The 62384-nt window shown below is 37.5% G+C and overlaps 3 protein-coding genes, 2 long non-coding RNA genes and 3 pseudogenes across 9 annotated transcripts in view; 3 read left to right on the forward strand and 5 right to left on the reverse strand.

Moving 5' to 3' along the window:
• Positions 1–68, reverse strand: part of LOC147286293 (putative O-methyltransferase 3) — a 1571-nt gene extending 1503 nt beyond the window's left edge. Inside the window, exon 1 of the mRNA XM_086239068.1 lies at positions 1–68. This exon is cut by the window's left edge and continues 748 nt beyond it. Coding sequence (XP_086095194.1) covers positions 1–38 — 38 coding nt within the window. The 5' untranslated portion in view covers positions 39–68.
• A 3521-nt stretch (positions 69–3589) lies between these two features.
• LOC147286294 (uncharacterized) lies at positions 3590–5518 on the reverse strand. Its single transcript, XR_015121652.1, has 3 exons — positions 5133–5518; positions 4458–4516; positions 3590–3783 (listed from the first exon to the last, which is right to left on the reverse strand). It is a non-coding gene; the product is annotated as an uncharacterized LOC147286294 (long non-coding RNA).
• Positions 5519–9612: 4094 nt separating this feature from the next.
• On the forward strand, positions 9613–16420 carry LOC147286295 (purine permease 3 pseudogene; annotated as a pseudogene). Its single transcript, XR_015121787.1, has 2 exons — positions 9613–9960; positions 15784–16420. The product of XR_015121787.1 is annotated as a purine permease 3 pseudogene (transcript).
• A 991-nt stretch (positions 16421–17411) lies between these two features.
• On the reverse strand, positions 17412–24800 carry LOC147286296 (putative mitochondrial saccharopine dehydrogenase-like oxidoreductase At5g39410 pseudogene; annotated as a pseudogene).
• Positions 24801–30856: 6056 nt separating this feature from the next.
• LOC147286297 (uncharacterized) lies at positions 30857–35882 on the reverse strand. Of its 2 annotated transcripts, none has more exons than XR_015122021.1 (3): positions 35649–35882; positions 35160–35517; positions 30857–31113 (listed from the first exon to the last, which is right to left on the reverse strand). It is a non-coding gene; the product is annotated as an uncharacterized LOC147286297 (long non-coding RNA). The 2 variants fall into 2 exon arrangements; XR_015122022.1 differs by having other exon boundaries at positions 35629–35882.
• An 8420-nt stretch (positions 35883–44302) lies between these two features.
• Positions 44303–47582, forward strand: LOC147286298 (short-chain dehydrogenase TIC 32, chloroplastic-like). 2 transcript variants are annotated; one of them, XM_086239127.1, is made up of 8 exons: positions 44303–44408; positions 44948–45179; positions 45494–45570; positions 45918–46071; positions 46235–46313; positions 46924–47012; positions 47302–47329; positions 47418–47582. In XM_086239127.1, exons 1-8 carry the CDS (start codon positions 44303–44305, stop codon positions 47580–47582), a joined length of 930 nt encoding a protein of 309 aa, XP_086095253.1. The 2 variants fall into 2 exon arrangements, with proteins under 2 accessions (XP_086095253.1, XP_086095252.1); XM_086239126.1 differs by having other exon boundaries at positions 46924–47008; positions 47280–47329.
• Positions 47583–48365: 783 nt separating this feature from the next.
• Positions 48366–51397, forward strand: LOC147286299 (short-chain dehydrogenase TIC 32, chloroplastic-like). 2 transcript variants are annotated; one of them, XM_086239063.1, is made up of 8 exons: positions 48366–48471; positions 49013–49244; positions 49876–49955; positions 50064–50217; positions 50442–50520; positions 50674–50777; positions 50963–50999; positions 51230–51397. In XM_086239063.1, exons 1-8 carry the CDS (start codon positions 48366–48368, stop codon positions 51395–51397), a joined length of 960 nt encoding a protein of 319 aa, XP_086095189.1. The 2 variants fall into 2 exon arrangements, with proteins under 2 accessions (XP_086095189.1, XP_086095190.1); XM_086239064.1 differs by having other exon boundaries at positions 50674–50758; positions 50953–50999.
• Positions 51398–58183: 6786 nt separating this feature from the next.
• On the reverse strand, positions 58184–58951 carry LOC147286300 (putative mitochondrial saccharopine dehydrogenase-like oxidoreductase At5g39410 pseudogene; annotated as a pseudogene).
• Between the last annotated feature and the right edge of the window lie 3433 nt (positions 58952–62384).

A 62384-nucleotide genomic window follows, 5' to 3' on the forward strand; every position in this document is an offset into this window, starting at 1 on the left:
AGTAGCTCAGTAGCACTCGCTTCATTACTCAAAGCCATGTCTGAGGCTCAAGATCAATTACTCATGCTCAAAACATGGATATGGATATGTTTATATAGGTGTGGACGTTATATGTTTATATGGATATGGATATGGATATGTTTATATAGGTGTGGACGTTATATGTTTATATGGATATGGATATGTTTATATGGATATCAATTACTCAAGATCAATTACCCTGAGGTTTCAAAACTGTTGGATATATATAATCCCCTATAGTGAGATAAAAAATGATGAGAAATTATGCAAAAAAATATGTCAAGGGATTAAATAGCCCAATAAGATTATTCAAGGTGTAAAGTCTAACCTCAATACAAATATTTTCTTTTTTATTTATTTATTTTTTTCTCTTGTAAGGGATTATATGCAATAGTTTTAAAACCCCAGGGGGTGTATGTGTAATTTTTGAAACCCCAGGGAGTGTATGTGAAAAGACGATAAACCTCATGGGGTGTAAGTGTAATTAACTCCTAGTATTATTCAAAGAAAAAAATAATACATCAAAGCTATTTGGAAGTAGCCATTAGCTGGTAACATTTTTTTTGTTTCAGCCCTGGCTGGTGAGACTAGCTCCAATTTTTCATGATCTGCAGCAACAACAGACGCAACGGAGCCATGATGATCATCACGTGTTAATGGACTTTTACATTGTTTATTTAGTGGCTCAAGTACCAAATTACTCACCTTGGGGGTATTTCAACTAAGTACACGAACAATAAAATCTTTCAAATGCTTCCATAAACTATATCTAAGTTAAAAAATTGGCTTATGTTAGATGCACCGTGGTTAATTGCTAGCATGGCCAATCACAATGCAGTATGTTTAATGACGTAACATTAGTTCTACGTGCACTTTGTCCCGCCTAATCTCCGACACGTGTCAACCTACTTCTTGATATGAGTTCGTCACTCACTCTCCTTTTTCGTATAGTTAATGGAAGGAGTTCAAATTCACAAAACTACAACTATATTTCTAAATCTTTATGTGAGAAATTAATATACTTTAAGCGGGAAACGGGAGTGAGTGGTGGGCCCGTGTAAGGAAGTAGGCAGACACGTGTCAGGGATTAGGTGGGACGATGTGAGATCCCGTATTTTTCAAAGTTTTATTTTAAATACCTTAAGAATTTATTTGGAAATTAAAAAGGTTTCGGATTTATTTTAAATTTTAAATTTTGTTTTAAATTGAGCTTGACCCAAAGTTGACTTTTTAAATTAGTAGATTTTTTATTTTGACTTTGGACCCGTTGGATAGATCTCGAGTTCACGAGTTCGTAGACACGAAGCATGCATAAATCAGAGTTACGGTTTGAGAAATACGGGTATTCGAATGGAGGGGCAATTTCATAATTTGGCATGAGTGGGTTATAAATACCCAAAATTCCAGAATTTTCGGGGAGGATTCTCTCTCCTCTCTCCCCGATACACACTCTCTCTCTCTTCTCTCGCCTGTTCAGTACCGCCGTCCTGTCACCGGCGCGTGGGCGCGCGTCCGGCGGCGGATGGAGGCGGACGAAAGCTCCCCGAGCTCGCCGTCCCTTCCTCTCTCTTCCCTTGGTCTCGGATCACCTAGAAACCCAGCCAAATTTCGAATCCAGGCCAAACCCGATCGAAGCCAAGCGACGACGATCCGCCGTCTCCGGCCAAGACGCGACGCCGGACCACTTGGGTCTTCTCCCCCTCGTCGCGGTGAGTCCAGGGGTGGTTCTCGATCGTTCATCAAACCACCGCAGCACGCAAAACGAAGTCACAGGGCCAGTTGCCTTCTCCGACCAATTTCTGGTTTTTCCGGCGGCGTTTCCGTCGAGTGAGGTACCCGAATTAATCCTCTCTCTCTCCTCTACATGTTTTTGTACTTTGTTTGACTCAATTACCACTATAATAGAAAAACCCTGTTTGAAACTCACAGCCACCGCGAGTTCCTCCGCGTGTGGTGGCCGGGTTGAGTTGTTGTTACTCAATTTCTGTCCTAATTCCTTTTATTTGTTGCTTGTAAATTGTTGGACTGAATGTGGGCTTGTTTTGGATTGAATTTTCTGTCGAGGTGATGTTTTCCTGCTCCACCGCCAGCTCCGCCACAGGTGGTGGCGGGTCGAGTGGTCTTCCTTGTCAATCAGCCTCCTCAGGACATTCAGAGGCCAATTCTAGGGTTTGTTTGCGTATCGGTGAGTGTTTGTGTGTTGTTAAGGGCCGGGCAGCCACTGTGCGTGGTGGTTACCGCCCATTTCGGCTGTTGAACGGCCAAGTTGTGAATCCTGTATATCGAATTGTTGGTTGTCTGGTCTTAACAGGTACCTTGGCTCGGGAGAATTCGTAACCCGATGCCATTTCAATTAGTGAACCCGAAATCCGAAACCTGGAATCTTAATTTGGTATTTTACCGATGAGGGCATTCGTATTCATTTCACTAAAACTAATCGATTTAGTTTCGAGATAACGTTTGAGTAAACCCTAGGCTTTTGGTTAAGTTCTAAGGGTAGTTTAGTCATTTTACGTAACCCTCGAGAAACGGAACGGAACGTATCCTGGTTGAACTAGGAAACCTAACCCGACTAGGGAAAAGAGTCCTAATGACACTAGGAGACCCCAGGGGCAATATGGTCATTATGAGAAGTTGAAATGGATAAGGAATCCTTCATTTACAAGGAATCCTAGTTGCACTAGGAAATGATAGTCCAAGTCAACTCTACAAAGTCAAGGTTCCATAAGCTTTTAGAAGGTGGTGGACATCCATGGAAATGAATAGAGGGAAGAAATGAATTTGAATTCAAATGGAAATGAGGGGCAAAATGGGAAGTCAAAGTCAATGGTCAAGGGTCAAAGATGACAAGTCAACAAGTCAAATGGGTCATGGGCCTATGGGATGCCGAAGTCAAGATGGGCCATGCATGCATGCATGCGCCAAACCTTAGCAGCCCAAGCCCTATGCGCAAGGTCCAAGGTGGCAGCCCATGCATGCGCATGCATGCCATGCAAGCCCAACGTGCAAGCCTCAAGGTGATAGCCCATGGAGTGAAACCCTAGCCCACATTGTGCAAGCCCAAGGCGCCAAGTCCATAGCACAAGACCAGCAGCCCATGCGCATGGAAGAGGAAGCCCTAGCTGACTTGCGTGAGTCACTTAAGCCCAAAAGGGCCAAGCCCTTGCCGCAAGCCCAAGGCGCCAAACCCTAGCTGCTGCCGCAAGTCTTCTTCTCCTTGCCTCTCAAGGATTGCACCTCTATAAATATAACATATACTTCAGAACCCTAGGACCTCTTACCTCTTGCCTCCTAGTTTTATTTTTAATTTTAGGTTTTATTTTTTAGAAAGTTAGAGTGAGAGAGAGAGCCGAATTCAGTGAGTTAGAGAGAGAAGGTGGCGTGACAAGTGAGAGAGAGAAGGAACCAGTGACAGGACCGCCCCTCGGATTTCCATCCTGAAACCCAGAGGGTCCTGCGGGAATCCAAAATCAAGGAAAATCCTACCAAAAATTTGGCAGAACCTCCCCTGAAAATGGACTAACCCAGAAATTTCAAAACCTGTTAAAAACACTTCTAAACAGCAACCACCTCTACCACAACCAAAAAGGGTCTCAGACCCAACAATTTCACAGAGAAACCAACTTAATACTTAAAGTGGTTATCAGAGACTCTATTCTATTACAAGGAATTCCTACAAAATTTAAATGGCGCCTACAGGGTCCAAGTAGGAAGATGGATGCAAATGCCTCGACGTTATCAGCTCGACCTCCACCAAAGCTACTACTAGGGGGAAACAATTTAAGACAAAACAAGAAAATTATGAGATAACTCAGTGAGTGGACGTTTTAAGAAAACGAAATATAAAATTTATTTATCCTTTTAGAAGTCTTAAGAAGCCCGCACATGGGCAGGCTCAAATCCTGGCCACAATCTCGTACGGACGGTCGCTCCGCCAAGCAGGCTCACATCCTGGCCACAATCTCGTACGGAGGGTCCCTTTGCCAAGCAGGCTCACATCCTAGCCACAATCTCGTACGGAGGGTCGCTCCGCACGAGCAGGCTTGTATCCTGGCCACAATCTCGTACGGAGGGTCGCTCTGCACGAGCAGGCTCGTAACCTGGCCACAATCTCGTACAGAGGGTCGCTCTGCACGAGCAGGCTCGTATCCTGGCCATAATCCCATGCATTTAACACAGGTAGGCTCGACCAGTCAACACGTGCGTTTACACAGCAGTTCTTAATTACTCTTTTCACAATTCCCTTTAACAACTCAACTCATCAAACATGTATCTTTCCTCAAATCACAACGTCTCAATCTTTTAAAGTCATTAGTCTAAAAGGATATCATTTGAAGAAACTTTAAATAACAATTCTCAACACAAATCCACCATTAAATCAATGAAATCATAGACATTTAAAAACATAAACTTTTATAAAAATAAAGTCCACTCACAAATTGGGAAATCTAGTTTTGATCCTCCGTCGGATCGTCACGAGCCACGGTCGCCTCGCCTGAAACAAGAAAATCATCCAAGGATAGCTTCATAATCTAAAAAGTGTCCAAATTCAATCTCAAATAAATTTTGGTCCACCCGAACAGCCTCCACCTACCCTAAATCGATAACCAACTAAAAGAAACATTTAAATTGCTGCTAGATAATCAACATGACAGCGGGGTGGTCAGAGCCACTGCCGTCGTCACTCAAGTGGTGACATGAATATCGAATTCCAAAATTTCTCCAAAATCCACAACCTTTTCGATTCTAAACTTCGATTGGGGTTTCATATGAATAGATATTATCGGACAATGGTCCGAAATAAACTCCAAAACAAAATGTACAAGGCCAACCCGAAATGGCCCATAATTCCTCAAAATCAAGTTCCTAAATACTCAAAAACTATCAATTCTCCAAGATTTCTTCGAACCCTCAGTTCTAAACTTAAATTAAAGATTATTAGGGATGAGAATTGTACAAAAATACATACAACATCATCAAATTTCGAATATTTGATAGGAACCCGAAATGAGCCCTAAACCCCAATTTTCCAAAATCACAATTGTTCAAAATTGACAAGTAACACCATATGGGTTTGGAAGCCCATGAAGAAAGGAAGAAAACCCACTAACCAATTTCTTGATCGGAGCTCGAAGATGGCTGGAATCCGCAAGAGAAACTTGCGGCTGGGGGAGTTTTCTCCGGCGATTTCCTGCGCACAGGGGTGGCGGGCCGGGGAGGGGAGGCACAGAAAAGAACGGCCGGCTCACGGGGGTCACGACGGTGGTCTCATGCCACTGGGAAAGTGGCCGGAGGCTGTCCTCTAGTGGTGGTGTCGCGCGCACAGAGGGGAAGAGAGAGGTGAGTATGCGGGGAGAGAGAAAGAGATCGGGGGAGGAGAAAGAGAGAAGGGGGAGGCTGAGGTGGTACCGTCGCCACCTCCTGGCCGGACGGTGAGGGAGGGAGGCCGAAGAGAAAGAGGGAGTCCCCCCGGGGAAAAAGGGGGGCGTCGGGGAGAGATAGCAGGGAGAGAGAGTGAGGCATGAGAGGAGAGAGAATATCCAGAATTTTCTGGACCTTTGGGGTTTTAAAACCCATTCATGAAAATTACCAACTTGCCCCTCACTTTGAATGTCTGTAAAACCTAAACCGTAATTCCGATTTACACGTGCTTCGTGTCTACGAACTCATAAACTCGAGACCTACCCAACGGACCTAAAGTCAAAATCGAAAGCTCATTTATTTTAATAGTCAACTTTGGGTCAAGCCCAATAAAATAAAATAAAATTTAACCCAAAACCCTTTTTATTTCTCAATTAAATTCCCAAATTATTTAGGTTAAAAAAAACTTGAAAAGATACGAGTCTCTCAAATCCATTTCCCACCATGCCTCTACATGGCCAATACGAATAAAAATTAAAATTTCTCCCGAATTTTGGGTCGGGTCGTTACAACTAGCCCTTGCCGCAAGCCCTAGCTCACCTTGCCGTGAGTTCCTCCTGCTTGCTAGGTGCCTCTTTCTTCCTCTCTCCTTGCCGCAGCCACCCTTGTGCTTGAATCTCTGATTTTGTTTTCTTTTCCCTTCTAGAATTCTGATTTCATGTTGATTTATGTTTCTAAATTTATTTAGTTTGTGATTCTGATTTTAATTAGTTTAAGTTTCTGAATTTAATTAATTTATGCCTTTGAATTTATTTAGTTTGTGTTTTTGATTTTATTATTAGCATGAATTGGGATTTTATTATTTTTTGCTGTTTTATTTAATTTAATTTAATTATGTAGTTATTTATTCTATCTTGCATGTTAGTTGTAGGTTGATTAATGGATTTGTATGTTTTAACAAATCGTTTATCCGTCTCTTGGTCTGTTAGTTTGATGTTTGCATGTATTAAATTTTCATTATCTATTTGAACCCGTCACTAGTTGTTTGCATCCTTTGACTAGCCACCTTAGGGTAATTGCATCTAGTTTAATTGTTAGGTTTAGCTGTGAAATAGTCAAAGACACTAAACCACAAGTAATAAGGGAATAAGGGATTATTCTTGGTAATGGGGTTGGGCGACCTCTATAAGGAAATAGTCAAAGCTTATATGTTGTGCATGTTTGACGTTCTCACGAATCTTAATGACTCTTACATGGGTAACAGCTGCCTTAGCTTGAACTAGGTAACATGTAAGTTAACTGGCTAAGGAAGGCCCAAGAAGCTCTTAGTTTATGCATTAGGAGAACAATTGCGAGAAAGTAACTAGCCAAACCTTTTTAGCAGTCAAACTTTAATACATTGTGTTCAAATTAACTGTCATTAGCCTTGGATGGTTATTGCATGCTTATCTGATTTGAAACTGAAAACTTAACATTGCAAAATAGAATAAAGGGTGTGTGCGTGTGGTGATGTGTGCGTGTGTTTCCATCTCTCAAAACCCCCCATTTAGTTAATCTAGTGATTATTTGAATTGATTTGTTGTTTATTAACCATTCCCTGTGGGATCGACCTCGTGCTTGTAGAAGGGGCTGAAGGTTCGTTTAAATAGGCAAATACTAGGGCATGTGGTGAGGAAAGGATCAGCACAAAAGCTGGTGCAAGGCTAGAAATATCTGGGATTTCTGCCACATGTCACGTAACTATAGGCTGGGAGGTGAGAGAGTGTGCTAGAGCTGTCATGCAATGACAGCAAGAGAGAGAGGCGCTGAGAGGCGGAATGAAGGAAAGCATGTGACATGCCATAAATAAAACTTAATAAAATCTAGAAAATAAAAATAAAAACTAATGAAACCTAATAAATAACTAAATAATAAAAATAAGAAGTAAAGTACTAAAAATGCTAAAAGATATAGACAAAAATGCATGATTTTAAAGGGTTTAAAGTATATATAAAATGAGCTCAACAAAGCCCAAGGCCCATTTTTGGCTGAAAATTAGAAGCCTTAATGTGTAAGGAAAACGATTGTCCCACATTGGAAAATCAGCAAAACTTCTCCATTATTCAGTCCAAAATCAGCAAGGAAAGCCCAAGATGATGATGAAGCTCTTATTATTTGATTCGATGTTGATTTATGGTTAATGAAATAAAGTCATGTGATTTAATGTGATATTTCCATGCGATAAATTCCTATTGTCTGTTTTAATTGATTCTATTTGTTTGCACTGTTTGACTAGCTACCTTAGAGTTGTTTGCATCTAGTAATTGTTATGAAATTGAGAGGTGATAATCAAGCTAATCAATTCAGTAGGTAACAAGGTGGTATCCTAAGAATTAATATTTGATAAATAGGTTTTATAGATGTCATCTAGATCGATAATCAAGATACTATCATGCTCTATGTGTTTGTCGTTTTCATATAATCTTAATGACTCTTGCATGGTTAACAGCTTAGGTAGACAATAATCAAGCTTCCTAGGAACATGTGAGTTAACTAGGTTAAGTTGCAATAATCAAGCTCTTAATTTATGAATAAGGAAAACAATAGTTAGGTGAATGTCCGATAATCAAGGCCTCCCGGCTCGCAAACTTTATTGTATGTGTTCACTTTGAATTGCATATCACCATAATAGTTGTAATCTTATAATATGTGGTAGATTCTGAATTCTTAACAATGTCGTGTTTTGTGTGTGTGTGTCTCATCTCTACAAACCCCCCTATCAGTAGTATTTCTAATATGTCAAGTTGAGTTGGTTTATTGATACTAAACTCATTCTCTGTGGGATCGACCTCATACTTTGCACCCTTTGCTACCATGCGATTCGTGTATTTGCGAGTAAACTTAGAGCTTTTGTAAGTATTTGTGTTAATTAATTTGCTCTAAGAAAACAACAAGAAGTTTTTGGAGCCGTTGCCGGGAAATGATGATTAGTGTCATGAATTAACTTGACTTGCTATTAGAATTAGGATTTTTTTTTATCTTTTGTTTTTAGTTAGGTTTTAATAAAGCTGTTTTCTTCTTAAATACCTATTATAACCGATTATTGTTTCTTGCAAGTTTTTGGAAAGGTTCAATACAATCCAAGGTGGATGACGAGCTTACTAAAGCCGATAGTAAGAAAGGGAAGAGGAGGACGTTTGAGTAGATGATTAGCAACGTTTGGCTGAAGACGTACAAATTTAGCTCTGTTTGTTAGGCAACCCAAAGTTTTTGAAGAGATCAAGAGAAGCGAACCAAGGATCACTATGGTGGCTGCACACATTTAGAAGCCGTTCTTGCAATACAAGTAACAATTTCTTTCATCTTTGCTTCAAAGTTTTTAGTTGGTTTTATTTTCAGTTTTTGGTCATTTGTTTTGATTCCCTTACTTAATTGATCATGCATGTTTGTTATTTCTTTCACATTGAGGGCAATGTGTCATTTAAGTTTAGGGAGAAAGGCGAGTTCTTTGTTTTTTTTAGATTTCTAGGTTTTTAGTAAAAGTTTTCAAAATTTTGGTCCTTTCTTTGGAGGTCCGATCCTCTACACTGCTTGAAGAAGACGACCTCTCTGGAGGTCCAATACTCAAAGGTGAGGACCGGTCCTCTCTGTAGCTGGAATGGAGCATTGATCCTGGAGGTCCGGTCCTCCTACACACTTCCTAGAGCCATGCTCTCTGGAGGTCTGATCCTCTAGAGCATTTTTTTTTTAAATAATAATAATTTTGTTTTTTTTTTTGTTTAGTTTTGTTTTCAATTAGGGTGTCAAAACCCACATCAAATGCAATTTTCTAAGATTCATTCCACCCTAGTGATGGAATTGGATCCTTAGAACCTTGTTGCAACATTGTTTTTAAAAACGTTTTGAGTCTTTTGTGTGTTTTGGGCAGTTTTTGAGTCCCCAACAAATTGATATGATTGTTTATAGCCTTTAAGAAGCATGTTTAGCATTGTGTTTATGATATATGTTCTTCTTTTCCTAATATTGTTCCATAACTTATTTTGCAATTCCATGTGATTAGGCCTTGTTTTCATGAACTTAAGTTACGATTTGCTTGATTTAGTGATTCATATACATCTTAGAATAGACTTATGTGACCCGTGAGAGATTTTGAGCCTTGTCATCTCATTTTAAAGTGTGGATAACTGTGACACCTCCTCTCATTGCTTTCAATGAGATGACACCCTAAACTATGAGGTTTGACCCTACCTCCGGCTTTTCTCCTTCACGGCCTTGTTTGCTTTTCTGCTGGTGAAGCAGAAGTTCACCTCCTACTCCGTAAACGCCGTCGTTTTGTTGACCATTGGGTCGGCCGTTCTGGGTTTGAACACCGGGTCCGATCGTCCGGAGGGTGAGTCGAATAAGGAGTATATTGCTGGGTTTTTGATGACGGTGGCGGCTGCAGCGTTGTATGGGTTTGTGTTGCCGTTGGTTGAGTTGACGTACAACAAGGCCAAGCAAACCATCACGTATGCTTTGGTTTTGGAGATTCAGATGGTTATGTCTTTCTTTGCTACTCTTTTCTGCACCGTGGGGGTGCTTATTAACAATGACTTCAAGGTTTGACCTACCTACCTAATCTCTCTCTCTCTCTCTCTCTCTCTCTCTCTCATCCAAACCTTGTTTCCTTTCCTTAATTCTGGGTACAAAGTGATGGGATTCTTAATTCCAAATTATTCACCAAAATTGTCCCCCATTTAGTCCTCATTATGTGAGTACAAATATGGTTTCTTTCATAAAAGGCGTAGGTACAAATTAAGGAGACATCTCATTTTACTAATTCAATATTGAACAGTGCTCTTATTGGATATGTGACAATTGTATTTGATCAATGCAATTCCTACCACTTCTACCATATTGGACTAGAATTGAAGTCTCTGTATGGTACTGGGATGTACGTTTACAGCTCACACATGCATAAAGTTTTATAAATTCAAGAGTTGTAAACATTGAATCTAATATATAGGCTATATTGCTGTAAATATCCTAGCATCCGTATTAGAGTTACTTTTTTTTCTTTTTCCAGCTTAATAAAACCCCTCATTGACAAGTAAAGTAAACATTCACGTGATGAATGTATATACTAAATACTTTGGAATTTGCAGAAAATTCACACACAAAAACTTAGTATATATAGTTCATGTGTTTATACAGTGGCGGTGTTTCCAATCCACTCAATTATAACCGTGTTCAATTATTAATATCTAAAACCTTAAATTTTAAATAATATTCTTAAAAATTTTATGTTAAAATGCTTTAAGAGAATAATTTTTCTGATGTATTATTCTTCTCATTTAGAGGAATTATATAGGAATACAGATATACAAGTATAGTAAGTCAACTACACAAATTAAGCTACACAATCCCACAAATCTCTCTTACAAATCTCTATAATATGTACACAATTGACTCACTTCAACACTCCCCCTCAAGTAGGTGAGTGGATATCGCACATTCCCAACTTGACTAGTGAGTCATTAAATACCCTGCTGGCCACTGCTTTAGTAAGTACATCTACTAATTGATCTTCGGACTTCACAAATGGAAAGTTAACAATTCCAGCTTCAAGCTTCTCTTTGATAAAATGTCTGTCAATCTCCACGTGTTTAGTCCGATCATGCTGAACCGGGTTATGTGCAATGTCTATGGCTGACTTATTATCACAATATAAATTCATAGCAGTTCTTGGTTTTAAACCTAAGTCCCGAGTAAGTTCTGTAGCCAGAGTAACTCACATACTCCAAGTGTCATACCTCTATACTTAGCTTCAGCACTTGACCTTACTACTACTGGTTGCTTTTTACTTCTCCAAGTTACAAGATTACCACCGACAAAGGTGAACTACTCGGAGGTAGACCTTTTATCGTCAACCGAACCTGCCCAATCAGCATCAGTGTAGCCTTCAACCTTCAGGTGACCATGATTAGAGAATAATAGACCTTTGCTTGGAGCATATTTCAAATATCTCAGTAAGCGCTCTACAGCATCCATGTGGGGTTTACGTGGGTCATGCATGAACTGACTCACCACACTTACTGCATATGCAATATCAGGTCTGGTATGAGATAAATAAATCAATTTTCCTACAAGCCTCTGGTATCTCCCTTTGTCAGTAGACGATGCACTCAAACAATCAAATAGCTTGTGGTTCTGTTTAATAGGAGTATCAGCTGGTTTACACCCAAGCATCCCTGTTTCAGATAACAAATCCAGGACATATTTTCGTTGGGATAAAAAAATATCATGCTTCGATCGAGCCACTTCAATCCCAAGAAAATATTTCAAGTCTCCAAGCTGCTTCATCTCAAACTCAGAAGCTAAATACTGCTATAAACTAGACATCTCCTCATGATCATCTCCTGTGACCACCATATCATCAACATAGATAATCAAAGCAATGATTTTACCTCTTCTTTGCTTCAAGAACAAAGTATGATCTGAATTACTTTGTTTGTAGTCAAAATTCCTCATAGCTTTGGTGAACCTACCAAACCAGGCTCTTGGTGACTACTTTAATCCATACAGAGCCTTCTTCAGTCTACACACCATTCTTGTGTCTGAATACTCTGATATACCTGGAGGAGGATCCATATATACTTCTTCAGTAAGGTCTCCATGCAAGAAAGCATTTTTGACATCAAACTGGAAAAGTGGCCAATTCTGATTGGCAGCTAACGATAAAAGCACTATGACTGTATTCAGCTTGGCAACTGGTGCAAAAGTCTCTTGATAGTAAATACCATAAGACTGAGAGTACCCTTTTGCAACCAACCGAGCTTTGAACCTTTCAATGGATCCATCTGCTCTATGTTTCACTGCAAATACCCATCTACATCCTACGGTTCTCTTTTCCTTTGGTAGGGGAACAAGTTCCCAAGTTCCATTTTTCTTCAATGCTTCCATTTCCTCTATCATCGCTTTGGTCCACCTAGAATCCGCTAGAGCATCCTGCAATTTACTAGGGATAGATGCAGAAGATAATTGATGTACATAAGATGCATATGACTTGGATAACCTATGGGATGAAATGTGATTATTAATTGGATATTTGACTTTGGCTTTAGGATCAGATTCATACATAACAGGAGGAATACCTCGAGTACTACGAGGTGGAAGTTGATATTTTGGAGAATTAGACACAGAATCAAACAAATCAGAAGAAGGAGGTACCTCAAGAAGCACATCTGGAGATGATTGTACTAGTGGTTCAGTAAAGGGAGTTGTATTATCATAGACAACACCAGAAATAATATGTTCAGGAGCATGTTGTTCACCATCCCCTTCTGGAGTTGAGTGTTCGGATGAGCGTTCAGGATGACCGTGATCACTAGACGAAGTAGAATGCTCAGATTCAGTTGCCTTTGTCTTTTCTAAAGGTTATTTCATCTTGAATGTATCATAAAACCCCAAGTCTAAAACCCATTCGGTCTGAGTCGTCACTTCACCATTCGTCTCCCCCGGAAGGGAAGAATCAGTACTTGTCATAGGATAAAATAACTCATGTTCATGGAAGGTAACGTCCATAGTCACATAGAATCTCTGAGTTGAAGGATCATAACATCGATAACCTTTTTGGTTAGAATCATAACCCATAAAGATACATTTGAGAGCACGAGGGTGAAGCTTGTCACGCTAATGAGGATGTATGTGGACGAAAACCACACAACCAAATACCCGAGGCTCCAAATGTAAAATAGAGGGAAGAGCAAAGTTATCAGACAAAACATCCAAAGGCTGACGAAACTCCAAAACACTAGACGAAGTTCGATTAATGAGATAAAGAACAGAACTAAGGGCAGCACCCCACAGATAAGTAGGTACACGTCCACCAATCAACAATGCTCGATCAACTTCCAACAAATGTCGATATTTCCTTTCAGCAACCCCATTTTGTTGGGGAGTGTGAGAGCATGAAGTCTGATGAAGGACGCCATGAGAATCAAAAAAATCACTTAACTCGTGATTGACAAATTCACCTCCATTATCAGAACGAAGAATTTGAAGACGATATTGAAATTGAGTTTGAACCATGTGATAAAAAGATTGAATTGCAGCACAAGCATCAGATTTATAGTGGAAAAACTGAACCCACACCATTATGGTACAATCATCAATGAAAGTAATAAACCAGCGCATACCATGAGTAGTAGTCAGTGGACCGGGCCCCTAAACATCAGAATGAACGAGTTGGAAATGAGCAGTAGCCCGATGATCACTTGGAGTAAACGAAGTATGGTGACTCTTAGCCATCATACAAGTTGCACACCGAAAGTCGGAAGCACTACAACCAATGAATAAGGAGGGAAATAACCGTCGAAGATAAGAAAACGAAGGATGGCCTAATCGGCGATGCCACAACCAAACCAGTTTCTTATTCCCCAAGACCTTGTCATCAACTAAATGAGCATGTCCAAAGCGGCCTAAATTTCCATCACTGTCTAGATAATACAAACCCCCCCTTCTAGTACCACTACCAATTCTCTCATGTGTGCGGATGTCCTGAAAAATACAATGAGTGGGAAAAAAAGTTGCAACACAATTGAGGGACTTGGTTAGTTGACTAACAGAAATAAGATTGCAATTTAGTGACGGAACAAAAAGCGTATTAGATAAAGACAAAGATGGAGTCAAGGACACAGTACCGACTCCTACAACGGGAGATGACACACCATTGGCATTAGTAATAAAATGTGGAGAAATAGGTTTTGACAAAGACTGAATCACATACTGATTATTAGTCATATGGTCAGAAGCACCAGAATCAATTATCCAAGCATTATCACATGTAAATTGAGGAGTACTCAAAGCAGAATTAGGTGTACCTGACGTGGCAACAAAGCCAGAAGTAGAGACAAAATTTTGACTAGGAACCAACGTCTCCACCTTAGAGTCAGATCCATTTGATTTAGAGTCACCCATAATGTTCTGTTCACTTTTCTCTTCTGCCATATAAACAGAGGGAAAAAAAAAAAAGAATAAACAACACACAAAAATTGAAAAAAAAAAAAAAAAAAAAAAAAGACAAGCAACCAACAGAGTGGGTTGCGGCAGAGAAGTCAGTCACAGGTGCTGGGCTATGGCGGAATCGCAAGGGCAGAGAGATGAACCAGCAGCGATTCAAACTCTCAGTCAAGCAAACTGCTCGCAAATCCACCGGAGGAAAGGCTCCTCGGAAGCAGCTGGCGACCAAGGCGGCGCGTAAGTCGGCTCCGGCCACTGGCAGCGTCAAGAAGCCCCACAGGTTCAGACTCGGAACCATTGCGCTCCTTGAGATCTGAAAGCTCCCATTTCAACGCCTGGTTCGTGAAATCGCCCAAGATTTCAAGATCGACCTGAGGTTCCAGAGCTCTGCCGTGGCGGCGGCTGGACTTGGCAAGGCTAGGCTCGGCGAGGATGGGCTCGGCAAGGGTTCGGCAAGGCTAGGCTTGGCGAGGCTGGGCTTGGTGAGGATGGGCTCGGCAAGGGTTCGGCGAGGCTGAGTTGCGTCGCAACGGGTCGGAGTCGAGCAGATTCGTAGGCGGGCAGTGGTGTTAGGTCATGGTGGATTGCAGCGAACGGCAGCCTGGGCGCGGGATCGTCGAACTGAGCAGCAGAAAAATAAAACTAATATGGGCAAAAACTGTTTCATATACTCATAACTCTATGAATAGTACAGAACTTCGATTTTATGGATAAATCGATAACCAATTTAATCATAAAACACACCTAAAGTCTAATAATTAACAAACTCTGATTCCTACGATAAAGGAGAGGAAATCAGAGGTGGCTCTAATACCATGTTAAAATGCTTTAGGAGAATAATTTTTCTGATGTATTATTCTTCTCATTTAGAGGAATTATATAGGAATACAGATATACAAGTATGCTAAGTCAACTACACAAATTAAGCTACACAGTCCCACAAATCTCTCTTACAAATCTCTATAACATCTGCACAATTGACTCACTTCAACATTTTACATTTGTTATAATTTGAATAGATTGGTCACACTACATTAGCATGTCAAATAATATTACAATCACACACAATATATAATTTATCCAAGAAGCATTTGAATTTGACCTTACAATAACATTCAAAGTAGATGTTGATCGATCGAGTTGGAATTCAAATTTCAGTAAACCAAAAGCTTTCTTTTATCATATAGCTTATGTGTTTCTCTCTCATCACATACTATGTTATGTGATTAGGGATAGATACAAAGTATATATACAACTGTGGCATAAAAATATTTTTCTAATTACAATTTTTCATTTGTTCATATTTGGTATGTCTTCTTTAAAATGTGATATCATCTGTCACATTATTTGATGCATATGCTAGGTATTATGGACATCTTTCTCTTCAAAAAGAGTCTAATTAATGGATTTAAACCTGTGTAGGTTATTCCAAGAGAAGCAAGAAACTTCGAGCTGGGGGAAGCCAACTACTATGTGGTGCTTGTAATGAGTGCAATAGTTTGGCAGGCTTTCTTCTTGGGAGCCATAGGAATCATCTTCTGTGCCTCATCTTTGCTCTCTGGTATTATAATTGCCGTACTGATCCCAATAACAGAGATCCTAGCTGTTATTTTCTACCATGAAAAATTTCAAGCAGAAAAAGGGGTTGCCCTGGCACTCTCTCTATGGGGCTTTGTCTCATATTTCTATGGTGAGATAAAACACAGCAAGGACAAAAAGGAAAAAGACAACACCGCAGATACAACAACAACAGAATTTCCTGATCAACTCCCCAATCCTTGATTAAAGAACAAGCTATATTGTGGTGTCCTCTTCTCTGTTGGAGTTTGTGTGAAAATGGGAAAGGTTGCATATGCCATTTGATCGGCATAATTTTTATATTTCGGACGGCGCGCAACACCCATTTATCATTGTCCACGCTTTTATATACATTTTTTTTTTCCAAGAGTATTAATTCATATATCTTGGTTGGTTGGATCAAAATTATATATTATTAAGTATTAACTAACGTTATGTTTATAAAACTTAGAAGCATCATTAACCTCTTCAACTTCAATTATGTTATGTACGTGTCATGACTATGTATGCAGATCTTAGCCATCTCAATAATTTTTTAAGAGGATTAATTGGGTACCAACTAAATTAATATTTCAATGGAACCAGCGAGGAGAGAGGAGAGAGGAGAGGAGAGAGAGAGAGAGAGAGAGAGAGAGAGAGAGAGAGAGAGAGAGAGAGAGAGAGAGAGAGAGAGAGAGAGCTTAATCAAATTATCAAATTCACCTATCCATGTATGTTATGTATTATCAAGCAAATTTTACAATTATTTAAAATAAATAGTACACCGAGTTCGGAGAAGTTGGTTTGGATGTGTAGCTGTAAACTCAGGCTCCCAAGTTCAAGTCTCCAGTTTGACCCTTTGAGCCAGGCAGCAAGGGAAATAAAATCTTTTGTGAATCCCCTAGGCCCGGCGTGTATTATCTGCCTTTGACTGGCTCAGGATACCCTCGGTTATCAAAAATAAATACTACACATAACGCCGTAGTATAGACAAGGTCGGCCATGACTTTTGAAAGGCCCAGGGGCGAAATCTAAATTGGGCCCCTAATAAAATCTTTTGCAAAACAATTCACAATTGACAAGAAATCAATTAGATAGAAAATTTTCGATCACATCAAGAAATCAATTAGAAAATTTTTGGTTGAACGTCAAAAAAATAATTTATAGGAATATAAGAGAAAAATTAAAAGGGAAAAACACACACTTAAACATTAATTACCTTCTTGCCTTAATGGGACCTCTCTAATTTCTTTCAGATTGAAAGAGCATGTGGAGAGCACCAAAAAAAAAAAAAAAACCAGTTTTCCACAAGACTATATGGAGAGGTAGAGATCCGTCTTTGCCAATTCAAAGCAAACATACTCTTTAAATCCAACTTTCTAAAAATAAGGCATGTACTTTTGTTGAAAAAAAAAAAGAGGTGTAAACCCAAGGGCAAAAAGGACTCACTGTCATACAGATGAGGATATATGTTGGCTTGCTTCTCTTATAATTCACGTACATGAGAAGCCAAAGAAAAAATGAAGCAAGTTCAAATTAAGAAAATAAAAAGAAATAAAAATGTGGCTTTGGAGCCTTTCCTGGAGATCAGTTGGGCCAAATACAATCCCAGGTGGGAAAACTCCTCCCTTCGGAAGGTAGTCACGTTGCTTCAGAAGAATAAGAGCACACTGAAGTAGAATTATCGGTGTCGTCAAATAGCCAACCTCAGGCCCCATCACTCTTGTTATTATTTCCATATCAGGTTTTAACTTTTCCTCTGAAACAAGACTGCTGTCACTGAAACCATGCCCAACAAACCACATCTTAAATGAAGCACTTTTCATCTCATCCTCAGAGGGACCCTTCTTCCTGAACCATCCAACACTGAAAAATGAGGGAAACTTCAAGAGGAGCCACCTCCCAAAGGAAAATCTACCCAATAGCCCAATAAAGATTCCAACTGTCATGATACGAAAAATGCCCAACCGAGACTTTGAGCCTATCTTCACCCCAAAATGAGCAGGCTTCACCGTTGACCAAAAGGCTTCTCTTTTTTCAATGTTTTCAGCACTCTCATTCCTTCCAGGAAGACCATGGGGGTTTTCGGTCAGAGCAGAAAGCGTTCTTCGTACAACTATAGCATCTGCTGAAGGTAGCTTCACAGCCCAAAGGCCAATATTTTTCTGTTGTTCTATAGTTGGTCCTTTAGGAGGAGCAAGACCAAGAATCTGCAACCATTAAAGTGAATAAAGATTAACTTATTGAGCTGCCCCACCCCATAATATGCACATGCATCTTCTGAAAAGACCAGACAAATTCCTCAAACTAGAAATGCTACATTCTTTAATATCTATTAGCTGCAAACATTTAGGTAAAAACTAATAGCCCACAACTAGAATTATCTAGAGCACACTTGGCTCACAGTAAGCCTGTGCACAGAAAAGCAGCCAATGGAGGCTTAATACGAAAGCTAACTAACCAAGCCAGCTGTAGCCAGCTGTAACCAGCTGTCATCTTGTGATTAGTGTAGTTAGTTAATAGTTTGTTAGTAGTCTGTTAGTGCTCAGCTTAGGAGCTAAGCTTTCAGCTGTAATATATAAACCTTTGTAATGATTATTCAATTAAGCAAGAAATCACTTCTTAATTTCTCTCTGGTTTTCTCTTCCTCTCTCAACTTCTCTGTGATTCACTCACTAAATCATAGCTTAATCTTGTTTGTCTTCTTGGTATCAGAGCCTGTGCTTCACAGCTCTGCGATTCTTCTTGCACTTTTTTGAGGAAATTTCTCAATTTTCCCGAGAAAATCTCGCACTTTCTCTTGAAATTTCTCCTTGTCTCTGTGATCGCTTATTTCTCTGCTTGCGAAGCTCTCTTCACAATGGCGCATGATGATTCTGCTCAGCTCTTGGCCAATCTACTTTCTGGCCTCACCAATCTTCTTCGCAGTCAAGCTGACGGTGACTCGTCTTTGAATGCTTTACATTCTTCGTCTTCTACCTCTGGTCTCAATTTCCAAAATGTCCAGAGCATTGGGAATATGATTCCTATCAAATTGACTAAAGACAACTACATGTTGTGGAAGGAGCTCTTCATCCCTTTCCTTGAGCACTATGATATGCTGGATATTGTTGATCGCACAGTGCCTTTTCCTTCTCGGTTTGTAGCTGGTATGCTGCCTTCTGATCCACCTAGTCTTAACCCTGAGTTTGTTGCTTGGAATCATAAAGATAAAACCTTAAAAATTTGGATTCAATCTTCTCTTTCTGAGAGTGTTCTCCCTTATGTTGTTGGTGCCAAGTCTGCAAGAGACCTCTGGTTTAATCTTGAGAAGCGTTTCTCTACTATTTCTCAATCACATGTTATTCAATTACAAACTCGACTTCAAGGAGTTACTCTGGGATCTAGGTCTATGCATGACTATCTGCAAGAAATTAAGGAGATTTCTGATAGTCTAGCTGCTGCTGGTGCACCAGTGGATGACACCACTATGGTTGTTCACATTCTTAATGGTCTTACTGAGGAATATGATGGCTTTGGAACTTCTTTGCGGGTTAGAGCCACTCCTGCTACACCAGATGAGGTGCATGGTTTACTCCTCAGTGAGGAACTTGCTATTGAGCGAAAGAAGCGTTCTAAGGGCATTCTTGAGGCTCCTGCTCATGCCTTTGCTGCTCCTCAATTTTCTGTTGGTTCTGCTAGTAATTCCAAAGGCAGGTATCAGAACAAAGGCAAGGGTCCGATGCCTTACAATGGGGGAAATCGAGCCAATAATACCAGTACCTTCCATCACTTCAAGTCTTCTTCTTTTTCTCCTGCTGTGTCTCAATTCAGGTCTCCTCAGCAATTTTCTGCGCCTTTCAATCTCAGAACTGATCACAGAGCTTCTGCTGGCTCTTCCACCCTCCCTCTCAGCCAAACCAAATGTCAAATCTGTGGCAAGGTTGGTCATGCTGCTATTGACTGCTTCAACAGGATGAACAAAGCATTCCAAGGCCGGGTTCCTACTGAGAAATTGGTTGCTATGGCTGCTAATCCAGGCTCTCATTCCATCTCTAAGCCTGCATTTTGGCTAGCTGATTCTGGTGCTTCTAGCCATGTCACTTCTGACTGCTCCACCCTTACTTCTCACTCTGAATACGATGGACCTAACAGCATTGTCATTGGTGATGGTCAAGGTCTGTCTATTTCTAATATTGGCTCTACTACATTACACACTTCTAATGCTAATTTTCAATTGTCTAAAGTTTTGCATGTTCCTAGTATAGCCTATGACTTGTTGTCTGTCAATCAGTTTGTTAAAGATAACAACTGTGTCATGATTTTTGATGCTGATTCTTTCTTTGTCAAGGACAAGATCTCGGGGTCAATACTTTTTCAAGGACCTGCTAGAGATGGCTTGTATCCTCTTCAGCCTTCTTCTTTTTCTGTCAAAGCTCCTGCTGCTTTTGCATCTCATAAAGCTACTACTTCCACTTGGCACTCTCGACTTGGGCATCCATCATCTCAAGTCCTTCACAAAATCATATCTACTTTTCATTTACCTGTTCTAAATCCTGTCAATAAACTTGAACCTTGTGTTTCCTGTCCTCTTGGTAAAAGTCATAAGCTTCCCTTTACCAAGTCTCCTTGTAAATCCACTCAAGCTTTACAGCTTGTTCATATTGACCTATGGGGTCCTTCTCCTGTACTTTCTGTTGGTGGATATAAATACTATGCTAGTTTTGTTGATGATTGGTCTAAATTCTGCTGGTTATTCCCTCTTGCTCGCAAATCTGATTTCTTTTCTATTTTTCAACTTTTTAAGGCTAAAACTGAGAACATGCTTAACTGTACATTGAAAACCATTAGAACTGATGCTGGTGGTGAATTTACTTCTCATGCCTTTAAATCTTTCCTTGCCACTCATGGCATCTCTCATCAGTTCAGTTGTCCTCACACTCCAGAGCAAAATGGTGTTGTGGAGAGGAAACATAGGCATATTGTTGAGCTTAGCAGAACCGTTCTTGCTCAGTCTGCTATACCCTTTAAGTATTGGGTTGATATTTTCACTTCTGCCGTATACATCATCAATCGATTACCATCAATGACCCTTAACTACAGTTCTCCTTACCAGTTAGTGTTCAAACATTCTCCTGATTACTCATTCTTAAAGACACTTGGATGTGCTTGTTTTCCTTGGCTCAAACCTTATGTCTCTCATAAACTTGCTCCCAAGAGCAAGCTCTGTGTCTTTATTGGTTATAGTCTCTCTCACAAAGGCTACAAATGTTTAGACCCTCTCACTGGCAGGATTTATATTTCCAGACATGTTACGTTTCATGAATCTAGTTTTCCCTTCAAAACTACTTTTACCACATCTGCTTCTTCTTTTCCCTCTCCTTCTTCCACTTTCACTTCTGACACACTTGTTCCCATTCCCTCTTCTGCTCCTTCACCACCACCAGTGCTTTCCCCACCACCCTCTCCTCCTCCTCCTCCCACTGGCTCTCCCTCCCCTTCCCCACTCTCTTCTACTTCTGCTGCCCAATTATCTCCTGCTTCTTCACCTCAACCTCCACCTCAACTTCAACCTCAACCTCAACCTCAACCTCAACCTGCAATTGCACCTGAACCTCAACCTCAACTTGTGATTTCACTTAATCATCATCCCATGCAAACCAGGTCTAAATGTGGTATCATTAAGCCTAAGCTTCTCACTGCCACAATTCACCCTTTAAATCCTGCTATTCAGTCTCAGGTATCCTCTATTCCCTCTACTCCTAAAACCTATTGTCAGGCTGCCAAAGATCCTTCTTGGGTGGCAGCTATGCAGTTGGAGTTTGATGCTCTTCAGAAAACTGGAACTTGGACTTTGGTTCCTTATCACCCCTCCATGACCCTTGTTGGTTGTAAATGGGTCTATAGGGTCAAACTCAAGGCTGATGGCTCCTTGGAGAGATATAAGGCTCGCCTTGTGGCCAAAGGGTTTCATCAACACCCTGGTATTGATTATACAGAAACCTTTAGTCCTGTGGCTAAACCTGCTACTATCAGGTTTCTTCTCTGTCTTGCAGTCCAGTTTGATTGGCCTGTCAAGCAATTGGATGTGACCAATGCTTTTCTGCATGGTCATCTAACAGAGCAAGTCTTCATGGTTCAGCCACAAGGGTTTATTGATCCAACAAAGCCTCATCATGTCTGTCACTTACAGAAATCTCTATATGGCTTAAGCAGGCTCCAAGAGCTTGGTATGAGGAACTTATGAATGCTCTTTTGACATTGGGATTTGTTCCTAGTTATGCTGACACATCTCTCTTTGTTAGAGCACGGGATACTATTACATATGTTCTGGTCTATGTTGATGATATTTTAATCACTGGCAGTTCTTCATCCTTTTGTAATTCTCTCATTCTTCAACTTCAGTGTAAATTTGCTATGAAGGATCTTGGCCCTCTTCATTACTTTCTTGGTCTTGAGGTCTCTAGATCTTCTTCTGCTCTTTATCTCACACAACAGAAGTATACTTATGATCTTCTCGTTAAAACCAATATGGTTGGTGCCAAAGCAGTGGCTTCTCCCACTGCTTCAGATAGGTTGGATGATGAACAGGGTGATCCTCTTTCTGATCCTACTGAATTCCGATCTATTGTTGGGGGCTTGCAATATCTTACTTGGACCAGACCTGATATTAGCTTTGTTGTTAGTCAATTGTGCCAATTCATGCATAATCCCAGGTCTACTCATCTTGTTGCTGCTAAAAGAGTGTTACGGTATCTCAAGGGTACCATTGGTCATGCTCTCAAGTTCACCAAAGGCTCTCAACTCCTAATGGCTTATTCTGATGCCGATTGGGCAGGTTCTCCTATTGGGCGACGATCCACTACTGGTTTTTGTCTTTATTTTGGCTCCAATCTTCTCTCATGGTCATCCAAGAAGCAACCTACAATTGCTAGATCATCTACTGAAGCTGAGTACCGGGCTTTGGCTTGCACTGCAGTGGAAGTGATCTGGTTGTGTCAACTAATGAGGGATATGCACTTTTATTTGGTTTCTACTCCTCTCATTTTGTGTGATAATCTTGGTGCCATGGCTTTGGCATCTAATCCTGTGTTCCATGCCCGGACTAAGCATATTGAAGTGGATTATCACTTCATAAGGGAACTTGTCACATCTAATGCTGTCTCTCTTTCTCATGTTTCAACAACTGAGCAGCCTGCAGATATCTTTACTAAACCAGTTCCCATTGCCAGATTTCACTATCTTAAATCCAAGCTAAAGGTGTTTCCTAACCCCTTTATCTTGCGGGGGGATAATAGCCCACAACTAGAATTATCTAGAGCACACTTGGCTCACAGTAAGCCTGTGCACAGAAAAGCAGCCAATGGAGGCTTAATACGAAAGCTAACTGACCAAGCCAGCTGTAACCAGCTATCATCTTGTGATTAGTGTAGTTAGTTAATAGTTTGTTAGTAGTGTGTTAGTGCTCAGCTTAGGAGCTAAGCTTTCAACTGTAATATATAAACCTTTGTAATGATATATTATTCAATTAAGCAAGAAATCACTTCTTAATTTCTCTCTGGTTTTCTCTTCCTCTCTCAACTTCTCAGTGATTCACTCACTAAATCATAGCTTAATCTTGTTTGTCTTCTCTTAAACCCAGAAAATAATAAATATATAACATTGCTTGAACAATGAATCCCCCTGTATCATGAGCAAACAGGAACGAGAAAAATCAATAAGTAAACCATTAATAGTTCCAAAATAGTGAGGAAGAATTTAAAACGTGTCTTAGATCCATTGGTCTAATATTTGTTTGCTGAGCAAACCAAGAAAATAAAAGGAACATACAAGTATACAATGCGATACAAAATACAAGCTAAATTTATATTGGTTTCTAGCGATAACAGGACCTACACTAAGACAACAGTTGTACAAACTACAAAGATTTAACATTTAATTTATGTTCACCCACAACATTATTCCAGCAACAGAACATTCAAATTAGTATAATGCAAACAACAAATTAAAACTCTGAGAATTTGATTATCCATTACCGCAGGCCTAGGTCTTCTGGGTCTGGACCGCCTGAGCTCCTGCAACTTGTCCGCATTAGCCACACCCAAGACCGCCGATTCAAACGTCCCGAAATTCCCAACAATCCTCTTATCAGACTCCAAGCTCAGATACGCCTCGACCCGGTTAGGCACGGCGCGACCGACCCACTGCCTCGAATTGAACATCAAGCCGAATTCAGCAGGAACCGAGTCGAACCCACATGCCGAAACCACCAAAGAACCGGTCTCCGCGGCCCGGACATGGTACTGAGCTTCCATCCTCTCCATGAACTCCGGCTCTCCGCATATGTCCAAGTAATCGCAGCCGGTTTCGACGCAAGCGGCGACGACGGGGTCGCCGTAGAGGCGGAAGGGTCCGACGCAGTTGAGAACGAGCCGGGTTTGGGCGCAGAGGCGGCGGAGAGAAGGAGGGTCGGTGGTGTCGGCGGTGAGGATGGGAATGGGAGGTGGGGGGTTTGGGTAAGCTGCCCATTTGAGGGTTTGGGTTAGTTTTGTGGGGTTGCGACCAGCTAAGGCTAGAGAGTTGAGAGGAGATGAAGGGGTGTTGAGGAATTTGAGGGCTTCTTTGACTACATACTTGCCTGTGAAGCCTGAAGCTCCCAAGATTATCAGATCGTGTTGAGAGTCGGGGGTTTGGGATTGAGGTTCTTGCATGATTGAGAGTTTGAGAGTAAGAAGAGGTTGGAGCTGAGAGTTGAAGAATGTGAATTTGTGAATGAACTCTCTATAAACTTGTAAGACAAACCCAAACTTTTCTCATTCCATTCAATTACTACAAATGGGTTTCTTCAGACTTCAGACATGGGCTTCTGGACTTGTCCAGGCTAAGAAAGAAGGGAGTGAGTGTGAGTCTTTCGTTTTGTCCCACATCGCTCAGACAAGTAAGGCTGCTGTCTTCGTTTGTTTTGAAGTAAGGGTTAAATACAAAAATGATCTATTAATTTCACAATGAATTTTAATTTGGTTTATTAACTATAAAAAGTATCAATTTGGTTCACGAACTTTTCAAGTTGTTTCAAAGCAGTACAAACGTTAACTTCCATCTGAAAATTAACGGAATTGGTCACATGAAAATGTGATAAACGAACTAAAATGTCTCTGAAAATGTGATCATTTGCTGTGCACATGACCAGTTTTTGTTAAATTTTTCGATGGAAGTTAATATTTATACTATTTTGATACAATTTGAAAAGTTCGTGGACTAAATTGATACTTTTTATAATTAGTGAACCAAATTGAGATTAAAATTTGTAGACTATTTTTGTATTTAACCCTTAAAGTAATCAAAGCAATCACTAGTGACTTTTTTTATTTTTTATTTAGAAATGACAAACACGACATTTTTATTTATTTATAAATTCAAATGTAATATTCATACCTAAATTTGCAAGTATTAGATTCTTATAAATTCTAAAGTCTAAACTTCTTTTATGAATTCGAATGTATTCAATTTTGACTATGGGACAGTCTATACTAATACACAAAAAGCACTACGGATCAACATGTAGACCACCGATTTGTGCAATATTTTTGGTCTAAGACTAATTATGGCTTATTTGCTTAGTATCTAAACTAAAAAGAAAAATCTTAATTATTACTGTTTTGGTTAAGAAAGAGTTTTATTTGGTGTCTTATTTGAGATTTTTTTTTTTTTTTTTCCTTTTGATTTGAGAGATTAGAACTTAAAACGTATCCATCATGATAGAGAGAAATACTAAATCAAATGCCATGTTTATTTATATTTATTTGGAAGAGGAAATTACAGATTTAGTCCAGTTATTTTATAGTTAGTTCAATTTTGGTGCACAATCTTTTTTAAGTTTTGTTTTGATCCACTAATTGTTTTACTTGTTCAATAAAAGTCCAGATTTGTTTTCTCAAATTTGGCATGTCTTTTACCCTATCAAATCTCATCCAAATTCAGCAAACATATACTTGTTTTAAAACTATGCATTTCTTTTTTACAACCATATAAAGATCATTTAAATTGGAGTTCTAAAACTCAAGATAATTGACCCCAAAGTAGGGTACCTGAAACTGCCAAATTTTCAAACTTCATCCAATCTCAATTCTTTTAGATTCTAATACTCCAAATTTATTTTTATAACTAAAAAATGATGAAATATAAATTATACTTTAATTATAATTGAAAAAAACACAACCCAAAAGATTTAAAGTCACAAATCTGAACCTTTATTGAACAAATGAAACAATTAGTGGACCAAAACAAAACTTAAAAAAGATCATGGACCAAAATTGAACTAGGTATAAAATAACTGGACTAAATCTGTAATTTTATCTTATTTGAAACTTATAGATATACATTAAGCTGTAGAGAAAGTATGGATGAGAATGGTCGGTTTTTACTAGACAACCGACCCATTTCCAAGCCCATTTTGCTGGTTGATTATACAACCGTCAATTGTTGCAACCCGACTCGATATACAACAAGGTTACAAAAGAGTGCTGATAGAATTAAAGAAATGTATCGGTAGAAATTGATTACTTAAGCTATCTGATTGATCTGGTCAGCCTGGTCCGCGGGTTCCTCCTTGGAGTGGTAGAATTTCAGATTTTTGAATTTGTGAAAGGCATGAACAAGTGCTGCAACTGCAATTGCATACAATGTTTTCAAGAATTGGTAGGACTTGACCACAACGCTCACAAAACAAATGGTCCAGAAGACAAGGATCAGCCACCCAAAAGCTGGAACAAGCATGAGCAATAGTAAAATGGAGGCAAGAGTTCCGCACAAAAGGCTCATGTTATTCATGAATACTTGAGCTGCACCCAAATCTGAATTATCAATGGAAGAAGCTTGGAGTATCATCTTGAGAGTGGCCAATGAACCCACGTAAAGGAATAAAGCAACAGTAAACATGACTGCAGTCACGTTGTTTGTGACAAATGGAGACCCAACTCCATTACCGGCGGCTGCTCCCTGCTGCTGCTTCACTTGGAGGAGCACCCCTAGCATGGTGAGGAGAAAGAAAATGTATTTGTGCAATGCCTTGGTAGGAGTACTGTCATTATGCTCCCTACTTGTGCTGTTATCAATATATATGATCATGATCAGGAAAATGGAATTGCATACTATGCAACCATTTACATTTTACATATGATAAGTTGTGTAGGACAATAAACCCATAGTTGTGTAGGATAACTTATCATATGCAAAATGTACAGGATTTTAATTAAAATATATTTTGCATTTTAATTATGGATTTTAATTAAAATATATTTTAATTATGATACACAACTATGGATTTTAATTAAAATCCTGTACATTTTGCATACCAAGCAACCATTTAAATTTAACTAATTCCATAAACAAGAGATTGAACTGAGTTCCATCATCGAGAACTGAGTTGAACAACCGAGTTCCATCCTCAAGAACCGAAGGAAGAACACAGGCGGGAAACCTGAGAATTCTAAGGCTGGAGGGGCCGAAATATCAATTAATAAATATGTGACTTAAGTAGCACTTACTTAAAATATGTGACTTAAGTAGCACTTACTTAAAATATGTGACTTTTTCATTGAAATGACAAGAAATGACAAGAATATCATTTTCAAATAATCCACATTTTGAAGTAGAATTGTCGCCCTTGGAATCTCAATTACATCCAGCTTTGGTATTAAACTCTGTTCTTAATCCATATTAAAAGTGTACACAAAGTCACATTGCCACGCAAGTCTGCCAAATCCATTTTAAGTAACAGCTTTGGTATTAAACTCTGTTCTTAATCCATATTAAAAGTGTACACTAAGTGGAAATGAAAACCAAGTATACACCTGTCTTCATATTTCTTCTCTTACAAAGTATATCGTTTTCTATCTCAATCTAGTCTATAGGGATAACTGGAAGACCAATTTCATTTTCATTTGAAAATGACCATTTGTATTCAACCTCCAGTTGTATCTTGTGCATGAGATACAATTTATATTCCTCTCAAATGAAAAGTGTTATTTAAGAACAGAGTTTGATCATATGTCTTCATTTTTAATTTCATCCATCTCTCCGTTTGAATATAGGGTAGGCTGGAAGACAAAAGTGAGCTCTGCGTTAAGGGTGGAATTAATGGAGGGCAACACTTCTGATAACTCTCAACGTTCACAAGTGTGAGTATACAAATCCAATCTCTTTTTCTTTTGTTTTATTGTATATAAAATTTTATGATCAAACGCTGCCTTAATGTGTATTGATATATGGGTCACTCATCCAGTCATCCTCTTGGGCTGTGATTGGAAGCTTCCTTGTTATTTAATGAATCAGAGCTCATAGTGGAGGATGGGTGAACACCTTGTAATTTAGGCCAATGGGCCTTCCTTTCAACACAGTCAAAAGAATTTAGCTTAAACATATAAGCAGGTTTTCAATGTTAGTATATTTTTTATACTTGTGTTTGATATTTCGGCCCCTCCAGCCTTAGAATTCTCAGGTTTCCCGCCTGTGTTCTTCCTTCGGTTCTTGAGGATAGAACTCAGTTGTTCAACTCAGTTCTCTATGATGGAACTCAGTTCAATCTCTTGTTTATGGAATTAGTTAAATTTAAATGGTTGCTTAGTATGCAAAATGTACAGGATTTTAATTAAAATCCATAGTTGTGTATCATAATTAAAATATATTTTAATTAAAATCCATAATTAAAATGCAAAATATATTTTAATTAAAATCCTGTACATTTTGCATATGATAAGTTATCCTACACAACTATGGGTTTATTGTCCTACACAACTTATCATATGTAAAATGTAAATGGTTGCATAGTATGCAATTCCATTTTCCTGATCATGATCATATATATTGATAACAGCACAAGTGGGGAGCATAATGACAGTACTCCTACCAAGGCATTGCACAAATATATTTTCTTTCTCCTGACCATGCTAGCGGTGCTCCTCCAAGTGAAGCAGCAGCAGGGAGCAGCCGCCGGTAATGGAGTTGGGTCTCCATTTGTCATAAACAACGTGACTGCAGTCATGTTTACTGTTGCTTTATTCCTTTACGTGGGTTCATTGGCCACTGATCTCAAGATGATACTCCAAGCTTTTTCCATTGATAATCCAGATTTGGGTGCAGCTCAAGTATTCATGAATAACATGAGCCTTTTGTGCAGAACTCTTGCCTCCATTTTACTATTGCTCATGCTTGTTCCAGCTTTTGGGTGGCTGATCCTTGTCTTCTGGACCATTTGTTTTGTGAGCGTTGTGGTCAAGTCCTACCAATTCTTGAAAACATTGTATGCAATTGCAGTTGCAGCACTTGTTCATGCCTTTCACAAATTCAAAAATCTGAAATTCTACCACTCCAAGGAGGAACCCGCGGACCAGCCTGACCAGATCAATCAGATAGCTTAAGTAATCAATTTCTACCGATACATTTCTTTAATTCTATCAGCACTCTTTTGTAACCTTGTTGTATATCGAGTCGGGTTGCAACAATTGACGGTTGTATAATCAACCAGCAAAATGGGCTTGGAAATGGGTCGGTTGTCTAGTAAAAACCGACCATTCTCATCCATACTTTCTCTACAGCTTAATGTATATCTATAAGTTTCAAATAAGATAAAATTACAGATTTAGTCCAGTTATTTTATACCTAGTTCAATTCTCAGGTTTCCCGCCTGTGTTCTTCCTTCGGTTCTTGAGGATGGAACTCGGTTGTTCAACTCAGTTCTCGATGATGGAACTCAGTTCAATCTCTTGTTTATGGAATTAGTTAAATTTAAATGGTTGCTTGGTATGCAAAATGTACAGGATTTTAATTAAAATCCATAGTTGTGTATCATAATTAAAATATATTTTAATTAAAATCCATAATTAAAATGCAAAATATATTTTAATTAAAATCCTGTACATTTTGCATATGATAAGTTATCCTACACAACTATGGGTTTACTGTCCTACACAACTTATCATATGTAAAATGTAAATGGTTGCATAGTATGCAATTCCATTTTCCTGATCATGATCATATATATTGATAACAGCACAAGTAGGGAGCATAATGACAGTACTCCTACCAAGGCATTGCACAAATATATTTTCTTTCTCCTGACCATGCTAGCGGTGCTCCTCCAAGTGAAGCAGCAGCAGGGAGCAGCCGCCGGTAATGGAGTTGGGTCTCCATTTGTCACAAACAACGTGACTGCAGTCATGTTTACTGTTGCTTTATTCCTTTACGTGGGTTCATTGGCCACTGATCTCAAGATGATACTCCAAGCTTTTTCCATTGATAATTCAGATTTGGGTGCAGCTCAAGTATTCATGAATAACATGAGCCTTTTGTGCGGAACTCTTGCCTCCATTTTACTATTGCTCATGCTTGTTCCAGCTTTTGGGTGGCTCATCCTTGTCTTCTGGACCATTTGTTTTGTGAGCGTTGTGGTCAAGTCCTACCAATTCTTGAAAACATTGTATGCAATTGCAGTTGCAGCACTTGTTCATGCCTTTCACAAATTAAAAAATCTGAAATTCTACCACTCCAGGGAGGAACCCGCGGACCAGGCTGACCAGATCAATCAGATAGCTTAAGTAATCAATTTCTACCGATACATTTCTTTAATTCTATCACCACTCTTTTGTAACCTTGTTGTATATCGAAAAACATTTGCTAGCTATTTGCTTTTGTATTGTATTTTCCTTTTTCGTTTTTGTTAATACTAGAAATTGTGCCCGCATAATGCTGCGGGTGTTAAAAGGTTATAAAATGTTCATTCAAGGCCTAATAAAATTTAATGCAAGCGTAATAGTTTTTACATATATATGATAATCTAAATTAAGTTTGGAAACATTGACATGATTGTTTGTTCACCAAGTTTAATTTACAAAATGTGCATTCATATATGGCATGTTTTATATATACGCTGATTGTTTTGTTAAGATATTATTCATATCTTAATAAACCAAACAGCATTTAAAAAACTATTATAGTAATCAAAAGATTTGCAGTATTCAACTGCTCATTGTTGAAAAAAGTTGTGAATGGGTGGTTGGAGGTGGCTTAATTGATTTTGGGGGTTTCTTCTTGAGTGTTGCTCGGCTGCTTATCTATTTTTGTATCTTGTGCAGGGGTATTCTTCTCTTCATTGCTTTGTGGGATAGGGGGCTGTTGTTTTTGCTAGCTGCCTTCTGTGAGGGGTTTTTTTTGTGTTGGCTGCAAATTTTGAAAAATAAGAATGAACTTCATTTAAGGGTACATGAGATTTCTAACCAATTTAAAGCAGCTGTAAGATAAGAATGAACTTCATTTCAAAATTTGATACCAATGCAAGGAAAGAAAGTCTAAAAAAAAGGCAAATTTTCAACCAATGCATAAAGCCTATAAAATGTGCAAATGTGCAGCTAGTGTATAAAATTTGGAGCAAGTGTATGAAATTTGGAGCATACCAAAGCTGGATGTAATTGAGGTTCCAAGCAGCCAAACCAATCCTAATTGTACCTTTTTTTAAAAATGTTTTTGATTTGCATTTGCAAGTTAAAATGTTATGATAATTGGTAACTTATACTAATTAATAGATTAAGCATAAAGATCAGCAGTCAAAAGCAATTTTGCACAGTAGTACAAATTAACTGATTTGTAAAAATGTATTTAAATGCAAATTTTGAGAACAAAGAAAAAACCTCTAACTTACCGAGCAATACAGAAGTATCATCTACTAATTCAAATGATCAGAATATTTTAATCAAAGTGTTTGATTAATCAGTGTTTTAATCATGAATGGATACCTACTAAAATCATAATCTATATAAGAAGGCAAAAAAGTGGAACCACGTTTCCACAACACCCCTCACCAAAGAAAAAAAGAAAACCAGAAAGCCTAATCTCAATTTTAAGAGACTTAAAAGCCGTGGCCCAAATGATTGCATGTCCATTTTACATTAGACAATTGAATTGAGAAACCTAATGAATTAGCTTTCAAAATCAATTAAGCGACGTATGTAGCCAGCTAAGTAGCTATATCTATATATAGGCAATATTCATCATTAAACCATCTTATTCTTGGGCATGTGATCAACTATTTAAGAAACCTGAAGATAAAATAAATGATTTCACAACATGTTTATGTGTTTATTAACATTATTTTTTAGGTAGAAGCTTGCCAAAAGCAGACATAATATACAATGGATTTATAAAATTTTAGGGTCCTAAATATTTGAGGGCCTGAGATATATAGTTATCTCATTCATTTGCCTACTTTCAAGACCAGCCTTAGACATAACCAACCTTTCAAGGGTTGCAAACCAAATGAAATCAAGTCCATAACGAAAATCAAAGACTGTCATCTTTGCCAACAGAAAGGGAAAAAATTAGTAAGCTTAAATTCACATGCATTAAGTGGAGGGAAAAAAATAACAAAGCCACCCCCAAAACGAACTCACAGGCTCGACGACCTTGCAGGTCAATGCAGACGACCAAGCAAACCAAACCCAGGAAAAAAAACACAAAGCAAGCAAGCAAGCAAACACAAAGAAAAGGCAAACAAAAAATATTTGATGCCACGGACAAATATTGTAATGGATGAAAACGTAAAATGTTATAATATTGTAATTGGATGAAATGATGACATGAAATAGGCTGTGATTAAAATTAAAAAAATTAAAAGAGAAAGTTAAAGTATTGAAACATTATATCTAAAATATTATTTGTAATGCTTCAATAAAGATGACTTTGTTATCAAATTACATCTCTAATATAAACAAAGAATATATAACAGTCAGATGACTCAGACGCATTCCAACTAATCACCATTTACCAATAGAATATTAGCTAATACAATGTTTACGAAGTCCCAAAAATTTTCTCTTATCTCATTAAGATTTTCAGACAAAAGCAAATAAATTTAATGATTTTTACACAACCACAGAATTTAGCTTACGTAGCTCATGTCTTGTGAGTCCTTATATTGTTAAAGTCAATAAATTAATGATTCATATAGAAAAACCAAATACTGTCTTCTTTCAATATTACTCCATAAAAACCCACAACAATTACCACTGCTCGAATAACACTACTTGCAAAAAAAAAAAAAAAACACTGCATTTATGAATCACTGTTTTCATATCATTAAGAAAAGAACATGGTTGAGATTTGAATATATGCATAAATGAAATTTGAAATGGAAAAAAAGAATATATCAATTATTTTCTTATCCAGAAACATAATTGCAACAATACTTTGTCTTGCAGATCAAACACCTTCAGATATACTTCTTTAGATGTGACTGCTGGTTTGCTAAACCCAGGAGTCCTTCAAGAACAATAAAAAAAAAAAGGGTCAAGCAAAAGGGGAGCACAGTCATAAACTTGTGGGCATACTTGTAGTTAATTAATTAAGGAGAACAGGCTCAAAATGAGTGGGTAGCCAAATATAATTAGCAGCAAATCAAGAACTGAGTGAAATTATGCACTTAAGCTACTGCTGACTTGAGGTTTCTTAAAGGAAAGATCTCAAAAATTATCAAAAGAACCAAAACCTTGAGAGTTAAAAGTTGAACAAAAACATACCAAAGCTAAAACCAGTGAAAAAAAATACCTTACCCCAAAAAAAGAAACCAATCTTCAAATCCAAGAAAGTACGGGAACTTGAAATTAAAACCAAAATCCAATTAAACCCAGAAAAAAAAAATTCATAATGAAAGAATTTGAAGGAAAAAAATAAGAAAGAAAACCCCGAAAAGTGAACCAAAACCCAAGAACTCATAATCAAATTCACCAAAACCCAAAAAAAAAAAAAAAATGAATAACACGTAACACCAATGCTCAAATGGAGGTGTTCCCTTAGTATTTCTACCTTGCTTTACGAATGTTTTTTTCAGTTAATTCTTTCATCAGACTTACTATTAGCATATACATGTCAACCATAAACTACATATGGAAGAAATATTTTGAAAATGACTTCGTAGGATTGAACAAAAGTAATGAAAGATACAATTGCAGTAAAACAAATGCAAAAGAAAAGAAGAAAAGGGTAGAATACCTTATAGCTTGAGAGCAGCCCATAGTTTCACCTTTGAGAGAAAATATAATAAACATTCATTTTCACCATTATTATCCCTGTTTCTTTTTTTCCATAACTTGTACAAAATTGAAGTCATGGTAAGTTTTAAAAAATTTTAGAGAACAAAAAAAGGAAAGAGAAAAAGATACTAAGCTATAATCCTCTAGTTACAACCTTTCCATTGAATATACATTCACATCCAAAAGAAAAAAGGTGGATCATCAAAAAAACAACTGAAGGCTTACTGCATCATGAATGAATGTAATTGCACAACATATGGATAGCTACAAATTTCTGCCTGCAGTATCCATTGTTTGAATATGACAGAAAATAAAGAATACACCTGCTCTCCTCAACAGATAAAACACTCAGAAAAAAAAAATAAATAAATAAAAGAAAAAAGCAACATTACCTCTGGGTGAGGAATCAAGAATTAAACAACCAAAACCCACTAATTACGAACACTTAAAAATAACAGAAAACTACAATGAGAGAAACTGAAAGTAAATTGAAAGTAAATTAGAATGACATGTAGGCTTCTATGCCAAGTAAATTAACAATGAAGGGTACTTTCTTCTTTAAGAAAAGTTCAGACTATATTCTTCTTGTTGAATTGTTGAATCCTTGTTTTTCTTTCTTTAATAACTCTTTTCTAGAGGGGAGGGGTAAACTGATAATGGATTTCCAAGATTGCTTTAAGACATGTAGTTGCATTGATAATGGATTCATGATTGTGTTAAGACATCTAGATGCTCCTTGTAATAACTTTGTGAAACTTTATCAAATATCGGACTAAGTGATTGTGACTTGTGAGTTCAAAAGATTTGCTCTTTCTTTTTCTCCCAAACATGGTGTCCAACATGATTGGACACTGTAAAATATTTTGCAATTTATTGTTGGCCATCTATTATGTAGATTTTCACTAAACACATCAGGTTTCTGCATAATGTAAGAGGAGAGCATGCAGAAGGCCATGTTCATCATCATATCCAAGAGCTCTAGTATTACTTTATTTTTCAATTTTCATTTATGCTTCATCTGTTTCCAATCTTTGTCGCTAGCTTCTTGGAGTGAAATATAATTAATTCCAAAAAGGTTCGTCGTCAAAGTTAAATAGCACTAAAACCACTCAAGATGCTCTTAAAAGTACAAAATTCTTTTACAGTTATGTGTTCATTAAGCAAAACACAATATGAATGTACCTCATCCTCAGATCATTGGTTTCTCCAACAGGGCTGAAAAGTACCACTCATTTTTATTTTTTCCACGATCAAGCTTGGCACCGGCATTCCATCGTAGTTTGTTAAACCAATCCTATCCAACATGGGAACGTAAGTTTCGTTGAGCTGTGATCCCAAGAAGAAGAAACGATCGAGCCAGAAGAGCCCTCCTGGCCTCAACACCCAGTATATGTCATATACTGTGAACTCAAGCAAGTTATCGGGAATCCAGTTGCTGAGAACATGCATTGAATGCACAATATCCAGAGTGTTTTCGAATAATGGAAGCCTGTGGGAGACACTGAGATGAATTGGGATCAAGCCCCGCGATGCAAGGAAGCTGTTGAATGGACAGCTTATTAAATACAAAACTATGGTCACTACTCACTATATAGTTCAAACCCAAAACCAAATTAAATACAAATTATTGAATAAGGAAAAAAGTCATTACTGAAAGAAAGAATGACTAACTCGAAGAGAACCCAGGTGGTCGCGGGCCTCGATTCCGCCGGAAAAGAAGTCAATGCCGGCGAGCTCTCTTTCCGAGTTTTGACTCGATTCGTCGCCGTCGGTGACTGGATGGACGATCGGCGACCATGAAGAGAGAGAGAGAGGAGAAGGAGGCGAGTCGTATGGTGGTGGTCTCGCCGCCATCCCTCATCTGACGGCGTCGCACCTAGGAGAGAGAGAGAGAGAAGAGAGAAGTCGGTGGATGAGGAGAGAGAATGAGAGAGTGATTCTGAATATGGGTTTACTTAACTCACAGTGGAAGCCAAAAAGTGAAGGGTGAATGACCAAAGAGGGCATACCCAAGGAATTCACAGAATGGCACGTAGATAAAAAAAAAAAAAAAAAGACTTGAGAGGCGAAACAGAACAAAAGGAGAGCAATGGCATGGGCGTAAAAAAATGAAAAAGGCAATAGCAAAAAACAAAGAGATCGTGAATGACCAAAACGGGCCAACTAACCCCACTATTACAATGAAAAGCAACTGAAATAAAAAAAATAGTGGCAAAAAAGTCTTTTCAGTGAACAAAACACTGTTCCTAAGCTACAGTAAACCGATTGTTCTCTTTTAGTATATAGGTAACTAGTAATTTTGCCCGCGTGTTGCTGGGGGTTTGGAAAGTCTAAAAAATGTGCAAAAATTTTAATGGAACGATACCGTGTTTAGTATATTAAAGTTTAAATGGTTGTGCCTAGCCTCATAAACCATCATCAATCAGATTTTAATCAAACCAAATATTTCGTTAGAAAACGTAACAGACAATATATTATAAGAACTAAAGGAGAAATGGGCCAAGAGGGAGGGATGACATCCTAGTCCTACACGTATGAGAATTCACCCTTGGTACAATGGTTGTATGTCATACAACCACATCAAATGGTAGAAAATTTATACCCTAGTAGTGGAAAAGTAAACTCATTAATATTCAAGGGTCAAAAAGTGGTTGTATGACAGAAATTTCCCAAGCAAGAATCCAAAATAGTTGATAAAATTATGACTCTACAGAGCTAAATGACTGCTTATAAAGCACTTCCAAAATGTCAGCAAAAGCATACTTCATCTCCTTTGGTAAACCTCACATCAGTTTACCCTTATGCATGAAACCAACTAATGCATAAAATTCTAACTATACAAAGATGAATGACTGCTAGTTGTAACTCGAAGCAAATCCTAAATCTCAGCAAAAGAAGTATACTTCATCTCCCTATGTAAAACCTCACAACAGTTTACGCTTTCCTTTCCGAATGACTGCAGCTTTCGCTTCAGTATAATCACATCCAGGCAAGTCTTCCACAATTGATTGATACATGTGGCATGAGCTACTCCCCAGCCTCAAGAGACTGTTTCATCAACTAAGAATTCAAGCAAGGGTCAGGTTTGTTTAGTACAGGAAAATCATTGATTAGATGAGCTATTATAAACATTCAATCAATAAAATCTTCAAGTACCTTTCAGTCGTTGAAATCAAATCTAAAGACTAGGTGGCAGTAATCAAGACTGAGCATTCCTTGGTGCTGAGTCTGCTGACATAGCAAACACAAAACTATATAAATAACCAAACCAAAAATAGAAGAGAATAATTCATCACAAAGATGAAAGTGAGCATTTGCAAAGGGTCTGGTTCAAGCCATCATAGAGAATGAGCATTTGCAAAGGATCTGATCCAATTGCAAAGTGAGTATTCATATAATCCTCAAAAAGAAAGAAAAACATCAAATAAATGAAGACTAATTCAATCAAAAAAATTAAATAAATAAAGACTGAAGTAGCATTGTACCTGTCAAATTAAATTTCTTATCAACCGGTGCACATCAACATCAATTTAAATTAGTTTGATTCTTTAACTTTAATTTCGTATGTAAAAGACCATTTGTACTTGAAATACAACCATTTGTTATAAAACCAAGTTTTTTGAAGCAAACAAACTGTGGTAATATTTTCTTTCAAACAAACTTTTTTTGGTAAACACACCAAAGAACATTTTTTCTGACATTTCATCAAAGATCTCGTATAAAACATAAACTAATGCATGTGTAGAATAATTAAACATAAAATGATACCCAAAAAGCCTAGACTCAGCAAACTAGCTTTGAAGATATTGAGAATACCTTGTTCTTATTTACCTAAATTAAATTGGAAAGGTTCTTATTGAGAATACCTTGTGGGGAGCGAATAGGTTATACAATGTTTGACATGTTGACATGAATGGACAAACCCCAGAACTTGTTCGGATGACGTTTTCGTGCTGTTAGTGCACTATATGAATTGCTAGGGATTGACCATTTGATTGATGATGTTTTACTATTGATTTGATGAGTGGATTTTCTTTTGCTTGCAAAGCTTATGGGATTTATGGTTTTTATATTACTTTTGAAATTTTTGAATTAAATGATGAAACAATGATTTGAGTAAAGTCTGTTTTGCATTAAATAATTTTAGATGGATTGAATTATTCGCCATTTTTGATCTAAGAGTTATCAAATATTTAAACAAATTATTTAAATGCCGTCTAAGTACCCACTGATTATTAAATAGGTCTTTGGGACCCATCACGGCACACACATAGGCTTTGGGCCGTGTGCCGGGATGCCTTGCCCTTTGGGGGTAGTCTACGTGCACGTAAGACATTTTGGCTTATTGTACGACGGCGATTCGACGGTACAAGGGCCACCGTATGTCCACTTGTATGACGGCGTTGCGACGGTACAAGGGACATCGTAATTCCACTCGCATGACGGCGTTGCGACGGTGCAGATGGAAGGGCAATCTACGTGTACGTACCACACTTGGCTTATTGTACGTCGGCGATTCGACGGTACAAGGGCCATCGTAAGTCCACTTGTATGACGGCGTTGCGACGGTACAAGGGACACCGTAATTCCACTCGCATGACGGCGTTGCGACGGTGCGGGTGGAAGGTTATGTAGACGGTTCACTTGGTGCGACGGTTTTGTAACGGTACCAGTGTGGAGCCCGTCAAATGGGTACTTATATGGCCAACGTTATTACTAAAAACTTTATTAGATAAAAAAACATTTTTAGTTATTCTTTTTATCAGTTCAAAACGTATTTTTAAAAATTGGGGGTTTTCAAAGAAAATGAGTAGTTTTATAAAATGGTTTTCAAATGAAAGGTTTTGAAGTTTATTTTGTCCACTTACTGAGAGTTTTTCTCAAAATTTTGTTTATGAAGTTTCCCCAGGTAGTAGCGATCACTGAGGTCGGACCGTACCACGTCGATGCAACGGGACCCATTTTAATTCGATTTAATCGATTTCATACAGTGACTTTTACATAAATGTTTTGGGCTCACACTATGATTTATCAAATATATTTATTTATTATGTTAAGTGCATGGCTCATTCTTTGAAAAGAGGTTTAAAGGTCAAAGTTTCAGTGTATTTATGGACTCGAGGTTTAGGGCGTTACAGACGAGGCGTGGAACTGGCGCCACATCATTAAACATGTTGCTTTATGATTGGCCATGTTGGAATTTAACCCCCAAACTTAGCAATGCATCTTACATATGTCAATTTTTCAATTTAGTAATTAGTTTGATCATGGACACGATTGAAAGATTTTGTGTTACATGAATCCAATTTTCATTTCATCTGGGAAAAGCCATCTTTTTCTCAACAAGCCAAAATTCAGTTATTTCAACTACATCAAGTGATATATCTCTTGTGAAAAAAAAAAAAAAAAAAGACTTCTTTTGTGGAATTAACTAGGGGTGGGTTCGATACGGTTACCGAACCTCAAACCTCAAACCGTGTACCGACCGAACCCTCCTCGGTTGGCCATTTTGGTTACCGAGACCGGTACCGGAATGTTGGTAAACCGGCACTCGGTTGGACCGGCATTCTCGGTCGACTCGGCTCGAAATGGGCATTTAACCGAAATGGTGGTGGGTTGAGCAGTGGTCTGATGAGAGGATCAATAACATACCAGTTCGTCGGAAAATTGGCAGGGAAACTAGCAACCTTTTAAGCCTTCAATCTGCCACCTACGGTGGTCGGACGAACAACCCAAATACATCGAAAGACTCAAGCCGACGAGAAGAGGCTCTGGGTACCAACCACGAATCACAGAGTTTGTCGGAGAAGACGACCGACCTTGACTGGGTTTTGGGTTTTCGGAATCTTTGGGTGATTTGAGGATAGGGGGAAAGAGAAGAGACAAGGGGAAGATTTTCTGGGGTGGTCTCGTCGCCACCCAAGGCCGGACGACGGCAATTTCGCTGGTCAATGCTCGACGTGAGTACAGAGGGATGAGAGAGATGAGAGCATCGAGGGAGAGGAGAGAGAAATGAGAGATAAATGAGATTTTTTTTAAGCCATCGAGAGAAATAGAGTTAATTTCTGATTTTGGGGGTTTAGTGTTTTGGGGTTGGGGTTTGGGTTTGGGGTTTGGAGTTTTTACTTTAAATATATTTATATATAAAATACATTTTTATACCCTAAAATATCTTTTTATATAATACATTTTTATAATTTATATAAAACATCTAATTTATAAATTTTTTCATTTATATAATACATTTCTATATAAAAACTAATTAAAATACCCTAAATCTTAATATTATACCATATCCTAAACCTTAGGGTATATAAAATAGGTACGTTTTTGTCAGAAAATGACAATTCAATCATTATTATACTATTTGACAAAAAAAAAATCATTATTATACTATTCACTTACTCACTATGCTCAAATATTCTCCTGACACTGACTTGAGCGTCAGAGAAGGTTCAGCCGGTACCACACCGGTGCCCTTCCCCCTCACTTTTGTGTGTTTGGGCAGGGTGCTTCGAACATTACATTTCCTACTTCCATTCGCTAGTCAGACCAACCCATCCGATCCTACCCCACCTCAACGTGTCATCATGCATCTCAGTGGGAGGTCAACGGGTCCACGTGGTTTGACTCGTTGTTGAGTGCTCTACCATTTTTGAGCATCAACATATATATATATATATATGTGGATGAACATGTATTGGGTGTCATTTAAATATCCATAAATATCTCAGCATGTTTGTAATTTTTTTTTGTCAGAAGCGTGTTTTGCTTTCCTATGAATATGAACTATGCCAGCCATGTTTTTGGTTCATTCTTTGTTCGTACATGAATTGAATTTTATTCCTTTTTAGGTTAGATGAAGAACAAACATGAATTTTAGTTTACTTAATTGCTTTCACAGGATAAGTAACCCCAGTAGCATTAGCAATACTGGTTCATTTGGGTTGGGTGGTACACAAGAATTCATTGTGATCAAACGTCATATGATCAGTTGCGCCCGAATCAATTATCCATCCATTGGAATCACTCTTATTAGAAGTAAGTAAGTTGGCATGACATTGAACATATCAATCATTATTGCTATATTGATTACACTAATGATGTTTGAGTGTTTGGACCACTAACTTGAGACGAAGGATCACATAGTGATAACCTTGGGTTTGATTCCCTAAATCCACCGTTGGGGTTTTCGTAGCGAGCTGTGGCTCCCCAGGATCGATTGATGTTATTTACACAATCGTATGGTTATTACTTTATGAGTAAGTTAGGTTGTTTTTATTTGAGGATCAAATGATTAGGATGTCTTGCTACCCATTCAGATTTCACTGACAGGGAGGTAGTTGATACATTTGATTATCGGTTAGTGTGGGTTCACTATCATTTGTACAGGTATACAAGTGTTGCTTCTTTTGCAGGCCAGGTACGCATGCATTGGTGTGCATGACATATAATTCATATGGCATCATGATCATTAAATGTTAATATGATTATGAGATGAGAATATATGTGCCATTATGTTGTTGGATTATGAAATGTTGATTAATAGTTAAATTAATGATTGACTATTAAACTGTATAGTGAATGCGTTGTTTATGGAGATTGTTATCTAGTGCTTTGTTATGCACATGTAAGCATATTATATACGTGATATGTAATGAGCTTGAGATGCCGTTACTTGTTTATTGTTGATGGTTGTTGTCATTGTTTGTGTGTGTGATAACCTGGATGTTAATTCCAGGATCGGTATTGCAAGGTATTTTATATACCATATTGATAAGTGTTGTTTGTTTCTGTTTGTTTGTGGGATGATTCACTCATACGAGCTTTATAGCTTACCGGGTTTGTTCTTTAACTCGGTGCACCATTCAACGGTACAACGGTTTGTTTTGCAGTATAGTCGAACGTGGATGCAGCGTGGAGGAAGTGGGGCAATTGGTAATCCAAGAGACAGAAGTTGTTTCCTCTTCTATTTTTGTAAAAATTAAGTTGTTTTTGTATTTATTCAGCTCATTAATGTTCGAAATATGTTATTCATGGTTACGATTAATTTATGTAATTTTAGGGGTTGGTTTAATCTAAAGTATTTGGTTTCTTTACGCTGGTGTATAGTTTATCTTTGATCCAACCCTGTATTTTTTTTAAAAAAATGTCAACTTTACATTGATTGTTTGGTTCTAAAAGCAGGTTACCGGAGCTTGGAAATTCCTTCTAGGGCTAAATAGTCAGTGTGGCGCACTCAAATCTTCCAGACGGTGGTTTGGGGCGTTACACCTAGACACCTGCTTATGCACACACAAATATACACATGTCATCAGTTTATGGCTTATATACTCTATTTGCAGGTTGTATTAGCTTGAAACATGGAAGCAAAGAGAGAGCTGTAGGCGGAAACAAGCCATTAAAATAAAAATCACTAAATAAATCATATGTTGTACATATAATACATTTTTTTATAAAAATAAAATATACTCATTATGCACGATTTTGGATTTGTGCTATGTGGGTAAGAGTATAAGCTCACGTCAATTATGTGATTGTCAAAATAGAGGTTGTGTGAGTGACACAAATATTGGATTTGTGCTCTAATTATTGGTAACGCCAAGACCGGTCACATGCAAGAAAATCGTGGTTAATTGCACCGTTACCAATGACATTAAGACATGATTAATTAATTGTGCTTTTTGAGTCAAATGACACAAATAAAAATGAGCTTAGTAAAGATTTTTCTTGTAGTCTCAAATCTTTATCAAATTAATCATATCCATATAATACACACATATCCAACGGCTCTCACGCTAGCTCTGGTCTATCAGAGTGTTAGTGGAGTAATTTTTTTTCTTAGTGGGGGCCAATCCACTACTTATATGACTCTAATGCCTAAAATGTCTGTATGATCAAAGCTGCGAGAAGTCATCACATACTCCCCATAAAAACTGCAACATACATTATGTTATGGCCTAAAAATGCCTCGGCCACATGGACGGCTGAGAACGACCACAACAAACCTCGCCATAAGAGACGAGGTTTCCGACTTTTGGCGAGAATGTGAGCGTGCCACTAATCAGCTTGAAATAGCCAATTAGAAAAAGATAATATTTGATGTGAAAGTAAAAATAAAATTTAAAACACCAAATTAAAGATCTAACTTTTAACCAATGATTGTGTGATAAAGAAAATGGACGGATAACCTATCTAGATTCTTTTCTTGTCTAAATTAACTAGGACTTTGAATATAAATAACCAAGAAAATAAATAATAGAGCAACAATATTTGATTGAAAAGTAATGAAAGATGACATTAATTTAGAATTGGTACTAAGAGAAAGTTCAATCTTAGTAGATCAAGCAACAAAGGAAATGCATAGGAAAACTATGAAGAAAATATTAAAAGAACTTGACAACAATATAAAATGAAATTGATATAAAAAGAGATTTAAAAGACTAAAAATATTGAGAGCTTGATAGCAGAAAAGTCTCTAGGTTGATTTGATTTTGTCCTTTGTTGTAGGGGTTGTGTGTGTTACAGAGAGTTCTAGAAATTGCCTTGTGAGCTTCTTTTTATAGAGATCCAATTACTTTGCCTCTAAGTCTTTCAATAGGATGCAGCCACATGTCTGGTTAAGATATATGGCTTGTACTTTGAGTGGTAAGTAACTGTTTATGAACTGGAGCTCATCTTTGAATGACTGAGTATGAGCTCGGTTACTTTTGGGTTTGCAAGATGTCCAGCCGGGAGGCTTTACTATGGTGGGTCGAAGATATACCTCAAGTCTTTGGGGTGCCCCAACTCGGATTTTAATATATTTAAAAAATCAAACAAAATCTAGGTGTTTTCAATTAGAATTTTATAATGGATTTCATAGAAATCTAGGTGTCCTTAACTCGGATTTCAATAAATTTTTTAGAGATCTAGGTGTCCTAAAGAACTCATGGATTTCATTAAGTGATAGATTTTGGTGGATTTGGATGGATTTTGCTCACATAACAAAGGCCATGAGAATTCAGTTTTTGATGGATTCTATGAAATCTGCTTCTTTAAAATCAATTAAAATCCCAAAAGCATCACTCATGCATGCAAGTCACGTACTCATCATTTTGTTTTTCTCATTCTCTACTTGTAAATCTCCTCCATTACTCTTAATTATTTTAAGAGCAAAAAATAAATATAAATATGGGTGTTAAATGGGGTATAAACACATTACATAGTACTAAACTGATACTGCTGGCTGTGATTACTGTGTTGGATTTTGGACGTGTAGCTCTGTGAAATTGTTTGGATTTGATTCTGGGTTGGTTGGTATCATCTGACCAAAATCTGAAACCATGTGGATATTTGGGCGGAAAGGGCCATCTGGGTTTTCATACCGTTCTACAGCTGAGGAAGTCACTCAAGGGATTGATGGAACTGGTCTCACTGCAATTGTTACAGGTCTTCTTTTTCCTTCTTTTTTTTTGGCTACAGCTGAGTTTTTCTTTTGTTGGTCAGTTCCTGTCATTTAGTTGTCTTTTATTTTACAACGACAATTGAGCAACCAAAGGGTATACTAGTTTTCTATCATGGGTAATTTTTTTAGTATTTCATTGGTTGGTTTTTTTGATTGAAGGTGGTGAGGTTTAGAATTAGTTGATGTTCTAGATGCAATGTAAAGTTAAAGTGTCTTTTGTTGGTGATCGTTACTGAGTTTTGGGTATAAGATATAATTCAAAGCTTGGTAAAATTTAGTAGTCGTGAGAGCAAGGACTGTGGTCTGCGAAGGCTATAATATTCATGCTCTTTTGGTTATATATTCATGTAAATCATGGTTGTTTGAGTGTTTAGACTTTAGAGTAATGAATCAAATAAATATGTGATGTTAGTGATGCTTGAGTAATAAGTCTTTATGATTGACTTCTTTGATTTTGGCTTGGCAATTGGTGAAATTTGTACATTTGGCCTTTTTCAGTTCTTACACACAGATTTGATTTCAGGAGCGTCAAGTGGTCTTGGTGTGGAGACAACACGCGTTCTAGCATTGCGTGGTGTTCATGTCATCATGGCAGTAAGGAATACAGATGCAGGTAGGGAAGTCAAAGAGGCAATACTTAAGGAAATCCCCACTGCCAACATTGATGTGGTGGAAGTAGATCTCAGCTCAATGGCATCTGTAAGAAAATTTGCATCGGATTATAAATCATCTGGTCGTCCATTGAATATTTTAATGTAAGAAATCTAAATTGGACAAGTATAATTATTTATGTTACATTTTCTTATAGTTATTTGAAACTATCTTCTCTAGTTGGATAGATGTGCTTTCATGCATTTGAGTGTGTTAAACACACGAATGTTTGTGTGTCATTATGACCATATGGTTATTATTGCCGTTTTGTTCTCTGTTTTGAAGTTGTTTTGGTCGTAAGACTCTAAGAGCGGGCAAAAAGGAAAGAAGGAAAAACAAAAAGAAAGTTTGTATTATAATACAATGTTCTTTTTTATATTAACATTAAAGAGTTATAATTTCTCCTCTATGTTTGAAGTAATAATGCAGGGGTGGCAACTCCATTCATGCTTTCCCAAGACAACATCGAAATGCAGTTTGCAACCAACCATATAGGTATCTATATTTTAAAACATAAAATTATTTTGCTGTTTTTATCAAGAATTATAAGAAATTTTTAATGAGGGAGTAGGGTTGACAAATCTGAGATAGGAAAGTTTTAGTTATTCACTTATTTGACATTCCCAATTTGCTGTTCTTCTTTCGAGAAATCTAAAATAGTTGGATTGCAGTATTAAGATCTGAATAACTTCAGTTTTCAGAGAGAGATAATTCAACTTTACTTAAGTTTTGACCTTGAATAAGGTTTCTATTTCGCTTTTGAAAAATTCTAGTGGTTTGAAATGCCCTGTCATGTTGTCTTTATAAACTGGAATCTTAGAGTTCTTACCTCTATTTTACAGGCCATTTTCTTTTGACAAACCTTCTATTGGAGACCATGAAAAAGACAGCATGTGAAAGCAACAAAGAGGGAAGGATTGTGAATGTGTTATCAGAGGCTCACCGATTTGCATATTGGGAAGGGATTCGTTTTGATAGGATCAATGATGAATCAGGGTAACAGACTGACATGACCATCTGTTGAATTTTATCACTAAGTGCTGCTACAGTAGTGCAGTGATCTATAATTTTATGGTTTGACATGTCCACATGATGTATTGAATTGTTTCAAATATTATTGTTTCTTCACTTTGCTTTTGTTTATCTTGAAAATTTACAGATACAACCAAATGTTTGCTTATGGGCAATCAAAGCTAGCCAACATATTGCATTCTAATGAGCTTGCAAAGCACTTGAAGGTACGCAATTCATATAAGATCATCAATTTGATTACCAATGAATTTAATGATATAAATTAATTTTATGTGATCATAGTATTTCTTGGTTAATAAATAATAATATAAAGAGGAATTTTGGTTATTAACGTATCAAGTTCCTGTGACAGTGTGAAAATTAAATGGTTGAGCATGTGCAGGGCCCTGGGGCTCTGTTCATATCTCTTTTGGTCAATAGAAGAGAAAAGAGTCACAGGGTAGTTTCAGCGTGCAAGTATTTTCTTTCTTTATTTATTTTTTTTTTTGGATTTTCCCCCAAAGACATCTTTACTTGAGTGACTTTGTGATTTCAGGATCCACCACTGAAAGTCTGAGAGATAATTGACTCTCAAATGGTCATGGTGGTTGCAAACATTGTTGATTGTTATTCCTCCTATCTTCAAAAAGCAAAAGTTTAAAAGATTATAAGGTGTTAGCCTTTACATCATTGGTGTTTTCAACATTCATAAGCAGTCCTGCAGTTCATACTTCCAAAAAAGCCATGTCATCATGCAATGGAAATTCTAATCTGCTGTTGGGGTTTTTTTTTGTTTTTTTGTTTTTGTTTTTGATGTTATATTGTATTGTTTAACAGGCAGAAGGTGTTAACATAACTGCTAATTCCCTTCATCCTGGAACAATTCTTACCAATCTTTCGCGGAACTACAGTTTTTATAATGGTAAGTTTTGAACCATTGACAAATATGTAGTAATGTTCTTCAAGATATGCTTAGACATGCAGTTGTTGTTGGGTCCACATGACAAATATGCTCATTTGTTTGGGATGGGTGATTAAGGTCATGCATTTTAAGTTGTCTGTAAAATTGTTATAATTAAATAGTAATATTAAGATCTTCATCCTGTGTTTATAACCATCTTCCCTAAACTTTCATCATCTCCTGTATTTGTCTGGATTCATATTAACATCTTCATTGTTATGGCTTAATGCAGTCGTTGCCAATATGTTAAGCAGAATATATGTGCTTAAAAATGTTGCTCAGGTATGTTTATCTTTGAACCCTAATATGATACGCTCAAGCAGCTTCACTGCAATTTACTTGTATTTTTATATATTTGACATAACTTCAGGGAGCAGCAACTCAATGCTATGTGGCATTGCATCCACAAGTTGAGGGTGTCAGCGGCGAGTATTTTATGGACAGCAACAAAGCCAATCCGACCTCTCAGGCTAAAGATGCAGAATTGGCAAAGAAGCTGTGGGATTTCAGCTTGAACCTGACGGATCCAAAGTAATTGGGATTTATGGATCAAAAGTAAATATTACATTGGTCACACTTGTAAATTGTAGTTCAATGTGCCTGTTACTGGTTTGAGATGAAGCTACAACATTGTATGACCATGTAAATTAAAAACTGTAATAACCATGGTGTCCTGCTTGTTTACTAGCAGAAGAATGTATTGTTTTAAAATAGGCCGTGACAATGTAATTCAAATGATTTTTCTACCCTACTGCAGTATTAAAATATTTTTATTTTTATTTTTATTTTATTTGCATTTTTGCCCCCTATGCACAAAAATTGTTTTCGATTTGTTGTTCTTTTGCTCAGTCACCTGTAAATCACACATATAAGGTAAATTCAAGTCATTGTTGCGTTATAAGTTGTATAGGATTCATAGCTTTAAAAATTATGTTTGGTCCCTCTAAATGCTTTTACGACATTATATCTACAAGTCCATGGTAAATTTGGTACCCCTATATTTCAAAAAGTATTATTGAATTTTTCTTAAAGGCAATTTTCCAACCTTGCTGATGATTTATTTTTAGTTAAAAAAAACATGGGTCATGCTTCCAAAGAAATATATATTGCATTTATAACTTTTGGAGCAATATATGCATTTAAATTTTGAATTTGGCAAATGGCCTTATCTAGTTGTCTTGGCATTAGCAGTCACTCTCGTTGCTAATATTTTAAGAATGGAACTTACTATGTTATTCTGGTTTTGTTAGCATTCTCTGAGCTGGTTTTGGTTTGCATTCTCTATGTTGTAACTTCATAATTATCATCTGCAAAATTAATGGGGTTATTTAGCAAGAAAGGAGCATCTGGGTTCTCTGCCTCTTCCACAGCAGAGGAAGTTACTCAAGGGATTGATGGAACTGCTCTTACTGCCATTGTTACAGGTCATGATCTATTTTAACCTTCGGTAAACATACAATTGTTATTTTGATATTATTGCTTTGGCATGTCTTTCAGGCACGTCTTTCATTTCTTTGTCTAAGATGAGCTTGCTTATGTATCCAAACAAAGAGAATAAGAACCCAGCATCACAACGATTTAGACAAATAAACTGATATAAGGGATTCATTGGAGCATTTTTCCATGTAACTGTAAGAATGAGAAAATGGAAATTACAAGTTCAGTAATTTGGAGTGATATATGCATAGTGAGTAGCAATGGGTTTTCTTATTGAGGTGAATTTTTTATTTTCCTGGATGAACATATGAAATTCTAAATATAAATAAAATTATGGTGGTTCCTTTTCTTTTATAAGTTCTTTTGTGTTACACTCATATGTCTCCTCTGGGATATACCCTTCAGCTTTATTCCTCCTAATATGTAACACATATGACAATACCAATATGGTCTTAAACTGCTTCCTCTGTTTGTCTCAATGTAAGGTGTTATTAAGCATTTCAGTGTATGAATTTTGTTAAATTTCAGGAGCCTCGAGTGGTATAGGAGTAGAGACATCACGTGTTCTTGCATTGCGTGGTGTCCATGTAGTTATGGCAGTGAGGAACATGGAGGCTGGGACAAATGTCAAAGAAGCAATCCTCAAAGAAATCCCCAATGCCAAAATTGATGTCATGGAGTTAGACCTCAGCTCATTGGCATCTGTAAGAAAATTTGCAGCAGACTATAATGCCTTGGGCCTTCCATTGAACATCCTTGTGTAAGATATGCAATTGTCATCTGTTATTACTTTCTAGTTTCTACCCTATCAGTTTCTATTTATTTTACTCAATTTTCTTCCTTCTGTGTTGGGTGTGTTTTGTTAGACAAATGTACTATGTTAGGCTGTACTGAATTGGATTTGATAATACTTTATTGAACTGGATTGGAGTGTATTCATCCTTCGCAGAGGCATGGATCTAATATATATTACACTGCCCTAGAAACTCCGCACAGTATAATACAATCTAATTTAGTATATATAGTTTATTTCAGTCCAGTAGTACCGTCCAATACAACATACCAAGCGAGTCTAAAGTAGATCAAACTTGGACCATCGTGCAAGTTAACTTGATATGTTATAAGTGGGGTCATAGGTTGAAGCTTTTGAACCCAAAACCTTTGGAAACTAGAGTTACGATACCATGCTAGACAACCACTGGACTGCAAAAGTTTAAGTTGTTGCAGAATTGATCAACAATGTATATCAAGCTAACACGTTTGAAAGTGCTCTCACGGTCTCACCCTCATACATGCATGCATTGCACTGGAAACTCATATAGACAGAACTGACGCTTGTTTATTTTATATTATGACAATAAGAAGTAACATATTCTCTTCTTTGTTGGAAGTAACAATGCAGGGGTAGGGGCATCTCCATTAAAACTTTCTCAAGACAACATAGAACTCCAGTTTGCAACTAACCACTTAGGTTTGTTACTAACAATTGGCTTTTAGTCTATCCTGTCAGCCAACATATCGGTTTTGTACAAGTTTGATTTTATCAATTTCTTTGTTATTTGAACCATCCAATGTGCAGGTCACTTTCTTCTCACAAATCTCTTGTTGGAGACCATGAAAAGCACATCGCAAGAAAGCAACAGAGAAGGGAGAATTGTTAATGTATCATCAAGATTCCATCAATATGGGTACCGTGAAGGAATTGTTTTTGATAAAATTAATGATGAATCAAGGTAACCCTGTGGCAGCATCATTTTGATGAATCATCTTTAGACTATATCGATTGAGTACTCCTATTTGTACTATCTCAACTGGCCATCTTGTGTATTATCTCTTTAACAGAAGTGATACACATAAGTGAGTCTCACCTCTATTAGAAAGATGCTGCAAATAGTTTTATTCATGCTGATTTAATAATACATGTCAACAATCTACCCCTTTTCTTGCTAATTTACAGATATAACAGATATTATGCTTATGGACAATCAAAGCTTGCTAACATATTACATGCTAACGAGCTTACAAGGCATCTGAAGGTATTGAACCTTTTAAGGTCATCCAATAAGTGTGTCTAATATCTATGGAAAATATATTGCATATGTCCATATAAGTTGTTGGTACACTTTCAGAATTGATGTCAAGTTCTTGGTTGAGTTGGTAACTTATTTTTTCAAATATCAACTAAACAGGAAGAAGAGGTAGAGATAACTGCTAATTCTCTTCATCCTGGAGCAATTGCCACCAATATTACGCGCAATGATAGCATTTTACCCTGTAAGCTTCATCTGCTGTAGTACTTTACCAGTGTCATTAGTTCTATAAGAGAATTCGCTGCAGTTAAGACTATGATCAACGGTTTCTACTTCGATACATCATTTTTCATACTAGCTTATAATCATACTTCATAAAACTGCAGTATTTGTCTGGTTTGTCACTTATCAACTCACTCTTTCACTGGCTCCAAACAGGTCTTCTAAGTGTGCTGAGTGTATTTATCAGTAAAACTATTCAGCAGGTACCTTTTCTTGGCGTTCCACAACATATGTAGCATGTGAGTTTTTTGGGACTAATGCTATATAGACCATATTTGTAGACTGCGTCCCTAAAGAGGTGGGATCCACAAATACTCATGGACCCCACTTTTATTAGAGATAGCAATCTAAAATATGATCCACTCATCCAAGTCATTTTATTTTAATTTTTGGAAATAGAATAATGTGTGTGTGATTGAATATGGTTGTGCAGGGAGCAGCAACCACATGCTTTGTGGCACTCCATCCACAAGTTAAGGGGGTAGGCGGCCAATACTTTGAGGACTGTAACATTGCTAAACCCAGCTCTCAGGCAAAAGATGCAGATTTGGCTAAGAAACTCTGGGATTTTAGCTTGAGTTTGACCAATCTCAAGGAGTAGGGGTTTCAATCTTTTATATTAATTCAATGTGCATGTGTGATATGTACTAATACAAATATGATATATACCAAATAAAGTAGACATAAATTTTACTTTAAATTGACTGATTTTTATCAAGTTGTAATAGTCTATTAACTCGGTTTCTTAGTCAAAATAAAAAATGAAGACCAAAAGTTTAGAATTTCATGCTTAAGGTTGGGCTTAAGTTCAGTCCAAAAAATTGTTGGGCTTAGGACTTCATTAGCCCCAGAAGCACATAGTCAGTTTGTGGGTTAGCTCAGCCCAACCAACTCATTGCCCCGGAATTAAAGCTCCACACATTAGGGGTGGACATAACCCGATGCAACCCGACCAACCCGACCAACCCAACCAAAATGGGTTGGGTTGGTTCAGTTTCTAACACCCAATTTAGAGAAGTCGGTTCATAACCCGACCAACCCGACCTCAAATGGGTTGGTTAGCGGGTTGACGTTCCAAATAACCGATCAAACCCGACCCAACCCGACCTAAAAATTTAAAAAATTAAATTAAATATTCACATGTCTAGTTTCTCATCTCACCTTGTTTAGAATGGTCAAAGGCTCAAAGCAATGAGAACTCATCTTACCTTCCCTAGTTTCATGGCCTATGTCTTTAATATTATAATAAATTAATATTAATCTTTCACATGGCTTTATTCTTTAATATATTAATATTAATGTTTCACATATATGGCTTTCTTGTTTTACATGTGACTGTAATTGTTCCACTGTAAAAGCAGACATTGTACTGAATTGGGTTCATGTGTAGAAAATAGAGACATTAATTTTATAACTTAAAGGGAGTTTCATTCATTTATAATTTGGGCCTAAATTTTAATTGTATTTTGAGACATGCCCAAACCGATCAAACCGACCAACCCAACCCGACTTTAATTGGTTTGGTTTGGTTCGGTTGTTTCACCTTCATTGGGTTGGTTTGGTTTGAAAAATCACTAACCCGAAGGCATTGGTTTGGTCTACAGTTTGGGGGCTAAACCGAACCAATCCGACCCGTGTCCATCCCTACCACACATCAATGAGGGCCCGGACCCCAGCAAAAGAAAGTTAATTATTCTTTCAATTTTTAGAAGAAAAAATTAAAAAAAGAGTTAAATGCACCGTTGGTCCATTTACTTTCATGTTTTTCCCAAGTTGGTCCACAATTTTTTTGTTTGTACCAAATTGGTCCACTGCCTTCTCAACGTTTACCTACTTAGTCAATTCCATCAATTTTTAACAATTTTCTGTCAAATTGGAGGGCATAATAGACTTTTCATTCATTTTTCTTCTTTTCTTCTTCTTCCTCTTCCTTCTTTCTTCTTCTTCTTTCTTTATTCTTCTGCAACACACCCCCAACCACTTTCCCCTCCCTAACCCGTGTCCAGCCCACCCCTACCATGTAAAGACTCAAATCAAACACAAAATTATTCCAAGAAAATAGCACTCTCCCAAAAACATATATTGAAAATAGATAGAAATAGTAACAGTTACAAACCAATTCAAACACCACCCAAATTCAAAATTCCAAGAGGACCCGAATTGGGTTCCAAATCCCCAATTTTCAAGTTTCTAAATACTCAAATTAAATCAACAAATTCATAGGTGAATGAAAGCCCATGAAGAGAAGAGAAAAATGTATGGCGGTGCGGTTGGGATTTTCAGCAATGTGTATTCCTTGTAGGTGGCTGGGCAGCGGCTTGAGGGAAGGGAAAGGATGGCCGATTAGTGGGGAGGTCGCCGGCGGGTCTTGGTGGCTGGGAAACTGGCCGGAGGGTGGCCGGTGGTGGCTGGGTGTGCATTCATGCGCAGTGGATGGTGCGGGAGAAGAGAGGGAGAAAAGAAGAAAATTATGGAGAGAGGAAAGAGAGTGTTGGATTTTAATATTTTTTAAATTAGAAATAGAATTAAAAATTTATTTAATATGAAAAGACCATTTTGTCCTTATTTTTAATAGAATTGATGAAATGGACCAAGTAGGTAAACGTCAAAAAGAAAGTAGACCAACTTAGTACAAAAAAAAAAGATCGTAGATCAATTTGGGAAAAACATAAAAGTAAGTGAACCAACGGTATGAATTACATTTACAGAAAGTCCACTTTAATGAATAAGTTTGATTGGCCATTTTATGGGGAGGGAACCCAAACTTATTTAAACAAATACCACTCCATAATTGCACGATTGCAAAAAATAAGAATATCTTATCAAGATCACTAATTAGCACTCGATTAGCATCTGTCATCAATATCTTGCTATCTGTTACAGCTAGCTCACAACAAAATGTCACAACCCGACCCAAATTTCACTAGAAATTTAAATCGATCTTTATTTGTTGTGTACTTAAAGAGCTTAAAGAAAAGTTGAGTTGTGGGACCCTAGAAAAAAAAAATACTTTCTAAAATGTTTTTGGAGACAAAATAAATGTTAATTTGGAGAATTCTGGAAATGATGATACAATGATTTATTGGAATTTATTTAAGTCAATTAAGACGATTTTGGAGTTTTAAATTGAGGAAATTAAAAGAGACCTTTGTCCAAAAATAATAATTTAGATGATTAAATAGGTCTTGAGTTCACAAGCGTGTAGGCAAAAACGAATCTCGATTCTAAGCTATGTATGACAAATTATGGACAATTAACTATTAGGTCCATTGATTTTAACTACTAAATTTCAATAACTTTTTAGTTTACATACCAAAATTAAATATCATTTTAGATTAGATACTAGTTGAATAGTCAAACCTAACAGTTCTATATTTACTTGTTATGCCATTGTGAAAAAGTACAAATCTACCCTTCCCTCATCAGCAACATGACTGACCTCCTGCCAACCTCCGACCACCGTCTTCCGGCCGTCCTCCAGCCACTGTCTTCCGGTCGACCTCCGGCCACCTTCTTCCGGCCAAGCTATACTCATTACACAAAAAAGATAAATTAACATTTGACATAAAGGGGATTCAAACCCCTCTTGAATAAGAGGAATACAACATCTCCCACCACTATACTAAGTCAACTACTGTGTAAAATTATTGCTTTAAGCCTAATTTATACTATATTGTCATATTTTTTTTAAAAAATAATTAATCTAATTAGTCACAACTAAATCTAAAGTTGTGATTATCACAATTAAGTTGTGACTGTCTTTAGATTTAGTTGTGACTGATTTGAAAATGTGACTCTCACAATTAAATCTAAGTGTGACTCTCAGGGCCGAAAAAAAACCTTAAACTTTAACATGAAAACTAAAGACAATGCACCTAAAGCACCCCCAAAATTCATATAGCAACCAATTAACAAAATTTGAAGTTGTAAATGATATTCATAAAAAGATAATTTTAACATAAAACACCTAGATGTTTAACATAAAAGCTAACATAAAAAGGAAATTTGCATTAAACATATACCCTCTTAAGGAGGAAATTAAACCTGTAACTGTCAAGCAGAAATAATTTGAAATTCATTTCTATCTTTGCTTCCATCTAGAAGATGTCATCTTAAATCTAAGTTGTGACTGTCATAATTTAGTTGTGATGTGGGACATGCATTTGCCTACCAATTCATACATAAAGGATTCAAAAAGGAAAAGCAAAATCAAAAAATCTAACGGATTAATACACCACACCTAAAAATAATCAAAAATTAACTGTGACAGTCACAACTAAATTGTGACTATCCAACTCAGTTGTGACTGTTTGATAGTCACAACTGCATTTGAAGTTGTGATTGTCCTACAGTCATAACTAAATCTAAAGTGTGACAGATATGGAAAGAGATAAGTTTAGACTCCTAAAAGATAGACCCTAAAGTCCAACATGAAAACTATAGATAATGCACCTAAACCACCCCCAAAACTCATATAACAACCAATTAACAAAATCTGAAATTGTGACCAATATCAAACTAGTTATGAACTTCAAGCCTAAATGAAGAATGCTATGACTGTAAAGATTGTAAGTGGCATTTCCAAATTTAATAGCACGTGAGAACTCAGGAGGCATTGGCTCACTTGAAACAAATGTCACCGTAAATAAAATTGCACCAAACATTCTCAAAATGAAAAAAAGTTTCCAACTACATGAACCAATTAATATTAGGTAAGAAGCTGTGACTAAGCTCCACAATTTCATGAATAGAAGCTGTGACTGAGCTCCACAATTTCAAAATAATTAAAACTCTAATGTAGAAACCACAACAACGGAACAATCACATACATAATGAGAAATAAAAATCAAATCAAATACAAAAAAAGAAAAAGCAAAAACAGAGCCGAGCCTAAACTCCAAAATTAAACAATATACAAAACTTGAAGCACGAAGATTAGGGTTATTGAACTTGAGCACGAAGTGCTCCGCCGACGCTATTTGTCGTTCACTGTTGTTAGGCTAGGCTCCTCCGGCGGCACTGAGGTTTGACGCAATTGGACCTCCAAACGGTGCGCTCATGGAGAGAGAGAGAGAGAGAGAGAGAGAGAGAGAGAGAGAGAGAGAGAGAGAGAGAGAGAGAGAGAGAGAGAGAGAGAGAGAGAGTTAATACAGATTTGTCTTGGAGTGTTGTTTGGATAACGAGAAAATTTGCAGGAATTGGAAAAAAAACTATAATTGGCTAAGAAATTCAAAGAAACATAAGCATATTACCAGAAATTGAAAGAATTGTTGAGAAACCAGACGAAATTGATGCAGATTGCCAAGAAATTGAAGCAAATCGTCAAGAGGATTGTTTTGTTTGCGTCATTTGGGTTTAGGGATTCGTTTGTGAATTTCCACGCTCAAATATGATTAGCAGCTGAAATGAAACCATATATGGGCCAAGGACAAAAAAGGAAAATAAAAGAAGCCCAAAAGAAACAGGTCATGCTGAAAAGTAGTTTTGGTACCTAATCTAAAAGGTTTTATGAAAGTTAGTAGCTCATCTAAAAAACTCTTGGGTCTTACTGCTTTTCTAAAAGATTATTAGAATTAGGTATTTAATCCTAATTTTCTATTAACTATTTGGGGGATGTAAATAGAATTAAAAAAAAAACAAAAACTGGATTTTTAAATCCATCACTCTCTCTCTCCTCTCTCCATAAAACTCTCTTCTCTCTCCCGCACTCACTCTTCTCTCCCACAAACACCCCTGCTCGACCCTTTCACCACCGAACCCAGCCCCTCCGGCTAGTTTCCCAGCTATCCAAAACCACCGACGCACTCTCCTTGCTAGCGCCAACTTCCCCAGCCCTCCCCTTCACCGGCCAGCCACCACAGCAGCAAGAATCATGCCTGAAAGCCCAACCCAGCCGCCGGCTTTCTAGCCCGATTTCGGCCACCTCCGGCCTTCGATCACCCCAAATTTGTGATTAGTTTTGAGTATTTTAGAAGTTGAAATTTTGGGGGGTTTAGAACCCATTTCCAATTTCCTTTGAATTTGACTATGGAGGATGATTCTTATATGTTTTTGGACAATTTTCATCCCTATGAATTTCTAATTGATTATTTGAATTGGGAAGTTTGAGAAGTTGTGAGAAATTGTGAATTTTGAGTTAGGCACCGCCACTTTGGGCAGCGATGGCGGTGGTTTCAACTACCCAGCCACAAATTGACTTAGATAACATGAAATTGAGACCCATATTGAGTTGATTATTGATTTTGGATAGGTAGAAGTTGCTCGAGTTGATGAAACTACAATTTGGAACGTAATCAGATACTTTTGAGGGACTGAAACGACTCTGGACGATCCCCGGCCGAGGTATATAGTGCATAAGGTTTATTTGATTAAAACTAATAGATTAAAAGCTAATAACAAAAAAAGAAAAAAAATAAAAAAAAGAGATGCAGCAGATCTGGGATTGCACCAACCTAACCCACACCACCCCAACCTACGACCTATTGTCGACAGCAGCTTACTCGTCGACAGAGGCCTTACCTGCCGACTCGACCCCAAGCTCCACCTTCTCTCTCTCTCTCTCTCTCTCTCCCTCTCTCTCTCTCTCCATCTCTCCCTTTTCCGCCCCCAGCCTGCCCGACCACCTCCCCAACTCAGCAACGTCGCACCCCATTCAACCCAGCCCCAACTCGGTTCGCACCCCTTCCCCCCAGCCCCAACCCCCGTCACACCCCCCACCCAGCACCAGCCCCCTCGCCCGCTTTCTTATTCCCCACCCAAAACCACCCATGCCTCTCTCCCCCCAACTCAACCTAGCCCCTCCCCGACCACCCCCCTTCACCCCAACCCAGCCTGCCCCGTCCTGCCCTGCCCCGCCCCTTCGCAAGCCCCTTCACCCAGCCCCGACGATTTTTATAAACCTTTGTAATGATTATTCAATTAAGCAAGAAATCACTTCTTAATTTCTCTCTGGTTTTCTCTTCCTCTCTCAACTTCTCTGTGATTCACTCACTAAATCATAGCTTAATCTTGTTTGTCTTCTCTTAAACCCAGAAAATAATAAATATATAACATTGCTTGAACAATGAATCCCCCTGTATCATGAGCAAACAGGAACGAGAAAAATCAATAAGTAAACCATTAATAGTTCCAAAATAGTGAGGAAGAATTTAAAACGTGTCTTAGATCCATTGGTCTAATATTTGTTTGCTGAGCAAACCAAGAAAATAAAAGGAACATACAAGTATACAATGCGATACAAAATACAAGCTAAATTTATATTGGTTTCTAGCGATAACAGGACCTACACTAAGACAACAGTTGTACAAACTACAAAGATTTAACATTTAATTTATGTTCACCCACAACATTATTCCAGCAACAGAACATTCAAATTAGTATACTCAAATCAATAAACTTGCAGATCCCAATCTCCCAAAACGTTCACAAAAGCACAATGCAAACAACAAATTAAAACTCTGAGAATTTGATTATCCATTACCGCAGGCCTAGGTCTTCTGGGTCTGGACCGCCTGAGCTCCTGCAACTTGTCCGCATTAGCCACACCCAAGACCGCCGATTCAAACGTCCCGAAATTCCCAACAATCCTCTTATCAGACTCCAAGCTCAGATACGCCTCGACCCGGTTAGGCACGGCGCGACCGACCCACTGCCTCGAATTGAACATCAAGCCGAATTCAGCAGGAACCGAGTCGAACCCACATGCCGAAACCACCAAAGAACCGGTCTCCGCGGCCCGGACATGGTACTGAGCTTCCATCCTCTCCATGAACTCCGGCTCTCCGCATATGTCCAAGTAATCGCAGCCGGTTTCGACGCAAGCGGCGACGACGGGGTCGCCGTAGAGGCGGAAGGGTCCGACGCAGTTGAGAACGAGCCGGGTTTGGGCGCAGAGGCGGCGGAGAGAAGGAGGGTCGGTGGTGTCGGCGGTGAGGATGGGAATGGGAGGTGGGGGGTTTGGGTAAGCTGCCCATTTGAGGGTTTGGGTTAGTTTTGTGGGGTTGCGACCAGCTAAGGCTAGAGAGTTGAGAGGAGATGAAGGGGTGTTGAGGAATTTGAGGGCTTCTTTGACTACATACTTGCCTGTGAAGCCTGAAGCTCCCAAGATTATCAGATCGTGTTGAGAGTCGGGGGTTTGGGATTGAGGTTCTTGCATGATTGAGAGTTTGAGAGTAAGAAGAGGTTGGAGCTGAGAGTTGAAGAATGTGAATTTGTGAATGAACTCTCTATAAACTTGTAAGACAAACCCAAACTTTTCTCATTCCATTCAATTACTACAAATGGGTTTCTTCAGACTTCAGACATGGGCTTCTGGACTTGTCCAGGCTAAGAAAGAAGGGAGTGAGTGTGAGTCTTTCGTTTTGTCCCACATCGCTCAGACAAGTAAGGCTGCTGTCTTCGTTTGTTTTGAAGTAAGGGTTAAATACAAAAATGGTCTATTAATTTCACAATGAATTTTAATTTGGTTTATTAACTATAAAAAGTATTAATTTGGTTCATGAACTTTTCAAGTTGTTTCAAAGCAGTACAAACGTTAACTTCCATCTGAAAATTAACGGAATTGGTCACATGAAAATGTGATAAACGAACTAAAATGTCTCTGAAAATGTGATCATTTGCTGTGCACATGACCAGTTTTTGTTAAATTTTTCGATGGAAGTTAATATTTGTACTATTTTGATACAATTTGAAAAGTTCGTGGACTAAATTGATACTTTTTATAATTAGTGAACCAAATTGAGATTTACTGTAAAATTTGTAGACTATTTTTGTATTTAACCCTTAAAATAATCAAAGCAATCACTAGTGACTTTTTTTATTTTTTATTTAGAAATGACAATCACGACATTTTTATTTATTTATAAATTCAAATGTAATATTCATACCTAAATTTGCAAGTATTAGATTCTTATAAATTCTAAAGTCTAAACTTCTTTTATGAATTCGAATGTATTCAATTTTGACTATGGGACAGTCTATACTAATACACAAAAAGCACTACGGATCAACATGTAGACCACCGATTTGTGCAATATTTTTGGTCTAAGACTAATTATGGCTTATTTGCTTAGTATCTAAACTAAAAAGAAAAATCTTAATTATTACTGTTTTGGTTAAGAAAGAGTTTTATTTGGTGTCTTATTTGAGATTTTTTTTTTTTTTTTTTTTTTTCCTTTTGATTTGAGAGATTAGAACTTAAAACGTATCCATCATGATAGAGAGAAATACTAAATCAAATGCCATGTTTATTTATATTTATTTGGAAGAGAAAATTACAGATTTAGTTCAGTTATTTTATAGTTAGTTCAATTTTGGTGCACAATCTTTTTTAAGTTTTGTTTTGATCCACTAATTGTTTTACTTGTTCAATAAAAGTCCAGATTTGTTTTCTCAAATTTGGCATGTCTTTTACTCTATCAAATCTCATCCAAATTCAGCAAACATATACTTATTTTAAAACTATGCATTTCTTTTTTACAACCATATAAAGATCATTTAAATTGGAGTTCTAAAACTCAAGATAATTGACCCCAAAGTAGGGTACCTGAAACTGCCAATTTTTCAAACTTCATCCAATCTCAATTCTTTTAGATTCTAATACTCCAAATTTATTTTTATAACTAAAAAATGATGAAATATAAATTATACTTTAATTATAATTGAAAAAAACACAACCCAAAAGATTTAAAGTCACAAATCTGAACCTTTATTGAACAAATGAAACAATTAGTGGACCAAAACAAAACTTAAAAAAGATCATGGACCAAAATTGAACTAGGTATAAAATAACTGGACTAAATCTGTAATTTTATCTTATTTGAAACTTATAGATATACATTAAGCTGTAGAGAAAGTATGGATGAGAATGGTCGGTTTTTACTAGACAACCGACCCATTTCCAAGCCCATTTTGCTGGTTGATTATACAACCGTCAATTGTTGCAACCCGACTCGATATACAACAAGGTTACAAAAGAGTGCTGATAGAATTAAAGAAATGTATCGGTAGAAATTGATTACTTAAGCTATCTGATTGATCTGGTCAGCTTGGTCCGCGGGTTCCTCCTTGGAGTGGTAGAATTTCAGATTTTTGAATTTGTGAAAGGCATGAACAAGTGCTGCAACTGCAATTGCATACAATGTTTTCAAGAATTGGTAGGACTTGACCACAACGCTCACAAAACAAATGGTCCAGAAGACAAGGATCAGCCACCCAAAAGCTGGAACAAGCATGAGCAATAGTAAAATGGAGGCAAGAGTTCCGCACAAAAGGCTCATGTTATTCATGAATACTTGAGCTGCACCCAAATCTGAATTATCAATGGAAAAAGCTTGGAGTATCATCTTGAGATCAGTGGCCAATGAACCCACGTAAAGGAATAAAGCAACAGTAAACATGACTGCAGTCACGTTGTTTGTGACAAATGGAGACCCAACTCCATTACCGGCGGCTGCTCCCTGCTGCTGCTTCACTTGGAGGAGCACCGCTAGCATGGTCAGGAGAAAGAAAATATATTTGTGCAATGCCTTGGTAGGAGTACTGTCATTATGCTCCCCACTTGTGCTGTTATCAATATATATGATCATGATCAGGAAAATGGAATTGCATACTAAGCAACCATTTAAATTTAACTAATTCCATAAACAAGAGATTGAACTGAGTTCCATCATCGAGAACTGAGTTGAACAACCGAGTTCCATCCTCAAGAACCGAAGGAAGAACACAGGCGGGAAACCTGAGAATTCTAAGGCTGGAGGGGCCGAAATATCAATTAATAAATATGTGACTTAAGTAGCACTTACTTAAAATATGTGACTTAAGTAGCACTTACTTAAAATATGTGACTTTTTCATTGAAATGACAAGAAATGACAAGAATATCATTTTCAAATAATCCACATTTTGAAGTAGAATTGTCGCCCTTGGAATCTCAATTACATCCAGCTTTGGTATTAAACTCTGTTCTTAATCCATATTAAAAGTGTACACAAAGTCACATTGCCACGCAAGTCTGCCAAATCCATTTTAAGTAACAGCTTTGGTATTAAACTCTGTTCTTAATCCATATTAAAAGTGTACACTAAGTGGAAATGAAAACCAAGTATACACCTGTCTTCATATTTCTTCTCTTACAAAGTATATCGTTTTCTATCTCAATCTAGTCTATAGGGATAACTGGAAGACCAATTTCATTTTCATTTGAAAATGACCATTTGTATTCAACCTCCAGTTGTATCTTGTGCATGAGATACAATTTATATTCCTCTCAAATGAAAAGTGTTATTTAAGAACAGAGTTTGATCATATGTCTTCATTTTTAATTTCATCCATCTCTCCGTTTGAATATAGGGTAGGCTGGAAGACAAAAGTGAGCTCTGCGTTAAGGGTGGAATTAATGGAGGGCAACACTTCTGATAACTCTCAACGTTCACAAGTGTGAGTATACAAATCCAATCTCTTTTTCTTTTGTTTTATTGTATATAAAATTTTATGATCAAACGCTGCCTTAATGTGTATTGATATATGGGTCACTCATCCAGTCATCCTCTTGGGCTGTGATTGGAAGCTTCCTTGTTATTTAATGAATCA

The sequence above is a fragment of the Dryas octopetala genome, chromosome 4 (assembly GCF_963921425.1).
Source record: "Dryas octopetala chromosome 4, drDryOcto1.1, whole genome shotgun sequence".
NCBI lineage: Eukaryota > Viridiplantae > Streptophyta > Magnoliopsida > Rosales > Rosaceae > Dryas > Dryas octopetala.

Coding starts and splice junctions, on each gene's coding strand:
- LOC147286299 (XM_086239063.1), top strand. CDS start 48,366: ATGGGGTTATTTAGCAAGAAAGGAGCATCTGGGTTCTCTGCCTCTTCC. Junction 49,956..50,063: donor GTTTGCAACTAACCACTTAG/GTTTGTTACTAA, acceptor TCCAATGTGCAG/GTCACTTTCTTCTCACAAAT. Junction 50,778..50,962: donor TGTAAGCTTCATCTGCTGTA/GTACTTTACCAG, acceptor AGGTCTTCTAAG/TGTGCTGAGTGTATTTATCA.
- LOC147286298 (XM_086239126.1), top strand. CDS start 44,303: ATGTGGATATTTGGGCGGAAAGGGCCATCTGGGTTTTCATACCGTTCT. Junction 46,072..46,234: donor AGGATCAATGATGAATCAGG/GTAACAGACTGA, acceptor GAAAATTTACAG/ATACAACCAAATGTTTGCTT. Junction 46,314..46,923: donor AGCTTGCAAAGCACTTGAAG/GTACGCAATTCA, acceptor ATTGTTTAACAG/GCAGAAGGTGTTAACATAAC.